A 72,089-nucleotide genomic window follows, 5' to 3' on the forward strand; every position below is an offset into this window, starting at 1 on the left:
AATAGGGAAGGTCGTGAAGATAATGCAACCATGAAACATGGAACCAAAATGAGTAAAGACTGAAGCACGCCAAGCGGGGAAAGCAAACTATAAAACGTGAAGTAGAAACGTAACAAAGTAGAGGACAGAAGAGAGAATGTTAGGAAATAGGTCCCTCCGGATGGGAAGTAAGAAGAATAGTGTTGATGAACAACTTGGCCGAGGCCGAATCCGGATGTGGAGTACCCGGCAATGGAAGACCCGGTGAGAACCGGATGACGAGTACCCGGCATGGAAGACCCTGTGAGAACCGGATGTTGCAGGCCCAGTGAGACCTCTCATCGGATGGAAGGGACATATATGTAAATATGTTCCAGAGAGCCCACTGGGGCTATATTTGTAAATAGCCCGAAAGTCATATTAGTATAAATATGACCTAGGGCAAACTTAATAATCACGATGATAGAGTTATTGGTGTAACCTCTGTACAGTGCGTAAGAGAGAGAGAGAGAGAGAGAGCAACATACAGAGATTGTGTCTCTGTTGTAACCGCCGCAAGGCGAAGATTGTGAGCAAGATGTCGTTGCCTCTATGGTCCCTGTTGTATTACTTTACAGAGTGATAGTTTGGAGTCTGTGGACTCCCGTGGTTTTTCCCTCTCAGGGTTTTCCACGTTAATATCCTGTGTATTCTCTTTCTGTTTTTTGTCGACTTACCTCCATTCCCATTTAGTCTGTGGTTTTTTTTTACTGTCATCAAGTGATCTACGCTTCGGTTGTTGCCGGAGATTAATCTGCGTATTCCACGATAGAGAAGAGTAGGCCCTAGTTAGAATAGAGTACTCAAGAATGTAGAATATCTGCTCATATTTTCTATTGTAATTTTTGGGCCTGCACCATGTAATCACTATTCCGTATTACGTAAAAAACATCTAGTTTTGGGTCAAATCTGGTTTGTGTCTTAAGTGCATTTCTAAATAATAACTTCTCGGATTACAATCGGGTTTTTATGGCTAACCAATCGTTTCTGGCTACAAATCGGATTGCCGAGCAATCCCTTCCTCACCTTGACCTCCACCACGTACCACAGTCCCTTGATCTGATTACCATAGGAGTAATCAAGGGTGTTGCTTCCAAGAAGGTGACAAATCCGCAATCACTTGTCCTACACACACCTACCTGCAGAACACTTCTTCCAAGAGAAATTGGCATACTGCATAACATGTGTTGCTTTGTATCGCCTGACCTTCTACTTGGTTAGTCAGATCCTCCCGAGATAACACCAAGTACTTCTTTTGTCCGATCCCGGTTGGCATGGCCACGTTGTCGACCATCCATTTAAAGTTGACTGTCGGTGAGAATGTCGTATGTAATTTGTCCCAATGTTCAATTCCGAAGTAGATTTGACATTTCCTGCAACTTCCTGTGAACTCTGCCACATCCTTATACATATTCTTCCACCAATATTTTTGTTTGATTTTTGCAAAATGTTGCCAATGTTCCCCAATGTCCAGCCCAATCAGATTCATGGAATTTGGATATTACCTGTTTCTTTTGTTCCTTTGTGCCAACTACCCGAAGTGGTATGTCATACGGTCTTTTCGGCTCCCTCCAGATTAATCCATTGTTCAAGAAGAACATCCGGACTTGCTGTTTCTTCTTTCGGATATCGACTATCTTTTCTTTATTGTCCGATGATTCCATGATTTCTTGTAGCACTTTCCCAATCAGCAAGCTTTCTCCCTCATATTCATTGTCCCAAAACTTCCGAATTACCTTTACCCAACATATTTGCTCCAAAGTAAAGTAATCTTCGGAAACTTCTTCATTATCCGATTCGACTATGTCATCTTCGAACTGGGCCCTTGATAACATATCCACTACTTTGTTGCCTTTTCCTGAGATGTGTCGAGCCTCCGGATTAAGTGACTTAACATATGCAATCCATCTTAGCATAGCCACATCCGGTACCGTGCAACATCGCATCATCCTGAGTATTGGAAGACAATCCGTTTCGATCACTACGCCGGCTCCGATTAAATAATCTCAATCCGATTTTATTGCCGACACGACTCCCCTTAATTCTCTTTTTACTTGTGCATATCCGCATTTCCTTTCGTTGAGAACCTTTGCTCCGAATTGAATCAGATATCATGAACCATCTGAGTCTTGGTTGATGACCCATCCGATCCCGGTTGGACGTGTATCAACCGTTACTATGATTGGTCGGTCATAGTTCAGCTTCTTAAGTGCTTCTGCCCTCCGTAATGTTTTCTTGAGCTTTTTCACGACTTTGATATGTTCCGCTCTCCATTCAAACTTCTTACCCTTCCACAACAAGTGATAGAGTGGGTCTGCAATGTGTGCATAGTGCGGAATCCATATGTGATAAAATGCACATGCACCAAGAAACTGACGGACTTCGGCCGTAGGTCCAACATAGATATCCAACTACCAGTATCTCTTCTTGTCCAAATGCCGATTTCTCTCTGGAGAGTGTTAACTGCACATCTTCTAACTTCGGTGGCACTTTCTCACAGTCATGAATATTCTCATCCCCGATCATCCATATTCTCATCCTTTTCTTCCACCACACATCCTTTCATCGGAATGTCATCTAGGAACGACAATGTTATCTCCGGAATGTTGTCTCGAAGCACCTTGTTCATTGCATTCATCATATGTGCGATCGAATTCGTCACTCTGTGTGGAGTGTACACATCCGGACTAATCCTATCTATGTTCGCATTGTAGTCATATCTCGGCTATCCATGGCTAGTTAAAATTGGTCATATCTAGAGTATAGGTCTCCGATAGAGTATATCGCACGTTCGGCAAACGCATCCGCAAATTCATCCACTATCGGACCGACTCCGGAGTTCCGGATTGTGACGTTGTTCGCCGGTTGCAAATCTTGAATGAACCGGAGTGACCCATTTTTCCTCGGAATCGTAAACCATCAATTTGAGTATGGAGCATTTGATGGCTCTAGAATCCCCATCGCCACGTTCTCCTTGAGCAAGTCAATGATTTTCGGAATATGCATCTGTCGCACTGGAATCTGCTTTAGGTTCCACAACACATGTTCAATCGTGAAGATCACCATCAACTCCACTATCTTTGGATCAATGCACCCTATCTCTCTTGATGTAAATGCGAATTCTTTTCCACCGATCCAGAGTTCCTTCCAGGTCTCATTTGTGAAGGTATGTCTGATATCCACGGACTTTTGACGTGCGGGATCTGCCGAGACTTCTTTCCTCTTTTGTTCACTATTGGCAGGTAACGGTCCCGTAGATGGTTTTACCTTCTTTTCTACAATCATCTATTTCGTACATACCGTTGCTTCTTCTTTGCGGAGCACATCCGGCCCCATTTTCACAATGATCTTGTACATTTCGACTGATTCCACCGGAACTACCGGATCTCCCTGGCTAATCTCTTCCACAAGCTCTTCAAGTCATTGTAGCAAGCTTCCATAGAACACTTCTTCGACTACTCCCATGATTTCTTCGTCTTCTTTTATGATTGATGCAGGCCGTTGCTCATCTTGCATCTTCCGGAATTCTTTCTTTATTTCGCTGGTCACGACCATGTACGTAGACTCCCCATCCGGACTGATTCGCACTTGTTTCGCTCCAAGAATTTTCTTCCTATGTGGGGTATCAGGGCTTCTTGGACTATCACTTCCCCACTCCGCAGTAGTTTGCTTTAAAAATCCATTTTTGTTTGGGACAAGAGCTCTCTCTTGCTCCTTTCGTGATTCAATAGCACAATCAGGAATTGAATAGTTTTGTCTCCGCTTTGGCTCTGAATCCGTGCAAAAGCTGCTCCGCTATCGAGCACCTTTGTTTCCATCTACAAATCCGTGATAAAGGGTTGCCCAACTATTATGGAATGTGAGATCGCATCTTGCATGAAGAAATATTGATCAATCTCCACATCTCTTATCTTCATCATCATATCCAGACAAGCAACAAATAAATCGTTTGTTGCTTTAGTGGCGGCCTGAATCTTCCATCCGTGATTGGTGTTTATAGGCCACTTCTGCTTCTGGTAGAACTCCATGGACATCAGATTGATCTCCGATCCATGATCAATCAACACAACTACGGGCTCTTTGATGTTTCCAATTCGGACCGGAGTCTCCGTAGTTGCTCGTGCACAGTGTGGCTTTGTGTAGTGAGAGTTCGGAATCTCATCCTCCACTTCCGTGTCATTCATTAGAACGGTATTCGCATTCACCCTTGGAGCATTTGATTCCTCTATAGCTTTCCTCTTTCCTTTCACAAGATCCACGAGGAGATCATGGAACTCTTTCTTTGCTATTCCGAGCAATTCCCGGAGGGAAAATTCCACCCGACTATGAAGGATTCTTTCTTCGAACACTTTCTTTAGGTGTGTCTGTTGTTCCATGTCCAAGGTGAGTTTGAATGCTGGAGTCGTTTTCCCTTTTCCTCTCCCTTTGGAATTCCAACTCTCTGGCATCTTAGATGGTCCAGCCGCATAATTTGTGCGCCGTCATTTCACATCTACATACACCTCATGTAATTGACATAAGGTGTATATGCTATTTTTATCTACAGGGCACACCCATCCCATAGCTTCTTGGATGCCTTCCATCCCATAGCTCCGAATTTCATCAGAATTGGTTTTCTCCTTGATTTCTAGCACCTCTGGCCAGAAAGTCGACTTCGCTTTAGATGTCTCACCCACACATATTTCCGCGGTTGTCACATAATTACTTTTTGCCGCTATCTCCTCCTCTAGGACCTTCTTCATGCCGCCTTTTCAGAAGTTCAGTCTCTATGGCTTCCGAGAATCCATCGAATGGATCCGATTTCCCTCATAGAGCCTCCTTGTGCTCATCGCAATCTTTCTGATCATGTTCGGTGCTATCGCACCATATGCATCAACGGTCCTTATACTTGGAACTTGTGGGACGGTCTTCTGACTTCTTCACCATTGTGATTTTGAGATTCTCCAACTCCTTTAGCAACTGCTCCACCGTGGTTGTATCGATTCCCTTCTCGGTCGTAGTCTCTTGAGCCCATGGTTGATGGTCTTCCAATCCGGTTCTTGGTCTCGGAATTGGTTCCAAAACTCTCTTTTCTTCATTAACTTCAGCCCCTTGTCTTGTGTTTCAACCCAATCTTTGAATCCCCTCCACATTGCATTGGAGGAGTTCTCGATAGCGAATGTAGTCTTCAACGCTTCTTCAAACACCACCCACGTCAGATTTTGTTGTTGTATCTCATGGATACTCTCTTTAAGCCCATCTGTAGCCACCCAATTGAAGGATGTCACTTGCAATCCTTCCGATATCCCACATCGCAACATCTCTGCTTTGTATTTCCGTAGATAACGTGACACATCCTTCCCGTTGAATTGCTCATTCTGTTGCACGAGCCGCTCTACTGCCGTCGCAATCTCCAACATTGCGCGTTGTTCTTGTAGCATACGCTCGAACATCTTCATCATGTTGTAAACCTCTTGTTGATTTTCCATCTCCTTGCCACCTATGTTCACGTTCGGTTCTTGTCGGCATTGGATCATTGCGTGAGTCAGGCGGGAACTACCAAGGTTTTGGACTAAGAGGAGGAGAATTCAAAGGCAGATAAGAATATGAGATTGGAAGAGAAAGAATTAGACACCTCATGAATCCCTCAAGTGTGTTATATTAGATTAATCAATCCTTAGAATCCTAATAGTATAATGGAATAGATAGAAGAAAAACCATGAAATACATGTGTGTAATGTAATAGATTAATATTTAGAAACCCAAAAAATCATCAATCCCTACATTTTGCTTCCCCCATCCTTATATAGTGATGGGAGAGATAAAATATATATTGCTACATGCAAGCATGATGCTTTTCTCTAACTCGAGTGTTCATGCACACTAGATGTGCATGATTAGTTTTTTTTATTTTTATCATACTTTTCTTTTAACTCAAGTGTTCATGCACATTAGATGTACATGAATAACTTTCTCTATCACGCCTTTTCTTTTACTCGAGTGTGTATGCATGAATAACCCTTTCTATCATGCTTAACTAGAATATTTACGTGGAATAACTTTTGTCTAACTAGAATCTATAACTTTAATACTCATAATGTGTTAGTACAATGGTGAGGCATGAAATTGTTAACATGGAGGTACAGGGTTCAAATCCTGCCCTATGCATGTAAACATAATTATTAGTATTTTCTCATATTTCTTTATACTTAGTTAATCGGGTACTCCTTATATATTTCATGTAGTATACGAAGTATACTATGACACCGTACGAGATGTACAGAGAGTTGAGTGTAACGAGGGTGAAAGAGTAAAAGGTTGATGGGTATGAATGAACATGAACATAGTGGCCCCTATACATAAAGGAGGGGACCCAATGGACCCAAATACATATAGCACCATTATGATAGGTCATACACTCGTTAAACTATATGGTGCAGTAATGGAAGAAGTGCTCAGCGATTATATGGAAACATCAAGTCTTCGAGCACCTGAGCAGCCTGGATTTAGACGAGCCATCTCCACTATTGACCATATCCTCACACCTAGGTGCTTAATTGATTAGACAAAGGATCGTAAGAAGAAATTGTATTGTTGCTTTGTGGACTTCCGCAAAGTCTTTGACACAGTTCTGAGGGAGAGGTTGTTTGATAGACTTAAAAGCTTGGAGATACCAAATGACATTATCTGGGCCATTTACGCTTTGTATGAGCAAGTATCTAGGTGCGTAAGATGCACATGTAGCCTATCCGATTGCTTCATCAATACCATTGGTGTAAAACAGGGTTTCCCCCTATTATCGACTCTTTTTGGGATCTACATTGATGAGATCACTGATTTTATTGCTTGTAAGGGAGGCAATGGAGTAGCTATTGGGGGTACGCAAGTTGGACTCTTACTCTACGCAGACGACATCGTCTTGCTATCAAAGTCTGAACACGACCTACAAAAGCATCTTAATGCCCTAGATGACTTTTGCACACAATGAGGATTGGTAGTGAATCTAGCAAAAACTAAAGTCCTAACCTTTCATACATCATCATGAGCTAGGAGTAAATGTCACCTACTCCTCTCTCATAAACTAGTTGAGGTAGTCGGATCATATATATATTTGGGAGTCACTTTTAGTGCTTGTTCAGGTAAATTCTCGATGACCCAAGCAGCCAAAGATAGGCTAACAAGAGGGTATGCATCCCTCTCACTTTTAGAGAGACAATGCCACCATGCATACTTTCAAGAGCCACGAACTAAGGGATGGCGCTTTGATTCATTAGTGACCCCTTCCCTCATTTATGCATCAGTAGTATGGGCTCCAGGTTTACCATCTTTCATGTGGATGCAATTAGAGAGACCTTTGGTGATGATGCTATCACGTCAACTCCGAAGCAAATCGACAGTACCACATGACATTATTAGAGCAGAGTTTAGTTTGCCCCCGATGTTAGTAGAATCACTTTTCCAAGTGGTAGTTTTTATTCATCGGATACATAGCCAACCACAAGATAGGATCTCTCATCGAGCCTTTGAGGCATCCCGATCCCTATATGCATTTGTAGACACTAGCACTGTAGTGAGTTGGTTACTTACAAATGGCATAGACATTAATAACCTACCTCCCCTTAAGTACAACCATGGGACTGATCAAACTTTAATATCTCATGAAGACCGTAATAAAGTAATAGACCAAGAAATATGGAAAATTTACACCCGATATACATGGATCACCCCATGAGAGTCACTCCCATCTAAAATGTTGTACTATAAGGAACACTTCTTACACTTCTCTAAGTTAGGTTTTATTACACGACCAAGATATCTAGGTACATTCTTATCAAATGCACTAAGGGTGGCCATTGGACAACTTAGGATATCATCTCACCAACTTGAGATTGAGAATGGTCGGGTTAATAGAGTCCCTAGAAAGGAAAGGCTATGTAGATTATGTCACATAGAGATAGAGGATGAGTATCACTTTACATGCAAGTGTCCAACCTATGCCGAGATAAGGGCGGAATACCAAGACATATTAGAACCCTCTCCCACCCTCTCCAAACTATTAGATACCCTGGATATAAAGAGACTAGGTAGGTATATCTTAGAGCTAAAACAACATAGGGAGAAAAACCTACAAAGTGTTAACCATAACCCTTTTAATATTCATCAACATGTAAGTAGTGTAATTTTTCCGGAACAAGGGGAGATGATGAATGTGGATACACTTATGCCACTCGGCCTCTCTCTTGAGGAAGTGGAAATGCAAAGAACAATCAAACGCCCTCGGATGTTGGGCTTCAAACCAACTCGACATGGAGTAGAAACGATTAAGAAGATAAGGGAACGTGAGCTACTCCGACTAGAAGCCATGGTTGGGGTACCTTCTACATTGGGACAACGGGGGGCCACATCCACATCGAAACCCTTTGAACTCCCGCTTCTTTTCGAGAGACTTGGATGGAGATGAAACTAGCCCTAGTATAAAGCCATTTCATTGTAGAACATATTTGTTATTTTACTAGAACTATTTAGCTTAAGCTCTATTTTTATTTTATTTTATTTTTACTTTCGATGAATGACTAAATATCCTATTTTGCTATAAACCAATTGTCTCATGGGCCAATTTTAGCCTTAGAAGACATTAATATATCTTTCTTTCTTTCTTTCTCCCTCACGTTGAACCCCCTTGGGAGGGGGATGGAGCCATTCTAGGCACCACCCCCCACCCCACAATGCTTATCAATCTTTGTTGTCATCACCCCACAATATCTCCACCATCACACCGTTCATCGTAATCATTATCACTAATCCTAACCCTAAACCTACAACACAATAGTCCACACATACCCTAATCTTGCCATTCTTCTAGGGTACAACGACTATCACACTGAGCTAGGTAGCCTTCATTACCGGTGAGATAAAGTCGACTCGTAGTAGTTTGTCGATTTCTTCTTTGACCTTGACTGCATAATTTGGATTTAGTCGATGCCGCCTTTTTTGTATGGGTTTCGCATCTTTGTGTAGATTAATTTGATGTTGATAGAAAGCTGTGTATAATCCTTTCATATACTCAAAGGACCATGCAAACACATCTCGGGAGGATGTTCATCCTCGATATAAATGACATCGGCACCGCACTGTTGCTAAAGGGCAAAAGGTCGATTCAGATATCAACTTGTGGCAGAAGTAGATCGGCCATGCCAACTATCAAAGGCTTCAAGAATTGCAAATGAAACAAGTTGTATTCGGTTTGGCGAAGTTTAGTGGCCGAAAGGGCCAAATTTGTGACGCCTATCAGCTAGGGAAGCAACACTGACTTCCATTCCCCAATGAGCGAAATCGGAGCCGGAAAAGGCTTGACTTAATACATTTGTATGTATGAGGACCGGCACACAATGTGAGCCTTGGCGGGAGTCGATAATTCGTCCCCTTCATCGACGACTATAGCCAACACTCTTGGATCTACCTCATTGAAAAGAAGAGTGAAATCTTTGACTATTTCCGGATGCTAAAAAGTCTGGTAGAAAGGGAAACAAAAACAAAGATCAAGTGGCTACAATCGGATGGCGGAAAAGAATACTTTTCCGGCCAATTCAACTATAATCTACAACAAATGGGAATTCAAATGTAGATATACACCGGAACAAAACAACGTAGCCAAACGAAAGTATCGTTTGGTTGTGGATGTGGCAAGGGTAATGCTAGAGGAGAAGAGCATGCCCAAGTTTTATTGGGCCGAAGCGATTCGGACTGCGGTGTACATCCAGAATCAGATTGGAGAAAAGGTGTCAGCACATGAGTTGTACTTCGGACTGAACCGAATTTGAGACACCTGAGGGTATTTGGTAGCATTCCATATGTGCATGTGCCGGATGAGAAGAGGAAGAAGTGGGACACAAAGTCCGAGAAGTACATATTGGCCGACTACTTACATGAACAGAAGGGGTATTAAGTGTTATAACCCCGAACCAAACAAGTTCGAGTAAGCGGAGGCGTTGTATTCGACGTGTCGACATCCTTGTATGCTCTTCCAACTTCGATCCCCGACAAATCCAACCTCCCGATTACAGAGGATGAGGCCAGTGAACCGGACATGATTCGGGAAGAAGAAGAAGAAGAAGAAGAAGATCTCAGAGCTCTAAATGAGAGACCAATCTCATTTCGGCTAAGTGGGCCAAATGAAGAGCTGAGTGGGCATGTCTCGCAACATGAAGAGTCGGTGAGTAGTGAAGACTCGGTCGTGCTATCCCCGTGCAAGGAACTGAGGAGAAGGTTCACACGCAAAGAAAATGAGAAGATGAAGATGCCGGAGTACGGCACGTATAAAGCAGAATCGGATCTGAGAGAATTGACAACAATCAAAGCAAAGACGGACCGCAAGAGTTGAGGTCCAATGTGGCCAAGAGGGACCTGAAAATCGGCTAACGAGAAGATGTTAGGATTGGAACCGGCCACAACTGGTTATTCTTATAATATTCGGGTGCAAAGATCAAGAAAGATAGTGCACAGAGAGGAAAACGTGAAGACAGAAAACACAAGTGTAGAGACACAAGATTTAACATGGAAAGCCCTAAAGGGAAAACCACGTGAAGTCCTCAAACTCCAAATAGATCACTATATGGTAGGAGGAATATACAATAAGACACTCAAAGGCAATGACCTTGAGTTCTTCTTCGTCAACAGACAATTACAGAGTTACAACTCTGTTTTTACTCACCTAGTGTCACTCACAGTCAGTTACTAAGGCAACTACCCACTGTGTATTTGTTTACAACTATAATCATTCCTCTACACATAATGTTTGCCCTAGTTGCATTTGTACATATACAACTTTCTGGCTATTTACATACATAGCCCACAAGGGCGACAATCTACTCGCCACTAGAAGCCGGTGATCCGGTATAGTTATAATAAGTACATTGCACACCATTACGCGTACATGACGAAGGTGGCAGAAGTCCAAGAGCCGGAGAACTATGCGGAAGCATCACAGGATGCCAAATGATGTTTGGGAATGGCAGAAGAAAAGCGGGTACCTGATGCCAACGACATCTGGGACTTGGTTGACCCCTCTAACACTACAAACCGATCGGTTGTAAATGGGTATACAAAGGGAAATTCAATGCCAACGGTTCGGTCAACCGGTACAAGGCCTGATTGGTGGCCAAGGGATATGCGCAGACCCACGGAATCGATTACGATAAGAAGACCTTCGCACCGGTGGTGAAGACGATGACAGTTCGTGTGGTGTTGGCAGTCGCAGTAGCAAGGGGGTGGCATCTCCACCATATGAACATCAAAAACACGTTTCTTCATGGTGACCTTGAAGAACATGTATTTACAATCCAACTCCTTGGATTTCAGTCGGAGCTAAACAAGTCGGCAGTATGCTGACTCAAGAAGTCACTTTACATCCTTAAGCAAGCCCCAAGAGATTGGAACTCCAAAATCATGCAATGGTTGCGTAAGATGGGGTTTGTGGCCTCCAAATCTGACTCTTCATTGTTCATCCGAAAAGGTTTGAAGGGTCCAGTGTGCATCTTACTAGACGTGGATGATTTGGTCGTCACCACCCCCGATCTTGCTGAAATCGGCCAAGTGATGTCTTAACTGTCGGCCAAGAGATGAAGGACCAAGGGAACCTTCACTATTTCCTTTGGGATCGAAGTGATCCACACCCTGACGGCATATTGTTTCCTCAATGACACTATGTATTGAATATGTTGTACAAGTTCAGTATGAAGAATTGCCGATCCGTCTCTACTCCTCTCGATTGAACCCTAAAGTTACGTCCTGACTCGAGAGTAGCCTACAATGAAAAAGGGTTCTGCCAAATGGTTGGAAGCCTTATATATTTAACTATCGCCCGACCCAAACTTAGCTATCTGGTTGGGGTGATAAGTCAATTCATGCAGACACCAACTGTCGAGAACCTTTAGTACGTCCAATGAATATTGCAATATGTGACTGGTAAGAAGGATCAGAGACTGTTGTACCGACACAAAATAGTCGAACAGCTAGTCGGCTATACAGATGCCGATTGGGCCAAAGATATGTCAGATCGTCGTTCGACATTAGGTTTCATGTTTTCTCTCAGAAGCAGGGTTGTAGCATGGAGTAGCAAGAAGCAACCGATAGTGGCCCTATCGAGCACTTAGGTTGAGTATAGAGGAGCCACTGTCGCGACCCGTGTAGCTATATGGCTTCGGCGACAGCAACAAAACTTACAGGTTGAGGTTCCTACTCTGATCCTGATCTACTATGACAACATCAATAGCATGCAACTCACTAAGAACGTCGTTTTCCATGCTCACACGAAGCACAAAGAAGTGCATTATCACTTTGTGCGCGAGCAGGTCTGGAGCGGTGAAGTCAAATTCTGGTATGTTCGAACCGATCGGCAGGTGGCCAACATCTTCACCTAAGCACTTGGATCGGACAAGTTGCTGCACTTTTCGGAGATGCTTGGGTTACAACATCTCGACATGCCGCACTTGAGGGGGAGACTAACAAGAGAAAACCAAACAAGATGCCGAATCGATTGAAGAAGTCGATACATCCGATAGAGTCCGAACCAACGGCAAAGACAGAGAGTCAAGAAGGACAAAACTAACTGGAAGAAAACGACAAGGACCAATACATGGTTGGATGTGGTCAAGGGCTTGAAGACGGAGGACATCGGAGACATGCGATTCAGTCGTGTTGTTCAATTCCGATGAGCTGAATTACATGAAGGTCGAGCGAATGAGAGGGCAGCTGATGTCGACGCCGACACAGAGGAGTCGATGGGTCAAGAAGCGCCAATACCGCGATAGCGAGAGAGCTGAGATGGGCCTAATGAGTAGACAAACCAACCGTAGGGGTCGCAATGCGTAGAGTTGGATGGGTGAAGAACGTTGGATCAGAGGGGTTGTAGAACGTGGGACCGGACTGGGCGAGGAGCGCGAGCAAGGCGTGAAGATGTCAGGAGAAGCCGAGGCAAGAACTCACCAGAGCAAAAGGAACCTCAAGTTGAGCTTGAGGGGGAATGTCGAGAAGCAAGCTTAACATGGGCCGGATTGGATGAAGACCCATCGGCTAAGCCCAGATCGAATCGAAGAGCCGAATCCATGAGTTGGATCGGTGAGCCGGCATGCCATTGGAGGCCTACGATCCTAGTCTAGTAGACAGGCTTATTTTGTCGAGAATCGTGACCGGCCACAACCGGTTTCACGTTCAGATGTTCGGGTGTAGGGAACGCAAAATAGAATGCACTCAGACAGAGTACAAAAACAGAAATAGCACAAGAGACAGAAACACACGAGTTTAGCGTGGAAAGCCGAAATGGGAAAAACCACAGGGGTCCACAAACCTCGAGAAACAGAATCACTATGCTAGAAGGAGGGGTACAACTAGAAGCTCCCAGGCAACGACTTCGAGATTCTACTTTGTCAACAAACGGCTACACAATTACAAACTCTCTCACTCTCACTCACACACATTTTACGCAGTTACAGAGGCAATGACCTTCTAAGTAACTTTTAACAATAATACGTCATACTCATCATGATTGCCCTAAGTACTTGTACTAGTAGACCTTTTGGGTTATTTACAAGTGTAGCCCATAAGGGCATATTTAGACTATTTACAAGTATAGTCTTCCGAGTTGGCTGTCTACACGATTTCGGCCTTGGCCTCGGCCGAGTTTCTCATCAACTCAGCTCTTCTCTTCCCATTGAGAGGGACCCGTTTCCTAACAAACTCCCCCTTCACTCTTGCATGGGGTACTACACCAATTCCGATCTTCCGTCGGCACGCGCTCTGCTTTTCGGCTGGTAACACTTTACTCAACATATCTGATCCATTTTCGGCCATGTGGACCTTCACTAGAGCAAACTCCCTTTCTTCTACCCTCTCCCATAGCCAATGATACCTTCGTTGGATGTGCTGTGTTCTCGAGTGGTAAGCGGCATTTTTTGCAAGGTGCATAACACTCTGATTATCGCAATAGAGTCAAAATTCTTCCTGCCAAATTCCCAGCTCACTGATAGACTCCATCCATATAATTTCCTTGCAGGCTTCCGTTGCGGCCATGTACTTGGCTTCCGTGGGCGACAACGCCACAGCCTTCTGCAACCTCGATTGCCACGAGACAGCTCCCCCTGCATACGTCATTATGTATCCGGACGTGGATCGGTTGGTATTTGCATCAGCCGACATGTCCGAATCCGTGTAGCCTTCCAATGTGGGGTTACCTGAGTCAAAACGAAGACACACGCTCGAGGTGCCTTTCCGGTACCAAAATATCCATTTTACGGTAGCCCAATGCTCTTTCCTGAGATTGCTCATATCTCGGCTGACCACTTCCATGGTGTATCCAATGTCCCACCTGGTACACACCATTGCGTGCATCAGCCTTCCAATCGCCGAGGCATAGGGGACTTTTGACATCTCGGCCTTTTCGGTTTTCGATTGTGGACATTGATCTTTACTCAACTTGCAATTCGTCGGTAGTGTCAAGCTGACCAATTTCATGCCTTCCATGCCGAATCTCTGGAGCACCTTTGTCACATATTTCTCCTGTGATAGCCATAGCAATTTCTTTGTTCTGTCCCGAACAATATGCATACCCAGGATTTTCTTTACCGGACCCATATCCTTCATCGAGAATGACCCATTCAATGCCTTCTTTAGTGCTCGGATCTTCATATGGTCCTGTCCGACAATTAGCATGTCGTCCACATACAACAAAAGGATGAGGAAATCTCCTCCATCAAACTTCTTCACAAATATTGTTACAGGCATGACCATTTAATATCCCGTGGTGAGAATTTACCGTAGTATTCTATATACGTGGATAAGTGTGAGGGTTAAACGAGAGTGTAAAGAAGGGGAGAATTACTTTTAATCCTCGGGATTGAGACAACCCATTAGGTCAAGTGTGAACTTGCCTGGGGGCTTTAGGTATCGCTATAAATAAGAGGCCTAACTACCCTCATTTGATCATCTTTTGACTACATCGAGACTCTACTCTTGTGGTGGGTCAACTCTTGTAGCGAGCGCGCCAGCACCAGGTACGACTCGACGCCATGGCGGTGGTATGGGATGCCGATCGAGGCTCGAGTCTGTCTCGATCCCTTCGCTCAAGGGTGGTCGGGTGGATCGGCACCCTTCTTTCTCTTTCTCCTTTCTATCTATCATTAGTTTATCCTTATCTTAAGCTTACTTTAGTACCTAGATCTCTAATATTTGGTATCAGAGCTATGTACTAATGTTTCTTTGTTTGTCTTTTGTCTTTTGATTGATGGTGATCGATCGATGTGCGATCGGCCTTGATCCAGACAACGATCAACAAAGAACTTCGGTAACTCTTTCCGTAATTTTATTTTATTTCTTTCTATTCTCTCCTCTCCCATCTAATCATGTGTTTAGTTTATATGTCATTTTTTTTCATTAAGTCAATGATGTTGTGATCTTTAATTGATTATCTAAAACGTTTACATATGTGCACGAGGTCAATACCTCGTTTGACATATTAATAATATATGATGAGTGTCGTATGCGTACGAGGTTAATACCTCAATCACGTATTACGTTCTCGAACATATGTTACGTTCGCGTATGAGTTTAATACCTTGATTTGTTGTAAAGGATATGCGTTTGGTCTCGTATGCGTAAGAGGTCAATACCTCAATTGCATATTACGATGATCTCTTATTTGTGGATGTTTCGTGTGCGTAGAGGTATATACCTCGATTACGTATCTCAATCACATCATTTGTGGCTATTTAATATAACGATATGTTTAATATAGGCATATGTGGTCACGTATATACGTATTTGATCGTATATATGTGATAAGTAAACATGTGTATATTCGTTATTACGTGATTATATCGAAAGTTGTCCTTGTCAGGAAAAGGATGTTGGTGGCCGTCCTCACATTTTTTGAGAATGGTGTTGTCACCATCCCTTTTTCAACAATTTTTGATTGTTGACAACCCCGTTGATGACCTCGATTTCGTTACGTAAAGAAACGCCTATAGCCATAATGATGTTGAGTACGTAGGGTTTGACCCACTTCAAGTGAGGTCGCTCCAATGACATACGTATCCAACATCCCTCCCTCGTTACATGGATACGATGCCACCATGAGCTCGTTCTTACGAGAGGCATTCGTAATGACGTGACCATGTGATGGGTCGCATGGGTCTACTACGAAACGAGGGTTCATTTGGCTTGACCATTAGGTTGCACTTTGGCGTATGCCATTGTAAGTACAAGACTTGAGGTTAGGTAACGTACCAACATAGTTTTGGTAAATGAGGGCGAAATAAGGACCCTTGACATATATGTTCTTTTAAAAAAAACATATATGATCAAATGCCTCGCATATCTTTTATACGCATCAAACATTAAGCATTTGAGAAGAGAAACTTACTTGGTTGGCTCAAGTGTTTAATGTATTTGTTCTCGAGGTCTCGAGTTCAAATATGACCAAGACCATACAACATCCTTGATACATATGACTATAACACATGTTTAGACTTAAGGTCTAAGTGCACCTCGGGGTCCTCGTAATAGGACTTAAAGAGCCCAAACCACATATGTGGGCAAAGAAACATAGTTTATTGTTAACATTTTTTTCGTGTATAAACTATTCATGACGCGAACAAGCCGCCATGAAAAAATCGATATAGAGATCAGGGAAAGACATTAAATTGTCACCCCCATGGTTTTTAAAACACCTTTGTGTTACCATAGTAACCTTATCTTGAACCTCATCTCATACGTCTAGAGGGGTATTGAGATGAGATCATGATATCGATTAATGTTTGCCCATGATATGTTTACATCACGACATGATGTTATGACTATCTCTCTGACCTTATCCTATTTCTTTTCTAGAAATAATCTTTAATGGTTCAAATTAACGACCCGATGTCATCCGCTCAAGCGGAAGGAACTCAAGGGAATCCTCCTGGATGAATGTCCATTGAGATGTATTTGGCACAAATAACCCAATACCTTAGTTTCACCGCTCAACAGATGACCGAACTTCGGCAATCTCAGAGTGCTCTTGAGGCACGTGTCATTAGTCTACAACGTGAGACTAATATACCTGATGAGCGACAAGGTGAACCATCATTTGTCGTTAAGCCATTTATGGGAGACAAAAAGGAAAGAACCGAAGAAGCAATCTGCACATGGCTGGGACGATGGGAGTCCCATTTTGAGCTCTATCCCACACCAGATAGTACGAAGATTGCATATGTCAGCCGAGAACTCGGGGGTAAGGCCGCCGCCTGGTGGTGTGGGCTCCGTGCGTTGGGGAAATTGCCCGATACCTGGATAGATTTTGTCACAGTTTTCAAGGGCCAATTTCTACAACCTCCCTCTCGAACCGAGGCAGCACAAGCTTTAATGAACCTCTCTAGTCGGAAATTTTCCTCACTAGAAGACTATGTCCACCATGCTAGAACCCAAAACCAAAAATCGGGTCTAGAAGGGGATAACTGGTTAATAGCTTGTTTTGTCAATGGCATCCCCAATTCGGACTATCATTGGATAGTGCACGATAAGGATCCAAAATCCTTCGAAGAGGCCGTTGAAATAGTTCTTCGCTATCAACGCACTTTGAAGAAGGACCACAACAAACCCAACGAAGCGCCCGGGACTAAGCAGTTGCAATTTGTTGGGAAACGCAAGACACCCAACGAATTTCTGGATTGCGATTGTAAGCGACAACATCCTTTTTGCGTATTCTGCAAAAAGAAGGGTCACACAAAAGAGCAATGTCGAAAGCTCCAACGGAAAGAGCACGACAACAAAGCTAAAACTGCAAACCATAAAGGTCAGATTCCTAATGTCCTTGAGGTCTATACACATCATTTAAGTAATTGTCAATGTTCTTTCCCTCACTATGTATTGGGTCCCAATGATTTACTACGTGCAAACGGGTATATCAATGGATCTCCTGTACAATTTTTATTTGATTCGGAAAGCTCACACAATTTTGTGAATGATCATTTGGTTTAGATATGGGGAATCCAACCCACCATAAGTGATCACACCTACACGGTGCCCTTGGCTGATGGAAGAGTACAATACATCAACGGGGCGATTCATTAATTAGGAATTTCTATTGATACTTATATAGAGGAAGTAGACTTCCATGTAATGAATCTTGGTACCACCGATGTAATACGGGGTTATCCCTAGTTATATAGTAAAAACTCTTCTTTATTTATTGATTGGGTTCGTCATTCCATTTCTTTTGTACTGAACGATTGTACGCATTTTATTCAATGTATCAAAAAACAATCCCTCTCGATTGTTTCCTCGTGTTCATCAAAATCCGAGTTGTCTTGTTCTACGTTATTTTATTGTGTACTTGATTCGGACATTCATGTTTACAATATCGATAATGTCCCGGTTCAATTAACATATTTTGAACAACAACAACTTGATGAAATCTTAAATGATTTTCATGATGTTTTTCCAAGTGAGCTACCTGATGGGTTACCTCCTAAACGAAATATAGACCATCGTATAGATATTGTACCTGGTGTTGCACCAATAAGTATACCTCTGTATCGCTTAAGTCAGTCCGAAGAAGATGAGGTATCTAAGCAACTCAAGGACTATTTACGAATGGGTTATATACGTTATAGTAAATCTCCATGGGGTGCACCAATTCTCTTAGTAAAAAAGAAAGAGGGCACATGGCGTATGTGTATTAATTACCGACGCTTGAATAAAGTGATGATCAAGAATTCGTACCCATTGCCTCGGGCTGACGATCTAATTGACTGTCTCCAGGGAGCTCGGTATTTTACGAAACTTGATCTCCGTACTGGCTACCATCAAATACGAATAAGTGAGGACGATGTTCTTAAAACGGCATTTCGTACTCGCTATGGCCATGTTACGAGTTTTTGGTTATGCCTTTTGGTTTTACCAATGCTCCGACTACTTTTCAACAAGAAATGAATGACATTTTCCGAGAACAACTTGGAAAATTTGTTGTTATTTTCTTGGATGATATTTTAGTTTATAGCCGTACATTAAAAGAACATGCTAGACATGTCCACTTTGTTTTACAAACATTGCGTGACAAACAGTTTTATGCGAAGATCTCAAAATGTGAGTTCTTCAAGAAATCAATTACTTATCTAGGACATCTCATAACCGAACGAGGAGTTGAAATTGATCCTTCTCGCATTGAGAAAATCAAGCTTTGGCCCACTCTTTGGAATATTTGAGAAGTTTGATCATTCCTTGGTTTTGTCGGGTTTTTGCGAAAGTCTCTTCGTAATTACTCCCAATTGACGATGCCGTTTACTGATCTTTTAAAAGGTCAAACGCGTAAGTCTACAAAACCTATTGTGTGGAATGCTACACTAAACCTCGCCTTTAAGGAACTCAAGGACCTGGTTTGCAAGGCTCCTTCACTTCTTTTACCTGATCCTTCAAAACCTTTTGAGGTTGAAACCGATGCAAGCGATTATGCTATAGATGCTTTCTTGTATCAAGATGGTAAACCAATAGCATTTGAGAGTAAGAAACTTGATTCTACTCAATGTCGGTATACAGTTCAAGAAACAGAATTATTTGTAGTTATACATGCGCTCAAAACATGGCACCATTATCTTTATGGAAATCGCTTTGTGGTAACTACGGACCACAAGTCCTTGAAATATTTTTGTGACCAACAAGACCTGAAAGGTCGGAAGGCACGATGGGCTGATCTCATCCAGGACTTAGATTTTTCCATACGATATCGTAAAGGTTCCATGAACACTTTCGTTGATGCACTAAGTCGCATCCGTGAAGTTAACATGCTTAGCTTCACTAAAATAACATCAGATCTTTATGATCACCTTCGAGGAAAGTATCTTGATGACAGTTATTTTGCAAAATATTGGGCAAGAGTTGAGTCTGGAACAGACACCACCACATCCTCGAAGGAATACTTCCACATTGCTAACGGTTTGCTCTACCATAATGGGAAGGTTTTGTTGGGAGACAGGTCCCTCCGGATGGGAAGGAAGAAGAACAGTGCCGACGAACAAACTCCGAAACGGTATGAGGAGTACCCGGCTACGGAGAGCCAGATGATACAGACCCGGTGAAGACCGGATGAGGAGTACCCGGCTACGGAGAGCCGGATGATACAGTCCCGGTGAAGACCGGATTAGGAGTACCCGGCTACGGAGAGCCGGATGATACAGTCCCGATGGAGACCAGATCAGGAGTACTTGGCTACGGAGAGCCGGATGATACAGGCCCGGTATGAACCGAATGAGGAGTACCCGGCTACGGAGAGCCGGATGGTGCAGAACCGGTGAGAACCGGAGGAAGAGACATATTCGTAAATATGTTTCTGAGAGCCCATCGAGGCTATATTTGTAAATAGCCGAAAAGTCATATTAGTATAAATATGACTTAGGGCAAACTTTTAGTTGTTGTTGTCATTCTTCCTTGTTGGTGCAAGAAGAAGAGAGAGCAAGTAATAGTGTACAGAGAGAGAGAGAGAGAGAAAGAGGTCGTTGCCTCTGTTGTAACCGCCGCGTGTGGCGAAGATCTGTGAGCACGAGGTCGTTGCCTCAGTGAACTCACTGTTGTACATTCTCACATAGTGACAGTTTGCAGCCTGTGGGCTGCCGTGGTTTTTCCCTCTTTGGGTTTTCCACGTAAACCTCCTGTGTATCTTCCTCTCCTTTGTGTCGTGTTTTATTTCCCGTTTTCGGTGTATCATTCTACGCTCGGTTGTGGCCGAGCGTCGCGCATAAGGAACGTCGGGTTCCTATCAAGTGGTATCAGAGCGAAATCGACACAGAAAATGGACGAATCATTTGGCGGCATGTTCAAGCTCACCGGCTCCAACTATTCAGTATGGAAGTCGAAGATGAGGGACATGCTCGTTGTTAAAGACCTCTGGTTGGCGGTTCAGTTTGGGGACAAGAGACCGGACAAAATCGACGCCACGATATGGGAGGTAATGCACATGAAGACAACGGCGTACATATAGTGCTTCATCGACATGAGCCTGTACAACAACTTCAATGAAGAGAGCAAGGCCCATGAGCTCTGGGAGAAGATCGGCATAATGTTTCAGAACAAAAATGTTGTCAATCAGGTGTCGGTATTCCGGAAGCTAGTAAGACTCCGGTACCAAGATGGCTCCAGCATGGCGGAGCATATGAATGCCTTCCAGGGGCTGATACACCAGGCAACTTCATTGGAAGTACCTCTTGCCGATGAGGTACTAGCGCTACTCCTACTCGGTTCCCTCCCGGATAGTTGGGAGACGTTGGTTGTCACTTTGGGCAACGCCGGGCCGGAAGGAAAACGGTTATCCCTAGCAAGAGTAAAGTCGAGCTTGCTAGATGAGGAGGCGCGTCAGAAAGACAAAGATGCGAGCTCCGACTTGGAACGCGGAAGACATAGAAACCGTAGTCCCCAGAACCGGTAGAAGTCGGGGACATGGTCAAAGTCAAGGGGGAGGCCTATTTGCTACTATTGCGGCAAGCCGGGACACTTCCAAAAGAACTGTCGGCATTTCCGTAAAGACAAGGAAACCAACGGTACCGATTCGAAGCAAACCCCGGACCATAACGGTAAAGACCGGAAGGGGCCGGACCGGAAGGGAACGACGGCAATCGCGGCAAGTGAAGAAGAGTTGATGCTCACCACCGAGGAGAGTGAAATAAACCTTGCCGACGACGAGATGACCTGGGTGGTAGACTCCGGAGCATCGTTCCACCTTACCCCGGACCGGAAATGCTTCTCATCCTACTCAGACGGTGACCACGGCTGTGTCCGGATGGGGAACGAAGGAACATGCCGAATTGTCGGCATAGGAGACGTGTGGCTGTCAACACCAACCGGATGCAAGTTGCTGCTGAAGGATGTCCGACACGTTCCGGAAGTTTGTCTGAACCTGATATCAGCCGGTCGGCTAGATGATGAAGGTTACACGGGTAGCATCCGAAACAGTGTCATGAAGTTCAGCAAAGGGAGCCTGATTGTGGCTCGGGCCAGGAAGGTAAACACACTGTACCTGATGAATGCCCGGTTATGCCCGGAAGAAGTGAACGTGGCATCCGACACTACCGGTGAGCTGTGGCACAAGAGGATGTGTCACATGAGTGAGAAGGGGATGAAGAGGCTTGCAGACGACAACCTCATTCCAGTGAAGAACGTGCACTTAGAGAAGTGCACTGATTGTCTGGCCGGTAAGCAGAACCGGACATCCTTCCGACCAAGGCCACTGATGAGACGTATTGCACCACTGGAGTTGGTGCATACAGATGTGTGTCAAGTAGACACGAAGTCACATGCCGGAGCGCAGTACTTCGTGACGTTCATACATGACCACAGTCGGAAGCTGTGGGCCACACCGTTGAAGACGAAGGATCAGGTGTTATCCGTCTTCAAAGAGCTCTACGCGAGAGTGGAAAGAGAAACCGGCCGGAAGTTCAAGGCGGTTCGAGCAGATAACGGAGGAGAATACCGGGGGCAGTTCGAGGAGTACTGCCGCTCGAAGGGAATCCGGCTCGAATTTACCGTGCCGAAGACGCCGGAACTAAACGGACTGGCCGAGAGGATGAACCGGACCATAATGGAGAGGGTTCGGAGTATGCTAGCGCATGCAAAACTACCCAAGAAGTTTTGGGCTGAGGCACTGTCGACGGCGACATACGTGATAAATAGATCACCCTCAGTACCCTTGGACGAAGACACGCCACAGAGATTGTGGACCAGTAAGGAAGTATCCTACCGGCATCTGAAGGTGTTCGGGTGTCTCGCGTACGTGCATGTAGATAAGGACCGGAGAGGAAAGCTAGATCCAAAAACCCGGCCATGCATATTCCTCGGTTACGGTGACGATGAGTTCGGCTACCGAGTGTGGGACCCGGTCGACAAGAAGGTATTCCGGAGTCGAGATATTATCTTCATGGAGGACAAGACGCTCGCCGACTGGGAGTCGGAGAAGAAGATAATGAACTCCGAGTCGACAGGGAAGGATCGACTCTACGATGAGCAGACCCAACTGGCGAGAGACCGGTTAGCACTCGAGGAACCAGCCAGTTACGGTGAGAATACCGAACCGGCAGAAGAAGAAGTAGAGGAAGCTGAGACCAGAACCGGCCAAGACCCCGAATCGGATTCGGATGAAGAGCAAATGGAGGAGCCGGTTACCGAAGCCCGAAGACGTAGATATCCTCTCAGAGAGAGAAGGGCACCCCAGAGATTTCCGGATGCAGATCATGTTCTGCTGACCGATGAGGGGGAGCCGGAAAGTTTCGAAGAAGCGAAGGAAGACACCCACAGCCGAAAATGGTTAAGTGCCATGCAGGATGAGATGGATTCCCTGCATGAGAACCATATGTACGAATTGGTGGAGCTGCCGAAAGGAAAGCGGGCACTCCGAAACAAGTGGGTGTACAAGTTGAAACCAGGAGATGCCGGTAACCCCCCGAGATACAAAGCCAGGATCGTGGTGAAGGGGTTCCAGCAAAAGAAGGGCGTGGACTTCGACGAGATATTTGCCCTGGTAGTAAAGATGACCTCCATCCGGACGGTCCTGAGTATAGCAGCAAGGATGGACCTCGAGGTAGAGCAGCTGGACGTGAAGACGGCATTCCTTCACGGCGACCTCGAAGAGGAGATCTACATGAAGCAACCGGAAGGATTTGTGGAGAAAGGGAAGGAGCACCTGGTATGCCAGTTGAAGAAGAGCCTGTACGGACTGAAGCAGGCTCCCCGGAAATGGTACCGGAAGTTCGACTCCTTCATGACCGATCAAGGGTACCACAAGACGCAGGCTGATCACTGCGTGTTTGTGAAGAAGTTCGAAGGAGGGGACTTCCTGATACTCCTCCTGTACGTGGATGACATGTTGATCATCGGACGAGACCAAGTAAAAATACGGATGCTGAAGAAGGCTCTCAACCGGACCTTCTCAATGAAAGACTTGGTTCCAGCAAGACAGATGCTGGGGATGCACATCATCCGGAACCGGTCAGCAAAGCAATTATGGCTGTCACAGGAGAAGTATGTGACAAAGGTGCTTCACCGGTTCAACATGTCAGAAGCGAAGCCGGTCGGATCAGCACTTCCGGCAAACTGCAAGCTATCCGGCAAGCAAAGCCCGAAGACGAAGGCAGAGAAGGCGGAAATGATGAAGATCCCATATGCCTCTGCCGTCGGGAGCTTGATGTACGCAATGGTGTGTACCCGACCGGATATAGGATACGCAGTCGGGGTGGTGAGTCGGTTTATGAGCAATCCCGACAAGGAGCACTGGAACGCGGTCAAATGGATACTCCGGTATTTGAAGGGCACTTCAAATATGTGTCTCCGATTCGGCTCCGGAAAACCTCAACTGGACGGTTTCACCGATGCGGACATGTTGGCTGATGTTGATACCAGCCAGTCTACATCCGGGTATGTGATGACATATGCAGGGGGAGCTGTTTCGTGTCAGTCGAGGCTGCAGAAGACGGTTGCATTGTCAACCACAGAGGTGGAGTACATGGTGGCTGTGGAAGCCGGCAAGGCAATATTATGGATGAAGGACTTCATCGGAGAGCTCGGTATACGGCAAGAGGAATACCGACTCTATTGCGACAGTCAAAGTGCTATCCACCTTGCTAAGAATGCGGCCTACCATTCCCGGACGAAGCATATCCAGCGGAGGTATCACTGGATCCGGGAAAGAGTAGATGACCAGGTGTTCGCACTAATGAACTCCAAGTCGACAGGGAAGGATCGACCCTACGATGAGCAGACCCAACCGGCGAGAGACCGGTTAGCACTCAAGGAACCAGCCAGTTACGGTGAGAATACCGAACCGGCAGAAGAAGAAGTAGAGGAAGCTAAGACCAGAACCGGCCAAGACCCCGAATCGGATTCGGATGAAGAGCAAATGGAGGAGCCGGTTACCGAAGCCCGAAGACGTAGATATCCTCTCAGAGAGAGAAGGGCGCCCCAGAGATTTCCGGATGCAGATCATGTTCTGCTGACCAATGAGGGGGAGCCGGAAAGTTTCGAAGAAGCGAAGGAAGACACCCACAGCCGAAAATGGTTAAGTGTCATGCAGGATGAGATGGATTCCCTGCATGAGAACCATATGTACGAATTGGTGGAGCTGCCGAAAGACAACGGCGTACATACGGTGCTTCATCGACATGAGCCTGTACAACAACTCCAATGAAGAGAGCAAGGCTCATGAGCTCTGGGAGAAGATCGGCATAATGTTTTAGAACAAAAATATTGTTAATCAGGTGTCGGTGATCCCGGCTGTGTCCGGATGGGGAATGAAGGGACATGCCGAATTGTCGGCATAGGAGACGTGTGGCTGTCGACACCAACCGGATGCAAGTTGCTGCTGAGGGATGTCCGACACGTTCCGGAGGTTCGACTGAACCTGATATCAGTCAGTCGGCTAGATGATGAGGGCTACACGGGTAGCTTCCGGAACGGTGTCATGAAGTTCAGCAAAGGGAGCCTGATTGTGGCTCGGGCCCGGAAGGTAAACACACTGTACCTGATGAATGCCCGGTTATGCCCGGAAGAAGTGAACGTGGTTTCCGACACTGCCGGTGAGCTGTGGCACAAGAGGTTGTGTCATATGAGTGAGAAGGGGATGAAGAGGCTTGTAGACGACAACCTCATTCCAGTGAAGAACGTGCACTTAGAGAAGTGCCCTGATTGTCTTGCCGGTAAGCAGAACCGGACCTCCTTCCGACCAAGGCCACCGATGAGACGTAACGCACCACTGGAGTTGGTGCATACGGATGTGTGTCAAGTAGACACGAAGTCACATGCCAGAGCTCAGTAATTCGTGACATTCATAGATGACCACAGCCGGAAGCTGTGGGCCACACCGTTGAAGACGAAGGATCAGGTGTTATCCATCTTCAAAGAGCTCTACGTGAGAGTGGAAAGAGAAACCGGCCGGAAGCTGAAGGCGGTTCAAGCAGATAACGGAGGAGAATACCAGGGACAGTTCGAGGAGTACTGCCGCTCGAAGGGAATCCGGCTCGAATTTACTGTGCCGAAGATGCCGGAACTAAACGGACTGGCCGAGAGGATGAACCAGACCATAATGGAGAGGGTCCGGAGTATGCTAGCACATGCAAAACTACCCAAGAAGTTTTGGGCTGAGGCACTGTCGACGGCGACATATGTGATTAATAGATCACCCTCAGTACCCTTGGACGGAGAGGGAAGTGTCCTACCGGCATCTGAAGGTGTTCGGGTGTCTCGCGTACATGCATGTAGCTAAGGACCGGAGAGGAAAGTTAGATCCAAAGACCCGGCCATGCATATTCATCAGTTACGGTGATGATGAGCTCGGCTACCGAGTGTGGGACCTGATCGACAAGAAGGTATTCCGGAGTCGAGATATTATCTTCATGGAGAACAAGACGCTCTCCGACTGGGAGTCGGAGAAGAAGAAAATGAACTCCGAGTCGACCGGTAAGGATCGACTCTACGATGAGCAGACCCAACCAGCAAGAGACCGGTTAGCACTCGAGGGACCAACTAGTTACGGTGAGGATACCGAACAGGCTGAAAAAGAAGGAGATGAAGCTGAAACCGGAACCGGCCAAGACCTAGAATCAGATTCGGATGAAGAGCAAGTGGAGGAGCCGGTTACCGAAGCCCGAAAACGGAGATATCCTTTTAGAGAAAGAAGGGCCCCCCGGAGATATCCGGATGCAGAGCATGTTCTGCTGACCGATGAGGGGGAGCCGGAAAGCTTCGAAGAAGCGAAGGAAGACACCCACAACCGAAAATGGTTAAGTGCCATGCAGGATGAGATGGATTCCCTGCATGAGAACCATACGCACGAATTGGTGGAGTTGCCGAAAGGAATGCGGGCACTCCGAAACAAGTGGGTGTACAAGTTGAAACCAGGAGATGCCGGCAACCCCCCGAGATTCAAAGCCAGGATCGTGGTGAAGGGGTTCCAACAGAAAAAGGGCGTGGACTTTGACGAGATATTTGCCTCGGTTGTAAAGATGACCTCCATTCGGATGGTGTTGAGTATAGTGGCAAGCATGGACCTTAAGGTAGAGCAGTTGGACGTGAAGACGGCATTTCTCCACGGTGACCTCGAAGAGGAGAGCTACATGCAGCAACCGGAAGGATTTGTGGAGAAAGGGAAGGAGCACCTGGTATGCCGGCTGAAGAAGAGCATGTACGGACTAAAGCAGGCTCCCCGGCAATGGTACCGAAAGTTCGATTCCTTCATGACCGATCAAGGGTACCACAAGACGCAGGCCGATCACTGCGTGTTTGTGAAGAAGTTCGAAGGAGGCGATTTCCTAATACTCCTTCTGTACGTGGACGACATGTTGATCGTCGGACGGGACCAAGTCAAAATACGGATGCTGAAGAAGGATCTCAACCGGACCTTCTCAATGAAAGACTTGGGTCTGGCAAGATAGATGTTGGGGATGCACATCATTCGGGACAAGTCAGCGAAGCAATTATGGCTGTCACAGGAGAAGTACGTGACAAAGGCGCTTCACCGGTTCAACATGTCAGATGCGAAACTAGTCGGATCGACACTTCCGGCAAACTGCAAGCTATCCGGTAAGCAAAGCCCGAGGACGAAAGCAGAGAAGGCGGATATGATGAAGATTCTATATGCCTCTGTTGTCAAGAGCTTGATGTATGCAATGGTTTTTACCCGACCAGATATAGGATACGTAGTCGGAGTGGTGAGCCGGTTTATAAGCAATCCCGGCAAGGAGCACTGGAACACGGTCAAATGGATACTCTGATATTTGAAGGGCAGTTCAAATATGTGTCTCCGATTCGGCTCCGGAAAACCTCAACTGGACAGTTTCACCGATTCGGACATGTCGGCTGATGTGGATAGCAGCCGGTCTACATCCGGGTATGTAATGACATATGCAGGGGGAGCTGTTTCGTGGCAGTCGAGGCTGCAGAAGACGGTTGCATTGTCAACCACGGAAGCGGAGTACATGGCGGCTGTGGAAGCCGACAAGGAAATATTATGGATGAAGGACTTCATCGGAGAGCTCGGTATCCAGCAAGAGGAATACCGACTCTATTGCGACAGTCAAAGTGCCATCCACCTTGCTAAGAATGCGGCCTACCATTCTCGGACGAAGCATATCCAGCAGAGGTATCACTGGATCCGGGAAACAGTAGATGACCAGGAGTTCGCACTGACGAAGATCCACACGGCCGAGAACGGGTCAGATATGCTGACCAAAGTGTTCACACCCGACAAGCTAGACGCATGCCGGAAGAGGATCGGACTGGGAAGACACCCCATGCCGGAGTGAAGGGGGAGTTTGTTGGGAGATAGGTCCCTCCGGATGGGAAGGGAGAAGAAACCGGATGAGGAGTACCCGGCTACGGAGAGCCGGATGGTGCAGACCCGGTATGAACCGGATGAGGAGTACCCGACTACGGAGAGCTGGATGGTGCAGACTCTGTATGAACCGGATGAGGAGTACCCGGCTACGGAGAGCCGGATGGTGCAGATCCGGTATGAACCGGATGAGGAGTACCCAGCTACGGAGAGCCGGATGGTGCAGACCCGGTGAGAACCGGATGAAGAGACATATTCGTAAATATGTTTCTGAGAGTCCATCGAGGCTATATTTGTAAATAGCCGAAAAGTCATATTAGTATAAATATGATTTAGGTCAAACTTTTAGTAACTGTTGTTGTTATTATTTCTTGTCTGCGTGAGATCAGAGCGCGTAACAGTGTACAGAGAGAGAGAGAGAGAAAGAGGTTGTTGCCTCTGTTGTAACCTCCGCCTGTGGTGAAGATCGTGAGCACGAGGTCGTTGCCTTCGTGAACTCATTGGTGTACATACTAACCTAGTCATAGTTTGCAGCCTGTGGGCTGCCGTGGTTTTTTTTTTTCTCCTAGTTTGGGGTTTTCCACGTTAAACATCCTGCGTACTCTTCTCTTCCATTGTGTCGTTCTTTATTTCCCGTTTTTTGTGTATGATCCTAAGCTCGGTTGTGGCCGAGCGTTGCGTATAGGGAGCGTTGAGTTCCCGACAGTCTTCTCTTGCATGAAGACAATGTCGCAGCTCCTAATCACCTTCTTCTCGGCTAAGTCCCATACCCGATAGCCGAACTCATCATCGCCATAACCGAGAAATATGCATGGCCGAGATTTCGGGTCTAATTTCCCCCTCTAGTCCTTTGTCACATGCACAAAAGCCAGACAACCAAACACCCTCAAATGTCGGTATGACACATCTTTGCTGCTCCACACCTGTTGTGGAATATCATTGTCCAAGGGTACTGAGGGTGATCGGTTTATCCCATATGTTGTTGTCATTAGTGCCTCAGCCCAGAACGTTTTCAGTAATTTCGCATGTGTAAGCATGCTTCAGACTCTCTCCATTATGGTCCAATTCATTCTCTTGGCCAACCCATTCAGCTTTGGCATTTTTTGCATGGTATATTCAAGCCAGATTCCTTCTTTACGGCAATATTCTTCGAACAGTCCGCGGTACTCTCCGCCATTGTCTGCTCGGACTGCCTTCAACTTACGGTCGGTTTCTCTCTCGGCCCTCGCTCGGAACTCTTTGAAGCTGGATAACACTTGATCCTTTGTCTTAAGCACGGAAGCCCACAACTTCCAGCTATAGTCGTCTATAAAGGTCACGAAATATTGTGAACCACTACGCAACTTTGTGTCCACGTAGCATACATCCGTATGCACGAGTTCCATCAGTATTTTCTTCCTCATTAGGGGTCTTGTTCTGAAGGATGTTCAATTTTCCTTACCGGCCAAGCAATCAGTGCATTTCTCAAGTTGCACGTTCTTCACCTCCGGAATGAGGTTATCCTCAGCAAGCTTCTGCATCTCCTTTTGGCTCATGTGGCAGAACCTCCTGTGCCACAGTTCACCGACTGTTTTGGCTACCATATTCATTTACCCACGGCATAATCGAGCATTCATTACGTACAGTGTGTTGGTTTTCCGTGCTGGAGACACGATTAGGCTCCCCTTGCAGAACTTCATGACACCATTCCGGATGCTACCCATGTAGCCTTCATCATCCAGCCGACCGACTGATATCAGGTTCAATCGAACCTCTAGAACGTGTCAAACATCTCTCAACACAAGTCTGCAGCCAGTTGAGGTCACCAAACACACGTCTCCAATGCCAACGATTCGGCATGGTCCTTCATTTCCCATCTTTACGGATCCGAGATCATCGTCCATGTATGATGAGAAGCATTTCTGGTCAGGGGTTAGGTGAAATGATGCACCCGAATTGACCATCCATGTCGATTCATCGCCGACAAGGTTCACTTCGTTCTGCTCGCTAATGAGCAACAACTCTTCCTCACTTGTCACAATCATAGAGGTGTTCCTGGTTTCCGAATTTTTTTTGGTTGCACACCATCATCAATTCTTCATTGAAATTGTTGAAGGAGAGTCTCTGTCCGAGAGTCGGATCGACATCGGAAATAGTGTTGCTGTTGGCTTCGCATTCTCCATGTTGAAGTGCTTCAGAACCTTTCCAATATAGTAAGACTAGGAGAGTTAGAGAGTCTTGGTCATCCAATTTCACTCGATCCCCATGCGTAGTATGTGAAAGGCTTGTCCGAGTTCCTTCATCGCAAACTTGTCATGAAGGCTCCGTTTTAGCTTTCCGATCTCTAGTTGATTGCTTCCTACAATCAACATGTCATCAACATATAGGATCAGCTAAATCCTAGATTCGTTGGCCAGTTGTTGAATGTACATACATGGGTCGGAGTTTGATAAGCAGTATCCATGCTACCTGATGTAGGAGTCAAACTTCTGGTACCACATCCTCGGCGTTTGTTTCAAGCCATAGAGGCTTTTCTCGAGGTGACTTTCCTCCCCCGTCGCCGTGAAGCCTACCGGTTGAGACATGTAAATGTCTTCTTCCATATCTCCGTGTAGGAACGTCGTCTTTACATCTAACTACTCTAGCTCTAGGTCTTCTGTTGCTACAACTCCTAGTAGGAGTCTGAGGGTGCTCATCTTGGCTACTGGTAACAATATCTCATCGCAGTCAAACCCATGTTCTTGTTTGAACCCTTTCGCGACAAGCTGAGCTTTGTACTTGGGTTTCTCTTAGTCAGATACATATTTGTATTGGAAAACCTATTTGCAAGGTAGCGGCTTTCTTCCGACTAGTAGTTCGACCAATTCCCATGTCTGATTCTTGTGAATCGAGTTCATTTCGGATTTCATGGCTCGTAGCCATGTTTTAGCGCCCGGTGCGACCATGGCTTCTTCATATGTGCTTGGTTTGCCTGCATCGGTGTAATGGACATACTCAAGGCCTGGTTGATAGAACTCTATCACCCTTCGAGCTCGTCCAGATCTCCTAGGTACGAAAATAAGTCGTTCGGATTCTTTGTAAACGTGAGTGTTTGCGGAAGCGTAAAACAGAGAACAACACAGAGAGAGAGAGAGAGAGCAGAACGTAATTTCAAAATTATATATCAAGGCTATGTATACACACTGTGCTAAGTAGCACTATTTATACAAGTCCTCTTGGGATTGACAGAAGTACCATGTACTTCAATGCTCACACGAGCATCTGACACTTACTACGAGACTATAGCTACCTAGTAGTCTATCCTATACTAGGCTTCCGATTGGACTGGCGGTTATGGATTGCACCCGGCCTCCACTGCTTGCTGGTTCGGTTGCTCACCGTCATACCGATCCATTTCGCCCGATCCGTCTCGCTTACTGGCTCCGGCTTATTCAGGCGATCCAGCTCCGATTGAGCTTGCCGCTCAACACTCCCCCTCAAGCTCAACCTGAGGTGGGGTCGTAGTGTCGACCTCTGTGGCAGTCGGTTCTTCCAACTGATTTCTCCTGGCGTCATTCCGCCTTGCTCGTGCTCCTCGTCCGGTCCGGTCCCGTTTGCCGCGACCCCTTTGGTTCTGCGCGCCTCGACCCTCTTGGTCAGCATGTCTGCTCAATAGACCCATCTCAGCACTCACGTTGCTGTGACTCCGGCGCTTGCCGATCCGTCGGTTCTCCCACGATGGCACGACTTCCGCTGTGTCCGTGTCCTCTTGGCCTTCAGTCGATCCGACTCATCCGGATCCATCTGTTGATCCGAGTCAACTATCTCCGACTCGTTCCAGCTCTTGTCCGAATCGGTACACTCCGATTCGGCTTCCGGCTTCAGGCCTCTCACCACATCGGACCACTTCCGAGTCTTGGCCTTCTCCATGCTTCCCTCGGCTTCTTCAGCCGGTGAACCGAAATTGAATTCTTCATTCGACTCCGTATCATGGTCAGTACCGTCGTGATGACCTCCGCACAACATGCACTTCTCTTCCTGAGTGCACAACTCTTCTTCACAGCCGCTTGCTCCGACCTGTTCGGATGTGTTGACTTCCTTCGTCGACTCGGCTTCCTTCATCTTCTTGTCTCCTCTTCTTCCGGCTCTCCTCTTACCGACGGGTTCGACAGTTTTTTTGCCTTTGCCCGTTTCGATAGAGACTTTGCCCTTGCTTCTCCCCCTCAAGTGCAGCATGTTGAGATGCTGAATACCAAGCATGTCGGTAAAGTGCTGCAACTTGTCCGATCCAAGCGGCTTGGTGAAGATGTCGGCAACTTGCCGATCCGTATGAACATACCGTAGGTCAACTTCACCGCTCAGGACCCGCTCACGCACGAAGTGGTAGTGCACCTCGATGTGCTTTGTGCGAGCATGGAACACAGGGTTCCTGGCGAGCTGCAGGCTGCTCATGTTATCGCAGTAAATCGGGATCGGGGTCGGTACCTCGATCCGCAAGTCTTGCAGCAGTCGCCGAAGCTAGATGGCTTCACAAGTGGCAACGGTAGCGGCCTGGTACTCAGCCTCATTGCTTGACAAAGCCATTGTGGGCTGCTTCTTGCTGCTCCACGCAACGGCCGCGCTACCTATGGAGAACATGTATCCGGAAGTGGAGCGGCGATCAGACGCATCGCCAGCCCAATCAGCATCTGTGTAACCGACAAGCTCTTCGGGTATACCTCGCTGGTATAGCAGTCCCCGGTCCGTAGTGCCGCTGACATACCGTAATATTCATTGTGCGCACTGAAGGTGCTCCACGGTCGGCTTCTGCATGAACTGACTTACCATCCCGACCGGATAGCTGATTCCGGTCCAGGGGTGTGGAGACAGGTCGGCAATCCGTCATGCTGAACTTATACAACATATTCAACACGTAATGTCGTTGTGAGAGCAATATGCCGTCGGGGGTCCAGATCACTTCAATCCCAAGAAAATAATGAAGGTCCCCCAGGTCCCTCATTTCGAATGCGTCCGACAACTGGGACTTGACGCGGTTGATTTCGGGAAGACCCGGTCCGGTGATGACTAAATCATCCACATACAAGAGTATACATACCGGACCGTCAGAGCCTTGCCGGATGAACAACGAAGTGTCCGACTTAGAGATAACAAACCCCAGCTTACGCAACCGGTGCGTGATCTTCGCGTTCCAAGCTCGGGGGGCTTGCTTCAAGCCGTAAAGCGACTTCTTCAGTCGGCATACCGCCGATTTGTTCATCTCCGATTGAAATCCAGGGGGCTGAGTCATAAAGACTTCTTCTTCAAGCTCTCCTTGAAGGAAGGCGTTCTTCACATCCATCTGGTGAAGATGCCACCCCCTTGCCGCAGCAACCGCCAATACCACACGAAATGTCATCATCTTCGCCACAAGAGCGAAGGTCTCATCGTAGTCGATTCCATGGGTCTACGCGTATCCCTTCGCCACTAACCGGGCTTTGTACCGGTTAACAGAACCGTCGGCATTGTACTTGACCTTGTACACCCACTTGCATCCGATCGGTTTACAGTGACGGAGAGGATCAACTAGGTCCCAAGTTTCGTTGGCATCGAGTGCCCGCATTTCTTCGTCCATAGCGGCACGCCAATTTGTGTCCTTTGCCGCTTCTGTGTAGCTCTCCGGCTCATGCACTTCTGTTACCTTCGTCATGTACGCATAATGATGCGCCATGTATTCATTGTACCCGTACCGCATGACGGGATCCTTCTGGCGGGTTGATCGGCGCAACGCACCGTCACCTGATATGAGGCCCTTCTTGGCCAGTTCGGTCTTCGTTGCCGAAGATCCGCCTTGCTCCTTTCCGGAGTCGGATATGCACCGATCCGACTCATCGTTGCCGATTTTGAATTCCGGCATCTTCCCCTTCCCCTTCTCTTTGCGCGTGAACCATTTCCTCGGTGCCTTGCGCGGGGAGAGCACGGCAGAGTCTCCACCACTTGCCGTCTCTTCATCCGACTGGTCCAACCGACTCAGTCGCTCGTTCGGTCCACTTAACCGTAATGATTCCGGACTCTCATCTTGAGTCCCGGCTGCATCATCCTCTGCCCGGGATGATTCAGGCTCACTGGCCTGATCTTCCGGCATTGGGTCGGGATCGGAAGTCGGACTCGGTAGGGAGTACTAGGATGCCGATTCGTCGAACTCGACATCCCGGCTAACTCGGACTTCCTTCGTCCAGGGGTTATAGCACTTATACCCCTTTTGCTCTTGAGCATAGCCGACTAGGATGCATTTTTCCGATTTTGCATCCAGCTTTCTCCGCTTCTAATCCGGCACATGCACATACGCTATGCTGCCGAATATCCGAAGGTGTCTTAAGTTCGGCTTGCGCCCGAAATACAGCTCATGAGCTGACACCTTGTCACCAATGCGGTTTTGTATGTAGACGGCCGTCCAGACCGCCTCCGCCCAGTAGAACCGAGGCATGCTCTTCTCCTCCAGCATTGTCCTAGCCACTTCGACGAGTGTCCGGTTCTTCCTTTCGGCCACACCGTTTTGCTGCGGTGTGTATCTGCAGCTGAACTCTTGCCGAATTCCCTTCTGCTACAGATAACCAGTGAATTGGCCGGAAAAATATTCCTTTCCGCCATCCGACCGAAGGCATTTGATCTTCCTCTCCAATTCCCGTTCCACCATCTTCTGGAGGCTCCGGAAACAGTCGAAGACTTCGCTCTTCCGCTCAATGAGGTAGATCCAAGTATGTCGAGTATAGTCGTCGATGAAGGAGACGAAGTATCGGCTCCCGCCAAGGCTTACACTTTGTGCCGGTCCCCACACATCCGAATGGATGAGATCGAGCTTGTTACGGCTCCGGTTCCGTTCGGTGGGGAATGGAAGCCGGTGTTGCTTCCCAAGTTGGTAGGCTTCACAAATTTCGGCTCTCCGGCCGTTGAACTTCGGCAAACCGAAAACGACTTGTTTCGTTTGCAGGTCTTGAAGCCTTCAATAGTTGACGTGGCCTATCCGCTTGTGCCACAGGTCGATGTCCAATTCGACCTTCTGTCGTTTCACGAACAGAGCGGTGCCAAAGTCATTGGTGTTGAGGATAAACATCCTCCCGTCTCTGCGCCCTTGCGCAATGACTTCGCCCTCATCCTCAATGAAGCACCCGAGGTGCGTAAACCGCACCTGCATCCCCTGGTCGACAATCTGACCAACGGACACCAGGTTCTTCGTGATTGTCGGAACGTGTAATACGTTCATCAGCTTCCCTTTCTGTCCGACGTGGCTTAGAGGGACTTCTCCGACGTGCATGATTGGGTGAGAAGTGTCGTCTCCGGTTTCGACTACTCCTGGTTGATCCAGTTTCTCCAGAAAGGAGAACCACTCTTTATGGCTCTTCATGTGGTTTGACGCGCCGGAATCAACATACCACACTTCCTCCGTTTTGGAAGTGGTCTTCTTCATTGAGTTTGCCTTGTGATTCATCACCAAGGCTGGCCCCTTACCGGCCTTTCCGGTTCCGGATCCTCCTGATCCGTTTGCGTAGTGCAAGTTTTGCCGGCCACCCTTACCGGTCTTGCCGGATCCGGATTTGTCCGAATCGGCACGCTTTCTCCACCACTCGCTTTCCCTGTGGCCTTTTTTGCCACAGTACCAGCATTCCGTAGCGGATTTGTCTTGCCGGCCTCCGGCACCGCCTTGAGTCCCCCTGCTTGTGGAAGTCCCGGAACTGCTGTCGACACGCTCATAGTGCCTTCATTCCTGCTCTTGCCGGCCGCCTCCATTGCGTGCCGACCCACCTCTTCCACCACGCCCACGGAACAGATCCGTTCCCGTGTACAGCATTCGGCTGTCCGGGGGTGCACTAGTAGATGCACCAGCGTGGTTCTCCTCTACAAGGAGCATCGACTGTAAGTCGAAGAATGAGGGGGTATTCTCCCTTGTACACACCGCAGTCCGGAACGCTCCGAACTTGGATGCCAGGCCTCCGAGACATACCTGCACCATCTCTTCTTCCTCTACGGTAACATTGATAGAGGTGAGCGAGTCGCAGATCTCCTTTATCCGGCCCGTGTAGTCTGCCACGGACATGTTCTTCTGTTGAACATTGCTCAACTCTTGTCTGAGTTGCAGCTTCCGAGCAGTGGTGCTTGCGGCGAAAACCTTTTACAGGTTCCCCCAAGCATCCTTCGGTGTCTTGGCGTCATGGATGTGGCTGAGCAGCTGATCGCCGACACTGGACGCGAAGCAGTACATCACCCTGCTTGCCGCCTGTTCCCATACCGGGAAGTCCTTGTGTGCCGAGTCGGGTGCCGCATCATTCGCTCCTTCGACATAACTCCAGTACCCGTGTCCAAGCAGGTACTAGTGCATCTTGTAAGACCAGGATGCGTAGTTGCTCCTGTCGAGCTTCTCCACCGGGAGCTACGTAGCCATGCCTCTATCCATGTCTTCTACTGTCTCTGTTTTCGACCTGTTAGGGTTTTCTTCTCAAGAGTAAATGTCTGCAGCAAAGGTTCTCAACCCTCGCGCTCCGATACCATGTAAACGTGAGTGTTTGCGGAAGCGTAAAACAGAGAACAACACACAGAGAGAGAGAGAGAGAGAGAGAGAGAGAGAGCAAAACGTAATTTCAAAATTATATATCAAGGCTATGTATACACACTGTGCTAAGTAGCACTATTTATACAAGTCCTCTTGGGATTGACAGAAGTACCATGTACTTCAATGCTCACACGAGCATCTGACACTTACTACGAGACTATAGTTACCTAGTAGTCTATCCTATACTAGGCTTCCGATTGGACTGACAGTTACGGATTGCACCCGGCCTCCACTGCTTGCTGGTTCGGTTGCTCACCGTCATACCGATCCGTTTCGCCTGATCCGTCTCGCTTACCGGCTCCAGCTTATTCAGGCGATCCGGCCCCGGTTGAGCTTGCCGCTCAACATTCTTCGATCAGCTCTATTGGTTGATTTGTATTTGTTGAACCATTTGTGTTAAGAGTCTTGTTAGATGAACTGCCCCCAAGTTGGGATTTCGGTGGTGTCAGTTTCTCCTCCCCTATGGATATTTTTGACTCGGTTCTATTTCCAACTCGCATCTTGTTGACTTTGCCTTGTTCGACTCTTCTCGAATCAACTTTGTCTTTGATGGCTTTGTCTTTGAGTTCGACTAGTGGACCTCCTACCAATTCGGAGTTGTTGTCGGCTATTTCGAGTTCGACTATGTGTCGAGTCTCTGAGTCGGCTCGGTGGGTCGGTCCTTCTATGATAGCTTTGTCATCTTCGAAGGATACCTATTTACCGGTTATTTTCTGTTGGTTCCCTTGAGAGAAGATAGAGTCTTCATTAAATACTACATCACTGCTCTAGATCAGTTTCCGATTCTCAGGGTCCCATAGTCTATAGCCGAAGTCCCCATCAGTTCCATAACTGAGAAATATGCACTTCGTCGCATGGGGTGCCAACTTGATCCTTTTCTCCCAGGGGATGAATGTGTAGGCTTCTCATCCGAATATACGGAGTCTGTCATAGGTTGGCTATTTGCCTGACCATAGTGCCTATGGCACTTCGAGCTTGATTGCTTTCGATGGAGAAAAATTGATCAAATATACTGCTGTCTGCAATGCTTCAGCCCGGAACTCTAGCTTTAGTCTAGCTTGTTGGAGCATTGTCGTCACTCTCTCTTGGATCGTTTGGTTGATCCATTCTACATGGGTGTGTAAGGAACAATCTTTTGATATCGGATCCCTTTGTCCCGACCAGTTCTCCACTTTAGATATCCACCAAGTGAAGTCCTAGAGTGCTTTATCTTTGGACCTGATAGAGTAGGCCCAAACCTTCCGTGTACACAGTCATCTACAAAAGTGATGAAGTACTGGGAGCCTCTTGTGATCACTCTAGCATGGGCCCACATATATCTGTGTTCACGAGCTCTAGGGGTTGTCGTACTATCTCGTAATGGAGAGAGTGCGAACTTCTGGTCTGTTTACCGTATCGGGTACGTGTCGTACTTGGTGCAAGGTGATCATGTTGCCATTGGTCAAGTGAATAGTTCTAAAACCATTCAATATTAGGGGTCACGTGGAATGTGGCACCAGAATTCAGTAACCACGTGTGTGCATCTTGTGCACTATAGAGGACTTCTCCGATCATCAAGTCCTCCAAGAAAAGGATTTCTCCTGATCAGGTGTCGGCAAGATTGATTTGGTTGCTTGTAAGAGAGTGGTCCGAGTCAGGTTATCTTCGATTCCACTCGGATCACTGACCACTCTCTTTCCTCCTAATCGACCAATAGTCGAAAACATTGTGGCCAACATCTCTACAATGTGTGCAAAATTCGCCTAATCAGCCCGTTCTGCACTTTGACCGTTGTTGGTCTCCCCTCATTTTCGATTGACTATGGTGTCGACCGACTCTGTCGACATGTTCTCTTGATCGACTTAATCGGTCGACTGACTCAGTCCACTGGTGGGCTTCTGTTGATTCGTCAATGGTGTGTCCCATCGATTTTCGTCGAATGTCCTCAGTGAGGACTTGGCCGATCGTCTCATGCAAGTTTAGGATTGGTTGGTTATTGGTGTACGTCATGCAAAATACCTCCCAACTCACCAGCAAGCTCAATAGGAGGGCAAGATCTTTGACTTCTTCTTCAAAGTTGAGCCTTTGTGAGGAGAGTTCGGACAACACCCGGCTGAAGGTGTTGATGTGGGAGGTAGCCGGATCGGTCTCTCTCATCTTCATGTTGAATGGTTGTTTGATCAAAATCCGTTTTGGAGATGAGGACTTTTTCTCGTACACGTCTTGTAGCTTCTCCCATAATGAGAATGTTGTTGTCTCTTTTGCCATGCTAAAGTAGATGTTTTCAGCCAGATGCATTTGGATGGTGGAGCGTGCTATTTCATCTGTAGATCTCCACTCTTCAGCTGTCATCGTGGCAGGTTTTTCACTATGTCGAATGGCTTTAACTTGTCTTCTGATGATCAACACGTCCTGCATCATCTCCTTGCATAGGGCAAAGTTTTTGCCATCGAATTTTCTGATTTCGATTCCTATTCCGGATGTTGAAGCCATGTTCTTGTTTGAAAGAGAGATTTTACTGACCTGGTCTTTTTCCTTTCAGCTTTTTCTGTTGTTTGTTGCTACCAAATTGCAAGTCGCTCTGATACCAATTGTTATTCGAATATGCACGGAAACATATGTGTGTGTATATGAGGACCTATCGTATGTGTTTAGCAAACTACACAAGATGGAGGCAAGAAGATATACTAGAAGATAGACATAGTTTAAGCTTTAATGGAAGCTCTATTAATGCATGCGTTCTCTCTCTCTCTCTCTCTCTCTGAGATCGGTATACAAGATGATCACGAAGTTCTCTCTTTACAATGTTAGTTTATTGCTTATATACTAAGCCCTAACTCTTTTGGACGAGTTCACACTAGGATACAAATTGGAAGGAGTCGGCCTTTTATGCCAACATCGAACTTGCTAGACATTTTGACAAAGGATGTTGATGATCAGGATCCTGATGAAGATGACCAAAACGCAACCGAAGAGGAGCTAAATGCTGGCAAGGAAGAATAACTCATGATTTTGAGTTCGACCGTGCAAGGCACTGTCCCACGGGTGTGCCATGTGTTGACCGGCTAACTAGCAAAGTATCCGGGTAGACAAGCGAGTCGTACTTTAGTCATAGTCGAAGTTTGGTAATAGGCTAAGTATAGTCGTAATCGGAGTCATAGTCGAATGTAATAGACAGGTGTGGATCAGACAAAGTAAAAGTAATAGTCAAAATATATTATTAGGCCAAATATAAAAAATATTAATACAGTTTGTTAAGTGTAACCGAAGAGTTCTCGCCGAATAGGGCAATTGTACGTTGCTTGAAAAAACTCTCAGGCCACCTATAAAAACGACTAAGAGCACTGTATAATGATGGATCTATATTTGTATTATCAAACATAAATTTTAGTTAAGAGTATATTCTATGCAGAGTGCCTATTCTGTATTTTGAAGTCATTATTTAGTAATCGGTGTTAATTGTAATTCTGAACGTACTCTTGCTTATGATCTATACAGTCGACCAGAGTCATTAAGTGTAACAGAATGAGTTAAATATGTAATTAAGTATTTGTGAATGAGTGCTTAAGTAATTGATAATCAGAGTCGATACACTCCATCTTTAACCACAATTTGTTGATAGGACGACTCTGAGTTGTCGTTTGATCCTGTGTTTAGTCGACCCTAGTGAATAGTCAGAAGGCGACAACAAAGACCAAAACAAAAAACATACCTACAGGCAAAAATACACAACAACCATTCCTAATAGAGCAACATCCTTATGCAAAAAATGTAGGTAATGAATGCATTATATGTTGGATCATAGTGGCTAAAGCATGCCAAAGGAAGCCAAACCAGAATCAACCTCATAGCATATACACGCATAAAACACAACACACATGTACATGACTATGTACATGACTAGAACATAATTTCTTTAGTACAAAATCAAAACATAGCACATACCGAAGATACGCATGGACATACACATTCTTATGCAGGGTACAAATAAAGAACATAACTTACAAAGAATAGGTAGGGTCAAATAAAGCACATGACTTACAAAGAATAGGTATGCCATCCATACATCATGTTTTGGATAACAATGGGCTAAATCGTGCTAAACTAGGACATAGACACAAATACCTATAGATACAAATACACATAGACATACACACTCTTGTGTAGGGGAAATATTGTACAAGATCCTGATACATAATACGTAGGTCATTAGTATATGACATTTTGGATCACTATGGGTGTGACATATGCCAAACCAAGCCACTCCAAAAGCAACATCATAGCATGCATATGAAGAAAACATAGCAAACATGTACATCAACCAAACACTATTTCTTATGTACAAAACCAAACTAGAGGACATATACATATCTCCCATTATAGTGGAACCTTGGCTAAGAACTCGTTGTAGCACAAGAAGTTATTGGAGAGAAGTTTATTGTAGAGACTGCAACAAAACTTGCACTAGAGACAGTTGTAGAGATTATTTAAGTGGAGCACGTCGTTTTAGAGGTTCTTGCAATGGAGCATGTTGTGTGAAAAGATTCTTGCAGAGGAGAAGGGTTTGAACCGTCATCAGAGAAAGGAAATACCAAGATGACTTACTTGTATGAGGTGGGAGAAGGGGGGAGAGATAGATATATAGATAAATTCTATTATTATCTTTAGAGGTCAAATATGACCTATGAGACCAAAAATATTACATTTCACATGATACATGTGAAAGTGAGTAGCAACTCTCGATGTTCAAGAACTTTACCAATGAATGTTGCAATCGAGAGAGCACATTGTGGTTGTGATATACATTCATGCAAGGATTGGACTTGGTCGAAGATGTGGAAAGCATGGTTGAATATGATCAAAGGCAGGGCATTGTATCAAAGTGGGATACTCAGACTCTCAAACTTGTTTAGGGCAAAGTGTGCATAGTCGACCACTCTCATCACTTGTGCCCCAACGCCCCGTCTCAAATCGCAATGCATGTGAGCTAAGTGGCATGGAAGCAATGGTTCGAATCGCGGATAACGGGATGGGATCTAACATGTATCGATGTGTACGGTTTCCTTGTTACATGAAGAATATGGTTTTGTATTTAGGTGCAACATGTGTAGTTTAATGTGTGAAGCATGAGCGGCCACATTTTTCCATGTCATGATACATTAGCATTGCAAAAATACCTCATTTACAAAGGAATGTAGTGATGCATCATGAAGCAAGTTTGTTGCATCCCATCTACCAAGCCATTTTTCTATATCTTGCATCCAACTTGAACACAAAATTCTGCATTTATTCGTGTGTTAGATATTTTGCTTGCTTCACATGCAATTCTAATGTACTGCATTGTATCAAACTATGATACTTTGACACACAAACCAATTCAAGGAGAATGTTGATATTCCATGTGTTTAGACACAAATGAGAACATGAGTTATATCATATGGAAACAATGGTGTGGATGGAAGACGAATGGATGCTCTCTAGCATCTATTGGTGAATGGATCCACTTCAATAGATTTGACAATGGATGTTAGAGGTTTATGCTAGAGAGCAGAAGCCTCCACTTCTTCCCTAGTTCATGATACATTGTCGTTCCAAGAAAAACCCATTCACATTTTCCAAATGATTTCGTAGTATCTACATCTATCTGGAACCCTACATTTGGTTGGACATTTTGGATTGGAGTACAATAGACTCGGTCAATGGAGTAGAGTATTGTTGCTTGGTTTCCATCTATCCGTCAAGATGTTTATTCAATCAAAATGTTTGTCCACATAAAAAGGATCATTTCATAGAATGGACACGTTAGCAAAGCATTTCATATTATGACTAAGAAAGAAATGAATGCATTTCCCAAGGATTACCAAGTTTGGGTATAAAATGAGAATGTGTAGTGACTTAAAGTTTCCTCCACAAATTAATTATATTGTTGTGAATTATTTTATAGAATGTACACATTTTATCCCTTAAGGTAGTATCATTATCAAGGAGATGCATATAATGACTATAAAAGAAATAAATTCATTACCTAGGGCATGCTAGGTTTGTGTATAGAATGACATGTGTGGAGTAAATTAAAGTTCTTTGTACAATTTGCATGCATACACTTTTTTCATAAAAAACTATCCTCCATTGGTATTAAAATTAAAGTGGCCAAAGGCAATTATATCTCTTATTTCACTAGATGCCACTATGGAATGTAGGGGTTGAACCCATGACCACCTAATCTCCATTGGGCATACACTTACTCAACAACCTTAAACTTTATTGAGATAACATTTAAAATGTGAAGTTAATTTGGGTTTGTTAAGATGGGGGAATGAATCCAAGTTATTTCAATTTGTTACAATGGCCACTTGCATGCTAATTGAAGTTAATCTAAGTTCAATCTCAAATATGTAATGTCTGTTCCTTATAATCTTGATCAACTACGTGATACATTTTAAAAGGAAAATGGTAAACTTCCAAAGTTGTTGAGAAAAGATAAAATAATTGTTTTTAATATAACAACATTACAAAAGCCTTCTTTGCAAGATATATGAAATGACAATGAGCAAAAACTTCTTGCAATGAACAATAAGCAAAAGTATAAAACAATTTAATAAAAATGACAATGACATGGATCAAACATTGTTGTTGAAGTTGTCAACATAGTTGTTCTTATTCATGGGTTCCATTGGTGTATTGTTATCGGACGTAATGGATTCAGTAATATGGATACTCATGAGCTTGGCATGTTTCTCATCTGGATTTATGGGTGTTGCATTTCTATACACCAAATACAACACCAATTGTGCTATCCCCGATAAACACCCCAACCCATTCGGTATCTGCATTATTCATTCACAATTTGATTAGGTAGTACTTTCATAACTCATTCAAAATTTCAAGAAATTTCAAGAGATTTCATCTACATTCCCATTCTACAGATCACTTATACATCTTGACAACACATGGTGCAATATAGGCTTAACTAAGTACATTCAGGTTTTAGGCACAATAGATGGGTTTATTGAAAACATATAGTAAGGGATCCACCAATCCTTGGTTGGCGCGTTTACGATAAGTTTAGCCACATTCACACAACATTTCTATTTCATAAAATAACACAAGAAGATGGGTTTTAGTGAGGCACAACCCAAATGGCCAAATAAATCAAAGGTGACATTTGTTGAGTTTACCTAATAGTTGATAAAAAAATTTGGAACATGGCTATTTGATATTTAGTGAGTGAACAAGTCTTTGATATATGGTGAATTGACTCATTGAGTGAAATTGATGACAGTAATATCTTAAGCCATATAGTTAACAAACAATGCCTTACCGCAACGAAGATGTCCCTAGTGACAATAGAATAGCCTGACCATACCGCGCCATTAAGAAAATTGAAAAGAGAAAGGAGAAATGGCATATATTCTACACTCCTTGTCCTGATCACCAAACCCTGCCAAATTTACTTATCCGAATTATTATGTTGTCAACAAGGTTTTAACTTTTCTTTTAATCAATTTGCAAGGTGACCACATTCTACACTCAAGGTTATGATTTGGATATCATTACTATTAATGATAAAGACTATTCATATATGGGAAGGGTCATATTAAGTACTCACCATAACAGAAAGTGGAGAAGCATACATGGCAATAGCTACTACCACACACATTGACCCTGCAGCGAGTTGGCGTGTGTTGAGTGTGTGGAGACCCAACATTATCACCAATATCACTAGAGAGTATACTGCCACTATAGCCATCATCCACTTCAACATTTGCATCTGCACTCCCCAAATATATGATCACCCACCCAAAATGAATTTTGTTTTGAGAAATTGGAAGCCTTTGTATAGTTTAGTGGGGGAAATGTAGAACTATCACATTTCTCTTATCACAATTAATGGCTATAGGATAAAAATTGTAACCAAATGTTGATTGTATCATATGTTGCAGATATATAATACATCAGTAACAATATTAAATTTCGTACTACACATACAATATCGAATATGCTAATAATCAATGTTTGTAGTCATCACATGATGTTTGTGCAACATGTCTACTCTGTAGGGGTGGGTTGTAAGATGACCTATGGCCATAGTAACTCTAACTAGAATGTGCTTGATATATCAACTAGTGTCTTTCCTTTGGTTATGATTGATTATAACAAAGCTACAATTATGTCTATATCTAGTTGGTGGCTATACGTGCTTACTTCGTGTGTGACTTAGGAAAATATTTATAGACATATATATTGTCAATCATTGGTCCTATCTAGGTTTATTGTATTGTGACCTATCTAGGTCTAATGAAAATCTCTCGCACCTCTCCTAATGTTTGCACAATGACATGCGATATAATATGGGGGCACTCTAATTAGCTAGCGATGATTACTACCTTCTTCTGCTTGGTCGTGAACGTGAAGAAGATGACGATGTAGACGAGCTCGAGCACGATGCCGAAGCCATTGATGGTAAGTATGAGGACACTATGGGGCTTGACGAAGGGCATGCCATAGAGGACCCAGAGCAGGCAGTTGAAGAGCGTGCACACATACGGCAAGCTCGAGAACTCCTCAGTCGACCGTTTCTTCACAATCTTGTAAAACGTCGGCCTGACCTCAACAAACAAACACACACACACACACACACACACACACACAATCAATACATACCATCTATACATATACCATCTATACATCTATACATATAATATACCACCTATACATATAGGTCATCTATACATACAATATGCCATCTATACAAATAATCAATACATAATGATGATTATTATGATAAAACAAGGAAAAAGAACCAAAATAACAAACAAAAATGCTTTTCAGTCTAAAAATGCTCCTAGCTCTAGAATGTCCTCCAAAAATTATGTGAAAATATTTCTTTAGTTCATTTCTTCTTCTTTCTTACGCTGGGGACAAGAACAACGCCGTCGCAGTCGCATTTCCTGCACACAGAGAAACAGAAGAAGAAGAAAGAAAAACATCAATCAGTCGATGATTCCTTTCTTTAAAAATTTAATTGATTGTTGTTGCTATAATTTGATCTTCATAGGTTTTTATCCTGGAGCTCTAATTTGATTAGTAGTAATAGTAGTAATAATCCTCCTCTTATGTTCTTCTTTATTTTTGGTTGTCTTTTTCTTTCATCCTGTTCTCTAAGTTTGGTAAGTCATCATTATTTTTGGTTGGATTAAAACTGGATGAAATGCTGAGATTATGATAGATTATTGCCAGATATTGCAAATACAAAAAAATGGGCAATTCAATTCTAATACTTCAAAAGACAAATGTATAGGATTAAATAAGGCAATTCTGTTCTAGATTTTAATGGGGGGAAATCGGAACATGACAGGTTTTGATTCCATTGAATGGCATACATATAATGTGATGTATAATTTGCAGAGCAGGTTTGAGGGGGGCATACCAATCATGCCAAAGGCAAGTTTCAAATCCAAAGGCATTTTTACTTGTGAATTCAAGTAATTTCCAAGCCCTCCCAATGGTCTAATGAGATCAAATTAATGCTCTCTTAGATTAGAGTTGTTGTGTGAAGACTAATTATGTGGGAAGGAGGAGAGGTTCTGCCACAACCTGAAATCATTCACCTATATATTGGATGGATGGATAAATGGATAGATGAATTTGGGGGGTGGTGGTGGTGGTTTTATGAAACAAAACCTACCAAAAGAAGAGAAAACAACCAAATATAAAAATGGAAAGGAAGGGAAGGGAGAAGGGGAGAGTGTCTTTGTGTATGAAAGACAATCCTAGGATTTATATTATATAATGGTACACACAAGAGAGAGAGAGAGAGAGAGAGAGTGTGTGTGTGTGTAGAGAGAGAGAGAGAGAGAAAGAGAGAGAGAGAGTGTGTGTGTGTGTGTTTGTGGGCTAGTGTGTGGCTAGCTAGGTGGGCTAGAAAGAGACACATACACAAACACATAGTGCCCTAACCACCAAGTTTCCACCTTAATGCTCTTCTTACCTCCTCCATGTATATATGCTTTATCGGACATATTTTATTGTAGTGCAAACACACACATCCAAGCTCTCTCGCTCACCCTCGGAATAGAAGTTAATATACCCATGCGCGCACCATCACGTAATCACATACACACTCCTTGATCGGTTGTTATTCATTCATTCATCACTAGCTTGACCACTCTCGCAACCCGAGGACTCTTTCCAGCACACTCTCGTCACAAAGTAATACAACCTCCAATATTATTCTAATTTACACCATCTACTTCTATTTGAGTCCCACCTCTAGTTTAGTTAGAGGAAACAACATCTCTATTTCTACATTGTGCAGGTTTTGCCATCTTTATTGACATTGTGGTATATATGGTCTATACTGAAAAATTCGAATGGTACATAGGGAAATTGTTATCTATCTTCATTGACATTGGTGATATATGTGGTCTACACTCAGACATTCAATGGTACACAACGAAATTGTTATCGCAATAGTGCTAGAAAGGAGTGTGGTACATTTCCATCTACAAATACACAAAAACACGTAATGGATCTGTTGTGTGTTTAATGGGATATTGAATCCACAATCTCATGGCTCTCTCCCTCCCCTACATAGTAATTGTATTAAGCACAAAATCGACAATCATAGTATCGTGAGGTGCAACAATATTTTCTAGCAAACCACATCCAATTCGCCATCATATCCCTCATCATTTAAATCCTTCTGTTGTGAACCTATTTGGTAATGCTATCTAATAGACAATGTGAATGGCAAACATGACTTCCTAGAAGGCTTCAACAACAACTCTCTAACAATGAGACATAGCATGCCATTATGCTCTTCATGTAACAAATGTGTCTTTTAACTCCATAATGAGCATGAAACACAAAACACAATCCACATATGCTCTTTCTCATGTCTTTTATCTCATCAACTTATACGTGGGAAGTTCTTACACCATTTACAAGTACCAAGGATGCAAAACTATACAATACATAGGGGCAAATGCGCCCTTTGCATTACAAGGTTCCCCATAATTGGCAAGTAGGACTATACCTCACATACATTTATAGTCGAGGTTTCACATAATCTATGATTTGTTAGGAACATCCACAAGACCTACATCATGTGGCCATGACTCTAAATTGACTTTCATGCTCCTCAATCAATATTGTGTCATGAGCAAGGCTACAACCCTAATTGTCAATGTAATGATATCAATTCTATCAATTAAAGATTCAAAAGTAGTAATCTTGCGATTGATTTGTACTCAATTCCCTAGAGAATTTACTACTCATCATGCATGTTTGTAACAACACAAACTAAGAGTTCAATACTTTGATTATGGGACTTAGCACTTGGGACTTCCTCTCCCATGTGTTTATCCTATAATTTCATTTTACTTGTGTGTATATATTTATTGGATACAAAATTTCAGCCTCTTTAGTGATTGGATAGGATATTGGGATTTTACCAAAACCTAATGATGCATATTTCCCTTTTATTACAGAGCGTGCTAATGATGAGAACATATTAAGGCTACTTAAGCGCATCGATCAATTTCGAGTGAAGAACAGGAGGCAAACATATGATACCCATCGGTATCTTATACCATAGAATATTGTCTCATGTTATAGGCTGGTTGTTGAAATAACAAATCTAGATACAAGAGCTTACCCTAACTAATAAAGACTTAACAACGTCTCAAGATATCATAATTCATTTTTATAAGAAATGATCAACACAAATGTTACAAATGACTTGAAATAGAGGCACCAATGTCGGATGCTAAATTCCTCTTCAAGTATAACTTTTTTGTTTATTTAGATAAAGATCAACCTTTCTTAATCTAGAAGACGATCTGCTTTTTCCAAAGACAAGGGAGAAGGGGGTAGCTAATTCATTTTTATAAGAAATGATCAACACAAATGTTACAAATGACTTGAAATAGAGGCACCAATGTCGGATGCTAAATTCCTCTTCAAGTATAACTTTTTTGTTTATTTAGATAAAGATCAACCTTTCTTAATCTAGAAGACCTTTCTTAATCTAGAAGACGATCTGCTTTTTCCAAAGACAAGGGAGAAGTAAATTGTGATTAGTGATATGACTACTCCTTCAAATCATTGATGGAATGAATATGCTACCCATTACTCGGGGGTGGGCAAGAAAACTTGTTATGTACTTGATGTTGGAGACGAGGCCGTTAGTGCGGAACACAAACAACACTAACAATGATGAAGACCAACAAGTGGATGCAGACAAGAGTAAACAAGATGACCAAATGAAGCCAAGCATAAACAACTTAACAAAGATCAACATCAAGAACATAATGTGAGAGAGAGACATAGAGGCACAACGTTGTAACTGTATTACCCAAACCTCAAAGTTTTAATACAAAAGAATGGTACACTAACATCTTCCTAAACTAGGGCAACTGCCCTTTAGTCTAACTACAGAAATGTCCTAAACCTAGTCTGTCCAAATAGGACAGTGTGAATACGTCCATTATACCCCGTATTCGACACTCTCCCGTAATAGGCGTATATAACAAGAAAGAGAAAAAATTTGTAAGTAAAAGAATATACAAAGTACAAATTTGCAAAAGGATGTTGGACAAATCGGCTTATAGCCGAATCAACAATGGTTGAAAGCAAATGCCAAATCAAGTAGAGGTATTGAAGCCGAATCGGCAATGCCGATTACTGAAGGCTGAATTTCAAAAGTGTCGAAGCCAATTGTCTGATATCTCCTTACACCCATATGGTGCCATATAGACCGAAATCGATTAGCCAGAAGAAATGTGGTCATCCCATTTGCTACATTGTCACTCATAGTAATTTTCTTGAGGCCGAGCTTTCCTTTAGTAACACAGTCCTAAATGAAGTGACATCAAATGTCAATATGCTTCGAAGCATTATGGTGAACCGAATTTATCGATAGAGCGACAACACCCTAACTGTCGCCATACACAACTAGAACCGAATTGGAGTTTTCTTGTCGAAACATACACGCCAACCAACCGACCCATAAGGCTTCTTTGTCGTGTCCAACGCGGCTACGTATTCGTCTTCGGTCATTGAAGTAGTTGTGCATGCCTGAAGTTTTGACTTCCATGAAGTTGCTCCCTTGCCGAATTTGAAGCAATATTCGGTTGTTGACTTTCGATTGTCTAGGCAGCTAGCAAAGACCAAGTCAATGTAGCCGAAAATGCTTGAGTCCTTATTCCGGCTGAAGAGGATGCCATAGTCTTTTGTGCCCACTAGGTATCTAAACACATGCTTGACTGCGATCAATGTGATTGGCCAAGGTTGTGCATGAATCTGTTGACAAATCCTACGACGCGAGCAATGTCTAGCAGTGTCACGACCATCGCATACATTAAGGAGCCGAATGTCGGTGCATATGGTACCGACTCCATGATATCCTCCTCTGAACCGGATGTTAGATAGTATCGCGGAGACAACCAAAGGCTAATAGGGAGTGGGGTCGAAGCTGATTTTGGTAATTACATGTTGAAGCGTTCCAAGACACGGGTGATTTAGTCGGCTTGAGACAAGAATAGTTGTTCTTTGATCTGGAGTCGGCTAATTTTTATGCCTAGAATGTGTCTTGTTAGACCTAATTCCTTCATGGAAAACTTCAACTACAATTTCTGAATGAGATCGGCAAGCTCTCTGGCATACCGGCCAGAGACAAACATGTCGTCCACGTAAAGGATGAGGAAGATGGGTGTATTGAGTTGTTTTCAAGAAAAGGGAATGGTTCTCATCACTCTTGGAGAAACCAACCGATTGTATGAAGTCGTCGAACTTCTTATACCATTGACTTTGGGCCTATTTCAAGCCGTATAGACTCTTCTTGAGTTGGCGAACTACATGTTCTTGACCAGCAATAACAAAGACTTTCGATTATTCCATGTAAATCTGCTTGTCTAGGACACCATGGAGGAATGCCATCTTTACATCTAACTGAATTAGCTCCAAATTTTCGGCTACCACTACGCTAAGAATAAAGTGAAAAGATTTCATTGAAGTCGACATCATATTCCTGCCTGAAACCCTTTGCTACTAGTCTGGATTTGTACTTAGGGCCGATCGAATTTGACATCTCTTTTAATCTATAGACTCATTTAAAAGCAAGACCATGCCGATTCTTCGGTAATTCAACCAAGTTCCATGTCTTATTATGCCGGATTGAGTTCATTTCTAACTCCATCGCCAAATACTAGGTGGTCGAATCAACACATGCCGATGTTTCTTCGTATGACGTCGATTCATCGATGCTTGTGAAGTAAATTTTGGGAGAATATATCTCTGGAGGCTGTGACAGTCTCTCTCATCTGCGGGATATGACTAGGCTAGCCGGATCGGGTAAGTTAGTCAAATGGTTCGGACCCACAACATTCAGTTGTGCCAAATCGGGATGATCAGAATCGGTGTTGGATTTTTCAACTACCCGTGAAGCCAACCTTGTGTTTTGGGCTAGTCCGTCAAGAAGAGCCAACACGTTTGAAAAGACTACTCTTCGAACTTCAATTGGCCTTCTAGCCGTCTTATGCATATCCGACTCATTGAAAACCACATCCGAACTTCAAACAATTTGTCTATTTTCGGGGTCGTAGAGACGGTAACCAAATTGGCCATCTGGTCCATAATCAAGGAAAATGCATTTCCTGGACCTAAACTCTAATTTTCTGTGATCATCCTTTGGCATGAGAGCGAAGGCTTCGCAACCGAAAATCATCAACTTATCGTAATTTGGCTTCTTTCCAGTTCATAACTTCGGAGGAATTTGAAGTCATGGAAGCCTACTCGGCGATTTATTGATTATGTGTACTACCGTAACTAGAGCCTTTGCCCAGAAACCATCCAACAATCCGGAGTGTTGCAACATGGCGACAATTCTTTCCTGAATTGTATGATTCATTCTCTCTAAGACTACGATTCCGTTTTGCCTTGGACTGTGGGGTGTTGTAAATTCACGTTAGATGTTGCACTACCCGCAAAATCTGATGAATTCTTCAGACTTAAACTCTCCTCCATTGTCAGAAGACAAGCATTTCAGCTTCCGGTCGGACTAGTTTTCCACCATTGCAAGCCAATCTTGAAAGATTAAGAACACCCAGTTTTTGGTTATGGCCGGATACGCACACACCTTCCTTGTCGAGTTGTCAGTAAATGTGAAGAAGTAGGAGGCACCACCGAGATATTAATGTGGCATCAGCCCAAAGACGTTTGAATGGACCAAATCGACCAAACTCAATTTTCTCGGTGCGGTCGTGGGGTGTGAGGTTGCAACTTGCTTGCCATATTGGCAATGCTCGTAGAACTGGTGATCTGAAAAAGAGAGTTTGGGAATGTCGTCGGCTCTGGATAAGTGCGTGATGTTGACCTTGCTGAGATGTCTGAGTCCGATGTGCCATAATGATGACATAGAGATATCTACTACAAACAAGTCACCATCTCTGAGTGTGACGTATAATGGGTACAATGAGTGTACCTTTGGACTTTGAGCAAGCAGGAGGTTCCCCCTATGGAATGTCCACCTTCTTGATGAGAAGTCGGCATGAATGCCTCTTCCAATTCCGATTATGGCACAATGTTGCTAATTGCCGACTCAAACTGAGTCGGAATGGTGGGTTGAATATTGTTGAATTTGTGATCTATGAGGAGTTACATGATATAACGCACCCAACTCAAGAAGCCAAGTCTTTGACTCTTCAATCGTAAGTAGAACTCCTGATTTGAATGAGTTCTCGATAAACAGTATATTCGAGTCATTTGTCAAAACTTCCGCTAATGAGTCGACAAAGTTGACCTCCTCCTTTTGGCCACCCTTTTGATCAACTCTTTGAGCTTTATCATTCTTCGCCTTAAGGGTGTGACAATCGCCCTTAATACATCTGAGTTTCTTACAATAATTTCAAATTCTGGAGTCCCTAGACTTGCTCTGGCTTTACACATTTGTTGGCTGCTAGGAAGAACTTCTTCCCCAAGTATTCAGTCAGTCAACTAAACTTTGTACTACAAAGGTATCCTTAACCGAATCGTGAACAAATGATCTTCTACGAGTGTCTTCCGTCAAAATTGAGCTCTTACCTTCGGAGTAATTCACGGTTGTTCCGAACGCATTGCACATAGTGGCGACGTATGTTTCCCAAGAAGGGGGTAGGTTGCTGTTGAGAATCAAACTCAACATCCCGTGTGTGGTAACACACTCTAGGATACTCAAGTGTGTAAACACCCCACCTCCTTGTATAGTAACTAGTGTTCATAGGATATTAATGTTCTATGACACATATTCTTTAAGTAGTTAAGACTCGACCTCCTTCCCAAGAGGCGACTCTAGTGAGAGAATTTAGAGAGAAGGTGACTACATAAGCACCTTCTCCTTCTCTTTGTAATTGTTGGTCATTCTTGTTTTTCCTTGTAATACAGTTTTTTGTTTTTCGGTAACTCTCTGTCTCGCTCCCTCCCTCCCTCTCTCTCTACACACACACACAAAGTTCTTCCGCTGCACAGAATCATCCCTCGATTCTTTACATGGTATCAGAGCACGTGGTTTCTTGATTGAAGCCCATCCACTCTACGTGTGTTGTGCCCAACCCTCGTTCGAAAAGAACCGGTTGATCATTGTGGCAGCAATATGCACAATTCGCATCAAGAAGAAGAAGAAGAAGCTCGAGATGAACACTCAGATGGGAAGCGCTCTTCCTACTGAGAATCTTGATAGAAACAACTTTGCAACTTGGGAGTACAAGATGCACCAATACCTTGTTGGCCAAGGATATTGGAGTTACAACAATGAAGCAAACGAAAATCAACCCAACCCAACACATGTCGACTACCCAACTTGGGAGCAAGCGGCGAGTCGTGTGTTGTACGGCCTTGCATCATGCTTCCATGATCACATGCTTGGCCACATCCGAGAGGCCAAAATGCCGAAGGAGTCGTGGGGGAACCTCAAGAAGATTTTCGCAACCAACACAACCGCAAGAAAGCTTCAACTTCGTCAGAAGTTGAACGGTATACAACAGAGGGACATGTAAATCAGTAGATACACCTTGAAGATCAAGGAGTTGTGCGGTGCCCTCGGGTTGATCAACGTTAGCATTAATGATGATGAAATGGTACAGATTGGCCTCGGAGGCTTAGCACCTCGGTTCAGAACCATTCAATCGGCAATCCTCACGAGGGAGAATCCTCCCTACTTCAATCTCTAGTCGATGTTGTTGCTGGTCAAGGAGAATCATGTTCGAACAAGAAGCAATGTGCAAGAAGGACACATGCTCTATTTAAATTTTGATGGAGGAAGAGGACAAGTTCATGGAAGAAGAGGCTGATTCGGCCAAGGTCGACACAACCATGAGCAACCTTGAGAACATAACTTCTATTACCAACGCATGAGGTGGAGCATCCAGAAGAAGGGGGAGCAATCATGCCGGACCCAGCCGACAAAACAATTCCGTCAAGTGTGGATATTGCGGTAAATCCAGCCACTATGAGGCAGAGTGTCGAAAAAAGAAGAGGGAGTCGGCTTCCAGAAGCTGACAACTCACTAACTACGCCTCAAACTCCGACTACGATGATCGTGGCAAAATGTTCATGATGCAACACAAAGAGAATCCGATGACAACATCATCGCTGACAAGCATCTCCGACTCGGATAATGTATGGTTTGTCAATTGGGGTGCATCCAATCACATGACGTCTCATGCAGATTGGTTTCGAGAACTCCGAAAGCCTGATCGACTCGACTATGTTGAAACTGGGGATGACACAATTCACCCGATTCAGCATGTCGGCAATGTCCCGTTTGACAAAAAGGGCAATCAGACCTACATAAAAAATGTCTTGCATGTTCCTACAATAACAAAGAATCTGGTCTCGGTCAGCCAGATTGTGGAACAGGGCACGGAAGTTTGGTTCAACGATGGAGGTTGCTTCATCGAAAAGGAAGGCCGAATTATCGCTTGTGGTCAAAGAGATAGCCGAATGTTCATCCTCGATTCTCACGAGATGAAATTGGCAATGTATGCCAAGGGCCGAAAGGCCGACACTGACATAGAGCTATGGCACAGACGGATTGGCCACACTAACCTCCAAAAGCTCAAAAGAATGCAGACGAAAGGAGTCATCATTGGACTTTCGAGTTTTACCGAAAAGGAGAGTACTCGCGTATGTGAAGCCTGCCAATTCAGCAAACAACATCGTCAACCATTCCCGAAAGAGAGGAACATGAGCAAAGGAATCTTGAATGTAGTGCATTCAGATGTATGGGGACCAGCCCAAACGACAACATTTGGTGGTTGCGGATACTGCGTGACATTCATCAAAGACTTCTCCAGCAACACTTGGATCTACAATATGCAGTAGAAGAGCAAAGTGTTTGGACACTTCCAAAAGTTCAAAAACGAAGTCGAAAAGGCAACCGGCCGGCATGTCCCATGCCTTCGATCGGACGGGAGAAAACAATACTTCTCTAACGCCTTTACAACATACCTTCATCAAGAAGGAATGCGAAGGGAGTATACCTACCGACACACACCTCAGCAGAATGGAGTAGCCGAACGCAAGAATCGGCACATACTCGAGGTGCCAAGGGCACTAGTGAATGAGAAACATCTGCCAAAGTCATATTGGGCTGAAGCGGCGAATACGGCCATCTATCTGATGAATCGTTGTACAACATTAGGAGTGCACGATATTACCCCCCATGAAGTTTTACGGTGAGAAACCGAACCTATCCCCATGTTAGGATATTCGTTTCAATTGCATATGTACATATTCCCGACGAGAAACGGCAGAAGCTCGATCCAAAGTTGGAGAAATGTATACTCGTAGGGTACTTACTCGAGAAAAAAGGGTATAAGTGCTTCAACCTTTCCACCAAGTTACAAGGTACGAGTGAGTAGGGATGTAGTATTCGACGAGGTGGCATCTTTATATACAGTCAAATCAGCCCCATCCAACACATGGAAATCGAGTTCGACACAGATGCGAAGGATGATTGATCTAGGCCCACATCAGAGGAAAGTCCAACCTCAACCAGGTTGAGTAGACCATAAATTCACCCAAAGCGACCAAAGCACATTGCGGCCAAGTCCGAAGACAGATACCAAAGGTAAGGCCAAAATGCCTGAGCACGAAGACTCAAAAAGAAATGAATTGACTCACTCACATGACAGTGTGTATGGTGGACTGGATGTGCCCACCATGAGGGCACCATGAGCACCACGTCTCTCCACCCGAGAAAAGAACGTACTCAAAGCCGTGATGGGTCAAAGAACGTAGTCATGTGATATCATTATGCATTCATGATGAAGGTAGCGACAGTCTAAGAACCGGAAACCTTTTCTGAAGCCGTGACGGGTCAAAGCGACTCCAAGAATGAGACATGGGATCTTGTCCCTTCTTCACACCACCAAATGGAAATTGGATGTCGGTGGATCTTCAAAGTGAAGCACAATGCCGACGGCACTGTCAATTGGTACAAGGACCGACATGTGGCGAAGGGCTACGCACAGATTCAAGGTGTCGATTACGAAGAAACCTTTGCCCTGGTGGCAAAAATGACTACAATTCGAACCGTGATCGTGCTTGGAGCAGCAAAAAGGTGGCACCTCCACCAAATGGACGTGAAGAACGCCTTCCTCCAAGGCAAGCTAGAAGTGGAGTTGTACTACGCATCCGACTGTTGTCTACCTACTCAAGAAACCTCTCTATGGTCTGAAGCAAGCACCAAGAGCATGGCATTTGAAGTTAACCCAATATCTTCATCAAATCGGTTTTCAAATGTCCAAGTCCAACAACTCTCTGTTCATCCAAAACAACTCCAGAAGATAGGTATTTATCATCATTTATCTGGATGACTTGGTCAGAGGAGGAGAGCATTTAGTAGATATTGAGCACATCGAGAAGCTCCTCTCCAGTCGATTCGAAATGAAAGACATGAAGGAACTTCACTATTTTTTTAGGAATGGAAGTAATTCAGACCTCTAACAACATCATGCTTTCTCAATCTTCTTGACAAGTTTGGGATGACACAATGTAAGCCCAACACTATCCCTCTCGATCGAAATCAAAAGCTACATGATGACTCAGGCACAAGAGAGTGTGAACTAATGCTCAATTGTCAGCTAGTCGAAATCCTCATTTACCTCACAATTACCCGACCCGACCTGAGTTACCCGGCCGGCCTCCTTAACCAGTTCATGCAAACTCTGCGAGACATCCATCTCGATTGTGCTAAGCGATTGCTAAGGTATGTGAGTGGAACGATGCATTCCGGCATCCTCTACAGATCAGACATACTGATTCAACTCACATGGTATACCGATGTCGACCGACAATCGACATCCAGATTTGTTTCTCTCTCGGCAGCCGTGCCATATCGTGGAGTAGTAAGAAACAACCAATAATCACACTGACGAGCACCAAAGCTAAATACAAGGGTGCGGTCATAGTCGCATTTGAAGCTGTTTGGCTCAAGAGAATACTGAAGGACCTGCGCATTCCCATCTGATGAGGAGAGAGAGAAAAATGATAGATAAGAGAAGAGGAAGAGAAAAGAATACTTGAATATATTATTAAGAAAAGAATACAATCTTCTTATACTCCAAGAGTAACAACCCCAAATAACTACTTCAATATACTATTATTAAAATAGTATTTCCGTCTTCTCTCTTTCTTCTACTAATTGTCTTCTCACTTCTTCTAATCTTCTTCTTCTTCCTCACTTATTCTTGTAGACCTTCTATCCCCCCTTCCTATTACTAAGAATACCGCATATTTATAGGGTTTTAGTTGCGTTATTCTTGCTTTTTTCTTTTCTTTTCTTTTATATATCCTCGAGTTTGTGTAGTGCGTTTTTCATATCATTATTTTTTGTTTTTCATCCAAATCTTTCATACAAGAAATATTTCTTTGTCAACTTTCTTACAAATCTTTTCTTTTGAAATTTGGATAAGATATGAAGAAGTTATGAGGTTTTTTCTCTACCTTGCTGTTTCTACTTAATTTCCTGCGTTTTTCTTCCTTTTCTTTTTTCTTGCCTTTTCTACTTTTGAAAAACGCCTCTAACTTTATATCTCTTCAATTTCATTCATCTTTTAACTGTTGGACCTCTTTCATTCATCCATTCATATTGTGCTTTATTCTTCTATACCTTCACATCCAATGTATTTGTCACGGTCTTTTCCTACGAGCAAAACTCGACTTCACACCATCAAGGATCAGATTCTCCTGTATTGCGACAACATGAGCAATATCCACCTAGCCCAAAACCCAGTTTTCCACGCGTGGACCAAGCACATCGAAGTGCACTATAACTTCATCCGAGGCTATGTTTTGGCCGGGGATGTCAACCTACATCACATCAGCATGAACCTACAGACGACATACATCTTCACCAAGGCCGTGGGAGTCGATAAGTTGTGGTAGTTCACGAAGAACTTGGGTCTTTCGACCATCGACCAATTGAGCTTGAGGGGCAGTAAGGAGTAGCAAGAGTGAACCGGCCATTCAAAGCCTACCCGAAGACCAGTCCAAACCAACCACCCGAGAACTGGAAATTGTTCAGGATCGGAATGCATTTGGCCGAAAATGTCTACTTCAGCATGGCAAAAGAGACGACAGTGTTCTCATTGTGGGAGAAGCTACAAGCCGTGTACGAAAAAAAATCCTCATCTTCAAAACTAATTTCAATCAAACAACTGTTCAACATCAAGATGAGAGAAACCGATCTGGCTACCTCCCACATCAACACCTTCAGTCAGTTGTTATTAGAACTTTGTCACAAGGGATCAACTTCGAAGAAGAAATGAAAGCCCTTGCCCTCCTATCTAGCTTGCCGGCGAGTTGAGAGGTATTCTGCACAACATACGCCAATAGCCGACTGATCGTAAATCTGGATGAGACGATCGGCCAAGTCCTCATGGAGGACATATGGCGAAAATCGATGGGACTCACCATCGATGAATCGGCAGAAGCCCATCACTTGACCGAGTCATTCGAGCGACATAGTTGAATGAGAGAACAAGCAGACTGAATTGGTCCGAACACCAACCGATCAAAGATAGGGGGAGACCGACAACAGTCAAAGTCGAGAATAGGCTGATCAGGTGAATTCTGCACACACTACAAAAATGTTCGCCACAATGTTTCCGACTGTTGGTCGATCTAGAAGAAAGAGAGTGGTCGGCGATCCGATCGAAATCGAGGACAACACAACTCGAACCACTCTCCAATAGACAGCCAAATCAACGTTGCCGACACCCGATCAAGAGAAATTCTCTCCTTAGAGGATTCAATGATCGAAGAAGTCCTATACAGTGCACAAGATGCACACAGGTGGTTACTGGATATAGGTGCCACATTCCACGTGACCCCTAATATTGGCTGGTTTTCGAACTATTCAACCGACGCTAGTGGCACAATCCGACTAGGCAACGGGCAAGAGTCTAGAATCGCAGGGACCGAAGAGGTTCCCATCCAGTTGTCAAATGGCAACACAATAACCCTGCAACGAGTTTGGCATGTACCCAATCTGAAGAGGAGTCCGGTCTCCATTGGCATGCTCGATGAAGACAGGTACCGAATGACTCTCAGTGGTATGGGTGATCAACCGAGGAAATCTCAAAATGGGAGTGGGCACAAGTACAATAACTTGTGCAATGGTGGTGACCCAGCCCGACCTAGCTTATGCCATAGAGCCGGTACATGTCAAATCCAGGTCGGAAGCATTGGGAGGCCGTAAAGCACATCTTCAGGTACTTCAGAGGGACCGAAGATACACAACTGACTTTTAGTTTGACAACCTTAGCCAAAGTCAGAGGCTACACCGACTCCGACTATGCCAGAAATACGGACAATTGGAGGTCTACATCAGGCTATATTTTCACCTATGGTGGCGGTGTGATATCATGGAGGTCTAAGCTTAGTTTAACAACCTTAGCCGAAATCGAAGGCTATACTGACTCTGACTATGCCGGAAATACGGACAATCGGAAGTATACATCAGACTATATTTTGACCTATGGTGGTGGTGCGATATCATGGAGGTCGAAGCTTCAAGAGTGCATGGCCCTGTCAACCATAGAGGCCGAGTACATAGCAACATCGGAGGCAGTGAAGGAAGTTATCTGGCTCCACGGACCATCTGCGGACTTCTCATCTACAAGCCGAATCAACTGACCAACGCCGACCATCTATTGCGACTCACAGAGCGCAATTCACCTCATTAACAATCCCGTCTATCACGCAAAGACGAAGCACATTGAGGTGCAGTATCATCACATCTGGGAGCTCATAGCCAAGAAGAAGCTTGAAGTTCGGAATATCGACACCAAGGTGAACATCATCAATTTCCTAACGAAGCCACTCCCAAATCAACGCGTTGGAGCACTTAGGACAAAGATAGGACTATAAGAAGTGACTGAGCAAAAGAAAGCCAAACGAGGAGCAGAAGGGAAGTGTCCACTGAATCAATCATGATAATGAGCCATGGTCGGCTCGACACGGACCTCACCTTTGCCAACTTGACTATATGCCCACCGACTTATAACAAAAATTTAGATTAGTGTTGTAATCTAGGTTTGCGGGGGAGACAACCCCAAACACATGTACATGAAGGAAAGAGTAGTCCATTTACGGGGGAGTTTGTTGGCATAAAAAGCTGACTCCTTCCACTTTGTATCCTAGTGTGAACTCGTTCATATTGTTAGGGCTTAGTATATAAGTGATAACCTAACGTTGTAAAAGAGGACTCTTGATCATTCTTGTACTCTGTCTCAAAGAGAGAGAGAGAGAGAAAGAAAGAATGTAATAGCAAAAGCTTCCATTAAAGCTGAAACCGTATATATCTTCTATTTATTCTCTTGCCCTCGTTTTGTGTTCTTTGCCGATCACGACGACAGATCCTCACACATACGTTTCCGACATAATTGATCTTCAATATTAAGGAGCAACAAGAGTGAACCAGCCATTCAAAGTTGAAGCTGAAGCCGGAGCCAACTCAAAGCCAACCTGAAGACCAGTCTGAACCAACCACCCAATGACCAGAAATTGTGTTTGAAGGGGCATTTTGAGAAGCAAACTCAACTTCCCATGTGTGGGAACACACTCTAGGATACTCAAGTGTGTGAACACGCCACCTCCTTGTATAGTAACTAGTGTGTCATAGGATATTAATGTTCTATGATACATATTCTTTTAGTTAAGACTCGACCTCCTTCCCAATAGGCAACTCTAGTGAGAGAATCTAGAGAGAAGGTGACTACATAAGCACCTTCTCCTTCTCTTTGTAACTGTTGGTCGTTCTTGTTTTTCCTTGTAATACAGATTTTTGTTTCTCTATAACTCTCGAGCTCTCGTAATCTCTCTCTTTCTCTCTCTATACACACACAGTTCTTCCGCTGCACAAAATCATCCTTCAACTGTTTACAATTTCTCATCCCTCAATTCTTCTGATATCCCCTAGGATGACCAAGCACTAATGAAGCAATTTTGTTATGGTCTACGTAACAATGTCAAGGATTTACTCTTGATCTTCCTTGAAGAACCAAAGTCATTGGCATAAGCAATCAATCACGCGGTGAGATGCGACAACCGTCTTTTCGAACGATGTTCGGAACATCAGTTCCAGATGCCAAGGATAAGATTAGAGCCCACCTACGCCTCAGTGGTAGCAAAACCTTTTCAAAGGGAATCATATAATGCGTCTCCAGTGAATACTCCAACTCCGATGGAAATTAACACTACACGTCGTCGTGGACCATTATCAGAAGAAGAAAAGCAGCGACGCCGAGAAAATCGACTATGTCTTTATTGCGGTGGACCAGGGCATATTGTAGTGAAATGTCCCCATAGGCCAAGAAGACAGGTAAGCCAAATAGTTGCTAGTACTAATTGTACTAAACCCGAGTCTATTTTAGTAGCAATATTTGATAGTCCTAATAGTACTAGTAGCCCAAATCTATCGAATAAATTTGATGTCCTTAGTCCGTTAGAAGAAGAGTTAAACGACTAAGTCCAGCCAAAATAGGAGTCATTTGGTTGGACAACCCTAGATCTGTGTAGCCCATTAGTGGTTCCATTCCCCCTAAGCAAGTTAGCAATGTGTTCTTAGCCCAAGTAACAGTTAGTATTAAAAGTACCCCTCAAGTACATGTCTCAACACTCCTAGATTCCAGAGGTAATTCTTGCTTCATGGATAGGAATTTTGCCCAAGCTGATCAGGTATCCTGAAGAAAACTCCCATGTCCAGCCTTTGTAGTAGTCATTGATGGTTGTCTCATTGCTTTCGGGAATATTATAGAAGAGTCAGAGCCCGTTAACATTGTCCTAGATAATTTAGCATGTATAGTATCATTTAATATAATTAATATCCTAGAACATCCCATTGTTTTGGGATTACCATGGTTCAAATTACATAACCCAGACATAGATTAGAGAACAAGAGAAATCCGGTATCGACAAACCCGAGGATCTACTTATAAGATTGCAACCATTTCGCTACATCAGTTGCGTGAGGAACGACGCAAGGAAGAAATGTTTCTCTTCGCAATATCAGAAATGTTTTTTGATCATCTATTTGGATGATCTACTGGTTTATTCGAAGACCCAAGAAGAGCATGATTCTCATGTACTGTCTTTATGCAAAGCTGGAAAAATGTAGTTTCGGGTGCAACCAAGTAGAATTTCTGGGTTATGTCATTTCCTTGGAAGGAATCTCCATGGATCCAGCTCAGGTCAAAACAGTGGTAGAGCGGCAGACTCCGCGTTCGTTGTGAGATGTGCAATGCTTTTTAGGCTTTGCCAATTTCTACCGCAACTTTATACAAGATTACTCAAAGCTTGTTTTGCCTCTCACATAGCTTACCAGGAAGGGACAATCGTTCGTTTGGTCTGAAGAAACAGACATGGCTTTTGAGAGTCTTAAGAAGGCATTTACATCAGCTCCTATTCTAGCTCATGTTGATCTGGAAAAACCATTCATCATTAAAGCAGATGGATTTAGCATTGGGTAGCATTCTGTCACAACAAGGTGATGATGAAAAGCTACATCCTCTAGCTTTCCATTCACGCAAGTTTGACGCCGCCGAAATCAACTATGAAATTCATGATAAGGAGCTATTAGCAATAATGGACTCTTTTATGTAATGGAGGCATTTTCTAGAGGGATCTTCTCATCAAGTCATCGTATTCAGTGATCACAAAAACCTTGCCTACTTTCAAAATGCTCGTGTGTTAAATCGATGTCAAGCTCGGTGGGCCCAATTCCTCACTCATTTCGACTTCAAAATTACATATCGTCCGGGGAAGCAACAAGGGAAGGCTGATGCATTATCACGATAACCAAAATCAAGTAATCCTGGGACCGGCACGACTGCAAGCAAACCAGGTCTTCGATATGCCCTTGGATTCCCACATTATCGATACCATACGTGAGTACTTGAAGACAGATGCTTTCGCCCAAGCCATTCCAGCACAAATTGATCCTTATCAAGCATCTTGTTCATAGTCGCAACAACCAGGTATGGACTATCGACAATTCGAATGTCATGATGGATTGTTATTCTTTAAGAAACTCTTGTATGTTCCTAATGGTTCTTGTCTCCTTCGAGTAGTCCAAAACTGTCATGACACATACACAGTCCAAAACATTAGATTTAGTACAACGACCATTCTGGTGGCCCCATATGCGACAATTTGTCGAAGATTTTGTTCGGACTTGTGATACATGTTGCAAAGCAAAAATGCCAAGGCATCATCCATATGGTTTATTAGAACCATTCCCAATTCCAAGCAAGCCATGGCAATCCATTGCTCTAGATTTCATCACAAACCTTCTAGGCTCTAAGGGATTCGATGCAATCTTAACATTAGTAGATCGATATACAAAGATGACCCATTTCCTACCATGTACTAAGGAAATCTCCATTGAAAAAACCATTGAAACTGTCATGCGTGAAGTATGTCGGCATCATGGCCTTCCCAATAGTATCATCAGCGACCATGGACCTCAGTTCGTCTCGAAATTCTGGAAGCACCTCTTTAAAATTCTCAAGGTCACTTGTAACCTCTCCTCCAGTTTCCACCCGCAAACAGACGGCCAAGCAGAACGAACAAATCAAACTCTGGAGCAGTATCTTCAGTGCTTTCTAAGTTATCATCAAGATAACAGGGCGGATATTCTCCACTTCGCCGAATTTTCGTATAATAACTCTGTCCACACATCGACAAAGGTTACACCATTTTATGCATATACGGGTTGTCACCCCCGGTGGTGTGTATTTGAAACCCCAGAGTTACCCACAAATCCTTGTGCAGAGGATCGTTTGGAGCGGTTACGCAAATACAAGCAAATTTATCTACTCATCTACAGCAAGCTCAACAAACACACAACGTTTACGCGGATCGTCATCGGCTTCCATCCAGTTTTAACATTGGAGATCGGGTATGGCTACTACGATGTCACATCAAGACTACTCGCCCATGCCAAATGTTGGATTATCGGCAATTAGGTCCTTTCCGTATTATCGGAAAAATTAATGATGTCGCTTTTCGTCTCGATCTTCCTCCACAACTTCGGATACATCCGGTGTTTCATAGTTCTCTCATCGAACCCTATCAAGACAGCACCATCCCAGGTCGTATTAAACAACCTCCACCCCTGATCGAATTTGAAGATGGACCTGAGTACGAGGTTGCCGCCATCCTCGATTCCAAGATTGTTCGCAACAAGCTCTACTATTTAGTCGATTCGCTAGGATATAGTCCCAGCGAGTGTACTTGGGAACCAATAGAGAATGTGACCAATGCTCGTGCTCTTCTTGAAGACTTCCATCGTCAATATCCAAACAAACCGGGTCCTCAATCCAAAACGACTCGTGACACTTGTCGTTTTAAAGGGGGGATAGTGTCATGATATGGCAAGACTCAAACCCATGACCTTATGTTACATGAGTCGAGCTCTTGACCATTAGACAATTTGTTATAATATAAAGGATATTATTTTCATTTAAGTTTTACTATAGAAAATTTATGTATATTCCAAATTTCTCTGGAACATTCTAGAAACTTTAGGAGTACTCCTGAGAACACTATAAAAGGAGGCACCAAGCATTATTTCGAACCAAATTGGTTCAATGCCAGTCTTAAGCCTCCTTGCCATCCTTGTATATTCTTTCTACATAATATATCGTTGTCATCATCATTTCCTTATGGCCCAAGACTAATGGTTTTACATGTAGAAAACACAATGGAAATAGTGTGATTGACTATGTGCTACTTTCCAAATGTATTTTGGATCATATACATAAATTCTCACTTGGTGAATGGACACCAAAATTCGATAATAGGCCTTTATGTATTGATCTCAAATGTATGCATAGGTTTGATTGTGAGAAGGCTATTGAAGATAATAAACAACCGCACTTGAGCATGAACCTTAAGCGAGCACCCATGTATTCCAAGATGATTGAGGGTATGTTACAAATGACAAAGATACAACATGGTGCCACACTAGAATGCAAATGGGAAGCTTTCAAGAAAGTCATTCTCTCCTATACAAACAAATGTTTTTCGACCAACCGCACATCTTGGAAATGCACCAAGAAACTTAGGAAAAAATGGTTTGATAAAGAATGTCGTGAAGCTCGAAAGTGCCTTATGGTTTTGGATGTAGTTAAGGATAACGAGAATTACCAAAAGCATTTGCATGAGTATAAAAGGCTTATTCAAAGAAAGAGAAGAATATGCCATCAATATTGTGCAGCCAGTCTCCCAAGACAGGTTTAGTCATTCTTTGTTCTCCATACCATTTTCTGTGAGCTTTGTGTTGTGATATGAAACTCGTCTCAAGGTTGTGGCCCTATAAGAGCATCGGTGTTCTCCTAGTAATCTAGGGAGTTCGATAACTTCTTGTACACTCTCCCATATCATAGTGAAGTTTTGGTGGCTAGAGGGCACCCATGGTTTTTCCCTGATTTAGGGTTTCCACGTAAATGCTCTGTCTTTTGTATGTGCTTGTGTTTTAGGCTTTCTGCCTATGTTGTTTCGGGTCCTAATTCTTGCATATTTTTTGTTGAACAAGGAAACTAAATGAACTAATACATGTTAGTGTCCATCTTGTTGCCTGCCATCTTAACCATTCCTTTCATACAACTTAGTTTACTCTCACTTCAATGTGACAAAAGATGTTGGGTCATAAGCGATAAGAACACTTTTGGGGGTTTGTATATCACATTTTAACCACACATCTTCAACTCAATCAAATACTTGGACTTATTTCTCTCACATTAAAATTGTTCATTCTCAATTATGACATTCATTAGTAAAGTTCTTGAACATCGAGATTTTCTAGCCTTTTTCATATGTATTACTTTAAAACTTTATATTTCTGGCATTATATGTCAATTTTAACCTTCAAATACGATAATAAATCTACCCATCTATCTATATCTCCATCAATATCCTTCACACTCAAGGTTGGATCTAATGAATTTCTAAATGTGGCTCAATTGTCCATATAATATCTAAAGTCTCCAATGGATATTGTGTCTCTCCGTCAACTATCTGGGAGCAATGATCTTTATAATGCAATAGGTAAGACTCTATTAAAAGGATCATTTTTCTCTTCTCGTTCTTTTAATAAAAGCAGAATGTGTTAAAACATGACAATACAAAAAATACCTTTGTTAATGATCTTTATAATGCAATAGGTAAGACTCTGTTAAAAGGATCATTTTTCTCTTCTCGTTCTTTTAATAAAAGTAGAATGTGTTAAAACATGACAATACAAAAAATGCCTTTGTTGTCTCTGTAATTTTGAGGCTCTTATGGCAAGGTAAACCCTCGAAGTTGTGTTATAAGAATAGATAGAATAAGATTATCTCGGAATAGCAAACCATCTTGTATGGTGAAATGGTCAAGGTCCATCCGTTTGGGTGTCGTGGAGGGGTTTTGCAGACTATCTTGAATCTCATTGGCGAACGCATCGGTTGTGGATGCATCGGTGATGTATTGGAGTAAGGAATCATCGTGCAACATACAAGTGGCAAAAAGATGCAATTGGTTGGGTTTCAACAAACAGCGAGATTGTTGAGGATGAGCAGCATCCACGAGGTAGATTGCAAGTTCGGCTCAATGAGTAAGGGCATCGGCCTTCCCATGTTGGCCACCAAGTCGAAATACGATCTAAAAAACATAGTCAACGAGAAATGTCGACCAACAGGCCTGCCTTCGATTCAAAGTATGAGTGGTGGAAAAATAAACTAAATTCTTATGGTCAGTTAATACTTGGACACGGTGTTGTGTGTCATTCTTCAAAGGTAGCAACGATAGCAGCAAGCTCCTTGTCATATATTGGATAATTGGTTTCGGACGTCGTGAATTTGCAGGAGTAGTAAGCCACTCAGTGCATTATGTTGGTGTCGTCAACCTGGGATACGATGGCACCAATTGCGAAGTCAGAGGCATCGGTATCCACTTGGAAGGGTCCTGTGGGGTTGGCATATAGAAGCACGAGGGCAGTGATGAATGCGTGTTTGAGTGAGTCGAACGCATTTTGTACCGCCAAGGTCCATAAAAAGGGAGTACCTTTGTGGGTGAGGGTGATAAAAGGGTGGGCTAGGGTGGAAAACCCCTTGATGAAGCAACAATAAATATTTGTGAAGCCGAGGAAGGATTGCACATCTTTAAGTCGACTTGGAGTCGCCCACTCCCGAATGACTGAGACCTTTGTATCCATCATGATTCCACTAGGCGAGATGATGTAGCCCAAGAATTCAATCGAGGTATGGTCGAACTCGCATTTCTCACTTTTGGCATAAAGTCCATTGTCGTGAAGATTCCGAGCCATGGTGAGAAACTGGGGAGAAACGGGAGAATCGGCAAAGTGCATCGTGTGCACTCACCCTTGTTAAAACGTGTGAATAATAGGGGTGCCTTAATGGCGCCGAGTAGGAGTTAATTTGGGACAAAGAATCCCTTGTAAGTCGGGATTTATCCCACATAGTCACGCGACCTTCACCTTGTTCTATAAAAGGGAGGGCGCGCCCCTTGTGAAGGGGTTCCTCATTTTGGAGGTTCCATAGGTTCAATTTTGTGTTAATAAACTTATGTGTATAACGTCTATTTTTGTCTTCTCTTCATCTTGGTATGTGTGTGCGTTGTCTCTTTTTTTTTCTATTAGGGTTTCGGTGTCATTTGTGTGCATGAGTAGGTGGTACATTCGGTTGTGGCAAGTGGCGTGCAGACTGTCTATGCCTTTCCTGAGCCTCTACTTGTTGGCTCTCAGCACTCCCCGGTCCGGCATGTCTACGAGTGTGGGTGTAGATGTTGGCTTTTGTCGCTTATGCAAAGCCCGCACGCTAGGTGATCGTTCTGGAAGAGGTGAGTCCGCATGCAAACCCCACTCGGTTTAGCGAGCCCGTGTGCTCCCTAAAGGCGGCTTGGCACAGGAGGCGGTCGTTCTGGAAGAGGTGAGTCCTCCACGAGGGTCCCGTTGCGCGGACGAGCCCGAGAGCTCCCTGACCGACTCTAGGATGCAGGCTCCCTCTTCCTCTCCATGTGGAACTGGCATTGCAGCGAGCACTGCGTGTGTCGGTGTGTGTGTGTCTCCGGTTAGCGTAGGGTCCGAGAGCGGGTGCATGTGTGGTCGTCGGTGTAGAGGTGCCGGTTGTAACCGGGTGTGTATATGGGTGTGTGCGTGTGTGCGGGCGCGGTTAACCGGGCTATGTCGTGTGCCTCTTTTGGGCCCCTTGTACGTACAGGCGAAGAGGGGCGACAAGGATGAGGACGCGCTCTCTCGCTTCTCGTGCAGTTACTGGTCGCGTCCGAAGAGTACTCGGGATCAAACCGGCCGGCAACACGGCAGGCCCGGAGGATTCAGGTCCCCGGTAACTCCTCCCCTCCTGGTCCATGACCCTGGTGGTCCCGCCCGTATTCGACATGCCGGCAAGGATTAGTGTGACATATTTGGTACACCTAACGTGAAGGGCGGCAAGGGAGGATGGAGTTCGAGGTTGAAGACTTCGAAGAGGAGAGTCGAGAAGCGGCGCATCGAGATGGGCGAGGTCAAAGATGTTGACCGCTACAACAGGGACGGAGTCCCACAAGTTTCGTCGAAGGCTTGACTGTCCAGCATAAAGAGGAGGAGCTCTGAGCAGCTCACAAAGCGTGGTCACCCCGAAGCAGAACGAAGGTGGTGTGCGACTGCACGACATCACAGCGGGAAAGGGGCGCGCGGACGAGACGGACGTGGTCGAGCCGGAGGCCAAGCGGGGCATGACGGTGCCGATACGGGAGAGGGTGCGCCCTCTTTTACATGGGGAGAAAGATCGACCGGGCGAAGGTCAGTAAACGAAAGGAAGATGATCAAGTGTACAGAACGAGTCTGGCAGGATCGGCATCGAAGCCGAAACTCCAGACATTGGAGAATCAAGCCTAGGCGAGGCTTGATTGATCATAGAGCGGATGCTTTCCACCGACACTACCAAAAGAGTCGGTGGCCCCAGACGAGTCATCGGGAGTCATTTCCAAATCGGTATCCCCACATCTCATCTGGAGACTCCGGCAGCCGGCAACGAGGCCGACGTGAGACCGAGAGAGATGGAAGATGGAGGCGGGAGCGCAACAAGGAGAGCGACGATGAGTTCGGGAGAAGTACAAAGGATGAAGCGGAGACCGAAGACCGGTCCTATGGGTCACCTCACACCGGACTAGAGACTCCGGTGGTCGGCATCGGATACGACGTAAGACCAAGATATTGACGGTGGCGGCAGGAGAATGGGACCCGGCAATCCAAATAGTGACGGGCGGACCCGGACGAGAACTTGGCGGAGCAGACTTCCGAATAACCGATCCGGGAGGGAGGAGAGAGCAGGCCTACGAAGAGGCCGGGAACACAGTACATCGGTACCACGGGAGAAGGTGTGGAACGAGCCACCCTCTCGGCTTGTGAAGAAGGAAGACCTGGGATAAGGGTCCGAAATATGACAAGTGCGAGGAGGATCCTTCACACCGGTTCTAGAGACTCCGGCGGTCAGCCCGAGAGCCGGCATGAAACCTAGAGTGATGAACGGTCGTGGCGAGGGGATAGAGGAAAAAGGAGTGTCGATGGGTGGTCTACGGAGATCCTCACACCGATCCGACGGATGGCCCAAGAGCCGGCGTGAGTCCTACAGGAAAGGACGGTGGCGGCAGGTGAACGTGACCTGCAGAAGAGGCTGACGCAGAGGTTGGGACTATGGCGAGAGGCAAACGGCAAGCGGTGTTGCCGCGGCCTTACACACACCGGTTCTAGACACTCCGGCAGCCAGCAATAAGAGCCGGCGTGAGACCTAGAGAGAAGAACGGTGGCGGCGGCAAGGCGGCCAACCGAAGACGGCAAAGGGGAGGTCCAACGAAAACACTCACACCGATCCGGCGATCGGCTCGAGAGCCGGCGTGAGTCCTATAGGAAAGGACGGTGGCGGCAGGTGAACGTGACCCGCAGAAGAGGCCAACGTGGAGGTCGGCACTACGATGTAGGAGTGCGGATGGGGCGATCCTTACACCGATCCGGAGACCCCGGCAGCCGGTAACGAGAGCCGGCGTGAGACCTTGAGAGATGGATGGTGGCGGCAGGAGAACGTGATCGGACGGCAGAAAGCGGAATGCAGAGTGAAAGGAGGTATAAGGCTGGAGACATGGCCACGAACCGAATACGGACCCGGACAGTAGTGTCGACAAGACGAAGATCGGACGCGTTTGGTACACGAGTCGGTGACCCAACAAATCGGAGGCCCAAGAAGGATCCTTCACACCTGTCCGGAGACCCCGGTAGTTCGGCCGACGTGGCAACGTTAGACCAAGGGTAATGGAAGGTGGCGGCAAGGGGACGAAGGCGACAAGAGCAGAAGCACCGAACAACCGAAGCATCACGCGAATGAAGGAGGCCATGCGGGCCGGAACACGGCGAGGGTGATCTTTCGTTAAACTGTCGAGGGACACCCGGTCAAGGAGTGGTGTGCCGAGCCGGAAAGGGCATACCTAAAAGCGGATCGAAAGACGTGCATGTGGCCATCAAGGGCCAAAGCAAAGCACAGGTATGGGACGGTGTTCGGCACAAGCGGTGCCAAACAAGGAAGGCGGAAGACGGCACATGGCGGTGCCGGGAACAAGAGCAAGGGCGCATCAACAGACTACGCGGAATGGAGACCGGAAACAAGATCGACGGAGGCCGGAGAAGGATCCTCCACACCCGCTTCGGAGATCTTGGCGGCTCAGTCGGAGTGGCAATGACTGGCATGGTAAGCCGAATTCAAGATAAAGAGTTGGTGGGGGCGAGGGGACGTCGGCAAGTGGAAGGCTCCGAACCGGTGGCGGCAGCGCAAGACGAAAGTGGCGAAGTGGGCTACTATGGGGTGTTCCTCGTACGTGGAGGACACCGGCATACGGAGAAGTGGCGATGCACAATTTGGTCGGGCGAGGGCCAATGATGCATGCATGGGAAGTAACTGGAGTTCGGCACGGGCAGTGCCGAACACGAGAAGGGTGCCTGAGCGGGAACACCGGTGCGGAGATAGTTTGTCGGGTCAGGTCACCTCGCGCAGAAGGCCGGAGAGGGATCCTCCACACTAGTTCTGGAGACCTTGGCAGTTCGGCCTTCGTGGCAACGTAAGACCAAGGAGAAGGTAGGTGGCGGTGAGGGGACGAAGGCGATGGAGATCAGCACGGAACGACAATCAGGATGACGCAAAGGTCGACGGAGGCCAAGCGGGCCATCATGGGTGCTCCTTTGACGGAGGACACCACGTATCCGAAGGAATGAAGAGCGTGCATGCAGATGAAGGAAGGGCCAACGGGGAGGCACGCACACTTCGGGATCACGGAAAAGGACCTATCGACGAGTTTCTCAAGCCTACGGAGAGGCAAGCGCGGAGGAGAAGCTAGAGCCGATGGTTCAGACCGGCAAGGCCAACGCAGCAACCGGAATGCGGATTATGGAAGACCGGTTCCTCACCAGCCGGAATCTCTCACCCTTCTCTGAACCTTGCATGTACTGGTGGATGTGCAGTTTGGTGGGGGTGGATGTCGTGAAGATTTAGGGCCATGGTGAGAAACCGGGGAGAAAGAATTGGTGAAGTGCATCGTGTGCACTCACCCTTGTTAAAACGTGTGAATAATAGGGGTGCCTTAATGGCGCCGAGTAGGAGTTAATTTGGGACAAAGAATACCTTGTAAGTTGGGATTTATCCCACA

At 44.9% G+C, this 72,089-nt stretch overlaps 1 protein-coding gene and 1 pseudogene across 1 annotated transcript; one reads left to right on the top strand and one right to left on the bottom strand.

Moving 5' to 3' along the window:
- Positions 1–6,448: 6,448 nt before the first annotated feature.
- On the top strand, positions 6,449–39,860 carry LOC147857632 (uncharacterized; annotated as a pseudogene).
- A 3,617-nt stretch (positions 39,861–43,477) lies between these two features.
- LOC147857633 (bidirectional sugar transporter SWEET5-like) lies at positions 43,478–46,324 on the bottom strand. The gene is made up of 6 exons (XM_087327044.1): positions 46,288–46,324; positions 45,772–45,808; positions 45,245–45,461; positions 44,467–44,628; positions 44,179–44,298; positions 43,478–43,684 (listed from the first exon to the last, which is right to left on the bottom strand). The coding sequence occupies exons 1-6, from the start codon at positions 46,322–46,324 to the stop codon at positions 43,478–43,480; spliced, it is 780 nt and encodes a 259-aa protein (XP_087183170.1).
- Positions 46,325–72,089: the final 25,765 nt, after the last annotated feature.

This window comes from Azolla caroliniana, unplaced genomic scaffold (assembly GCF_043228905.1).
Source record: "Azolla caroliniana isolate FFs.n. ecotype wild unplaced genomic scaffold, voAzoCaro1.0.p SCAF_11, whole genome shotgun sequence".
NCBI classification, from domain to species: domain Eukaryota; kingdom Viridiplantae; phylum Streptophyta; class Polypodiopsida; order Salviniales; family Salviniaceae; genus Azolla; species Azolla caroliniana.

Excerpts from the sequence above, each read along its gene's own strand:
- LOC147857633 (XM_087327044.1), bottom strand. The coding sequence starts at position 46,324 with ATGCCTTTGGATTTGAAACTTGCCTTTGGCATGATTG. Across the intron at positions 45,462-45,771 it reads GCGTTGTTCTTGTCCCCAGC|GCCGACGTTTTACAAGATTG; the intron begins GTAAGAAAGAAG and ends TGTTGAGGTCAG. Across the intron at positions 44,629-45,244 it reads TCACGACCAAGCAGAAGAAG|ATGCAAATGTTGAAGTGGAT; the intron begins GTAGTAATCATC and ends TGGGGAGTGCAG.